Below are 72,089 nucleotides of genomic sequence, written 5' to 3' on the forward strand. Positions count from 1 at the left end.
ATGGATAGATGAGAATGGCCATGAAGGTGGTGGAAGTAGGAGCTATTGTTTGCTTAGAGCTTGGTCAGACTTCAAAGATGCCAAGGTCATCCACTGCATCAAGGGCCATCACCAGTCATCTTGACCATTGAACTTCAATGACTCTGGAAGAGAGAATGAGGCTGATGACTTTGTGCAACTCTGCATCAGTTAAATTCAATTCATACTGAGTCAAGTATCACCCCACGATGTCACTGGTCCTCTTTAAAAAACAAAGTAAAACAACAATACTTCAACTTGTACCTGAACAAGAATTCTTTCTATGACTTAAGAAGTTGTCATCCAGCCTTTGCTAGAAAGCCCCCAATGAGAAGACCCAATTACTTAACAAGGGAACCCATTTCATATTCAGATAGCTCTGATTGTTTGGAACGTATTTTTTTACAGCATTAAATATATGTAGATATTATAAGAAAAATTGAAGAACATGGAATATATTATCTATCAGACTTATGGATAGGTGAATGAGTAAACAAGAGACAGAGAGCAGTGTGAGGTGTAAAATGGGTAATTATGATTACATTAAATTTAAAAGGTTTTGAACAAATAAAACAAATGTAGCCTGGATCAGAAGGAAAGCAGAAGTGGGGAAAACATTTTACAGACAGTTTCTCAGATAAATGTCTCATACATCAAATATATAAAGAACTTTGTCAAATCTATAAGAATGCAAATCATTCCCTAATTGATAAATAGTAAAAGGATATGAACAAGCAGTTTTGTAATGAAGAAATTTAAAAATTGTCATATGAAAAATTCTCTAAATCATTTTTATAAAAGAAAAGCAGATTAAAACAACCTTGAAAGGTCATTTTACACCTATCAGATTGGCTAAGATGATTGAAGGGAAAAGTGACAAATATTGGAGGGGATGTGAAAAAACTGAGAGACTAATTATGGTTGCAACTGTGAACTGATCCAACATTTTGGAAAGCAGTCTGGAATTATGTCCCAGGAGTTATTAAACTGACTATATAATTTGACCCAGCAATGACTACTAGATATGTTTCCAAAGATGATTAGGAGAAAAGGGAAAAAAAAACCCTTTATGTTCTAAAATATTTACAATAGCTCTCTTTATGGTGGCAAAAAAATTGGAATGTTGTCAGGATGTTCATCAATTGGACAGTGTCTAAAATGTTGTGGTATATGTATATGGTCAAGATGGAATACTGTGCTATAAGAAATGATGAGCTTGATGGTTTTAGAAAAATATGGCTTATTTGCACAAAATAATGAAGAATGAAATAAGCAGAATCAAGAGAACATTGTATGCAACAACAATATTGTTTTGAGAAAAACTTTGAGAGACTAAGCCATTTTGACTGAAATTTACAACAAAGAACCTATAAAAGAAGATACTATTTGCATCCAGAGAAAGAAGCAATAAATAGAAGTATATAGAATGATTTTACACCCATGTACTGGTACACACACACACACACACACACACATACACATTTGTGTCTAATGGTAGCCATCCCTTGGGGGGTGGAAGAAAGAAAAAAAGGAAAAAAAATCACATGATAATTTACTGCATATTTAAAAGTAATAATGGGCTGTACACAATAGATTTGCAATTTCATGTGTAATCATCTTTCTTTTCTATTCCACTATGTTATGGAAATGCTTGTTTTATTTCTTAAGTTCAGAATAAAATAAATTAAAAAGTAGTGTATACTCACATCTACTTTCTTATCACCTACTTATTCATTCCTCAACCCCTTGTAATTTGGGCTTCTGACTCTAGTACTCCACTGAAAATCCTTCCTTGAAGGTCATCAATGATGGCCAAATCTTATGTCCTTTTCATATTATTCATCATTATTTCTTCTGCTGCAATTGACACTGTTAAACATAGCCTCTTTTTTTGAAACTCTCCTCCTTTAGATTCTGTGACATAGCAGCCTCTTGGTTGTTTTCTTACCCTTCCCTCACTAAGTTTTCTCCTTTGATAATATCTCTTCCTCCTCACAGCCTTAACCCCCTTATTATGGATTTTCTCAGAATTTTTTATTCAACCATATTCTCACTATTTATTCCCTTCTTTGGTAATCTCTTCATGCTCAAAGATTCATTTAGCAATTATATGCATGCGACTCCCAAATCTCTGTTTTTTTGGTCCATTTGTTTTCCTAAACTCTAGACTTTAGCATCCCCAGTTGAATCCTAGATATCTTCACCTTGTTCTACAAATATCACAAATTCAATATATATAAAACTGAATTCTTTCAACTTCCAACCTGTCTCCAACAAAATTAACCTTTTTTTCATCCTGAAAATTTTCCTCTTACTATCAATGGTGCCACCATATTGCCAGTCATATAAAACCTCAAACATATTATCAGTCATGATCATATTTTTTCCCATTGTAACTTCTCAATTACATCCATTCCCCATTCCCAATTCTACAATATATTTCAGGCCCTCTACATCTCATCTAGATTGTTACTAAATTCTTCTAAATAGTCTCCCCTCCTCAAGTCTCTCCTTTGTATTTTACCCTATACAGTACAGCTAGATTAGTCTTCCTAACATTCAGTTCTGCTCACATCATCTCTTGCTCAAAAGTTTCTAAATACCTCAACATTACCTAAGAAATATAAGTTTTGTCCTATCTGGTCTATCAATCATGGCCTTGCACATAATAAATACTGCTTAATCACAGAATCTTAGAAGGAGAAAAAGGACTGTATAATCCAACCTATACCTGCCCAAGAGCTAGATCTATAATGTGTCCCAAAAAGTAGTCATTCAATCTTGCCATAAAATATCTCTAATGAAAGGGAGCTCATTGCCTTCCATGGCAGCCCATTCCAGTTTTAGATAGATCTGAAAATTGAGAAGGTTTTCCTTATATTAAGGCCAAATCTCCCTCTCTGCATCTTCTACCATTGTTTGTAGTTCTGCTTAATGGGGCAAAACAAAACAAATTTAATCCCTCTTCCACTTCTCAATTGCTCAAAAGAAGTTTATTTATATTCCTTGAGGTTTCTCTCATAAACATTATTGAACCTTTCTACACGAAAGGCAGTAAAAGGTGGTTAAAAAAGTGTACAATTTGACCTTGGGAAAATCTGGGCACTAGTCTCAGTCCTGAACCTATAGCTGTGTAGCCATGAGTGAAGCATTTAACTACTCTGAACTTCAGTTTCCTCATTTGTAAAATGAAAATAAAAATACCTACTTCAAAAGAATTGTTGTGAATATGAAAATAGATGATATATATGAAGAATTTTCTATACTTTAAAGCACTATACATGTTCTTGTCATGGTCTGAAGTATCAGGACACAGCACAGAATTTCAGTTGTTCATATACTAAAGAATTTCAGAGGGTCTTCAGAGGCCACCTCATTCAAATAATACACGTACAGGAAACCTTTCCTACAACATCTCCATGTATCCTCCAGAGGATATTAAGTCCAACTTCTAAACTATGTGTTTATAATTAGTTGTTGACAACAAGAAATTGTAAACAGTGCATCTTTCTAGGAGCAAGATGGTAGAGATAAGAGATTCAGGTATATGGGTTGCACTGCAGACATAGTTGTTAAAACAGGGTCAACTTTACATGTGGAAATGAAGCCTTGGATACAGCCAACTCTACTAATTATTATTCATAAATAAGCAGGAATAGTTTAGTAATAACAATTGAATTTGCTTTTAAATGAAAACAGATTTAAAAAACAAACAAAATAGAGAATAGTAGCTTAGACTCATGGTTTTGAAAGTACTTTCTTTAATACAACTTTTAGGTAAGTTATTTTGAATGCCCAGTAGATAATTGGTGTCTGAATAATTCAGGTACAGGACTTAATATTCAATAGAAATACTTCTGGAAAGATAGTGGAGTCAAAGGTTCTGGATAAGCCATTTTGATTCTCTCCTCACCTTAAGAAATGTTCCAAATGAACATAAAGAAAAACAATCAAAAGAGAAAGAAGTAAGAAAATACCACAAGCTAATCCCTACAGTAAGTAGGGGAAAAAAAGAAAATAACAAAGAAACATATTGTCGGATTTCCAAATTATGCATCCCCCATCTACATTCCAGACCCTGGGCTTTGGGCTCAGTATGACAGTAGCTCTAATAGCTATTGAGTCAATGAAAGTTACAAACTAACTGCAGGTGGGGTCAATAATCATTATGACCTTTTACTGTCCATTAAAGACTCTATTGTACCTATTAGCTCCCTATTCCCCAATGCCACCTTAGACCCTTAGATACAGTCTCTGCATGGCAGCAGCTCCAGAAGCTTAAGTTCAAACAAGTTTGGAAATAATAGCAAATTAGTTGAACAATGACTATAAGTGAAGTGACTTAAGTGAAGGGACTGAGCAAGAAATGATAAACTAATACTATGAATAAAATACCATAAGCTAAGTGGATATCAATATCAAATTCCAAAATAAAGAAATAATTCTTCAATATTTACAACTAGAAACCTAGAAAAGAGATTTTAATTGCCATAAGGACTTCAACAGTAGTTAAAAGATCTAACAAAAAAAAACCTTAAAATGAGTAAAGAGTGGAATAAATAGCTTAGAAGAGAAGCTAGTTAGTCTTAACAAAGTAGTAGAACCATGAAAAAGTAGAATAATGGAACTCAAAAAAATCAATGATGCAATGAGGAATATTAGATGAAATCCAAAAGACGGAATAATTGGAAGAGTATGTGAAATATATACTATTATAAGTAAGTCATCTGGAAAAAAAAGCTTATAGAGAGATAATTTAAGAATTATCAGTCTCCCATAAGAGTATAATGAAAAAATCTAAATATATTTCAACATTATTTTAATTTACCAAAAAAAGTATAATCAGAGGAGAAAAGGCATAATTAGAAAGAAATTCTAGATATAATTCATCCACAAAATGTTAATATCATACTCCAGCATATCCAGGAAAAATAATTATAAATGACTGGGATGAGATAGTTCCCATACCAGGAAACTAAAATAGAAATCACAAAGGGTGACATAGTAGCTATGCTAGAGGAGAGAAAAGGAGGATAAAGATGTATGTATCAAATAGTATCCTACAAAGTTTAACATAATCCTACATGGGGAAAATGAATTTTTAAAAGAATCAATGACTCTCAAGTATTAATAATGAGAAATCACAGGTAGAGTCTACAAAAGTATAAATGGTAGATAAAAGAAACTTTTAAAATGTAAACAATTTTGCATTGTTCAAAGGAACTAATTAGTGACCAATCACTTACATCCTAAAACCACAAAAAAAAAAAGGCAATTATTCCTTTTGAAATCCTACCATCTCTAAAGAACAATGAGGAAACAAAGATAGTCATTCTTTGGTACTGAGTGTTTAGGGAAAAAAGAGTGGAAGAACAGAAAAAAATACCTAGTAAAGGATAGAGGAGAGAGAGAGAGAGAGAGAGAGAGAGAGAGAGAGAGAGAGAGAGAGATGGAACATTTATCAAGCACTTAACTCTGTGCTAGAAACAGTAGGGAAAAGGAGGTACTTGTTTTTGTAAGTGAGATGCAGTAAGATGAAATTATTTAACCTTGGATGCACACAGAAGCAGAAAGAAAGAGAAATCTCATGAACTTCATTCCTTTTTGAATTACATAAGACTAGATTTAATTAAGCAGTTAATAATACATTTTAGTGGTAGTAAGTAGAGGGCTAGACTCAAAAAAGAAAAAAAGAAGAGTGACAGGAAGGGTAAGATCAGGCAGTGTACTGTTTCAAGTAAAGCAACAACGTCTATGTAGGGTTGACTGCAAAAGGGAGGGGGAAAGCAAAATAAAAAGGCACAGATATTCAGGTTTGGATTGGGAGAAGAAGAAAAAGAGATTGGTAGGATCAAATTGGTCACAGTAAAGGGGTGGAATTAAGAAGGTGGAGAAAAGGCAGAGATTTGCCTGAGCTCTTCCAAATTACCTTTCAAACAGTTTTAAATAATGCCTTAAGAAAAATGCTGGAGCAGCAGAACCCACAAAAGGATGGGATGAATTGATTTTTCAGATCAAGGCAACTTAGAAGGTCAGTAGGAAAGGCCTGTCACACCAAGGTGAGAATGGAGTGCACTGCAGCACAGGCCCAATCAGTAGAGGCTGAGCCACAGGAAACCAAGAGCAGGCATTGTGAGAGACTGAATCAGTGGCAACAGCAGCATCTTCTGGAACTCTCAGCCCACAGATGGTAAGGGGGTCAGACAACTGATCAGAAGATTACATGAGTCCCTTTGTTGGAACTGGGTACAGGACTCTTGCATTACCTATGCTTGGATCTGGAATGCAATCCTGTGTCACAGTACCAGGGCAAGGAGGAACACTAGCACACCAGAACTTGCTGCTGCAGGGAAGCTGGGATCTGGCTAATAGCCCCAGGGAGGAAAACGGTGTTTGTGATCACTCACAAACCAGAGCACAGGTCAGGAGAGCAGTAAACCCACCTATCCTTACATCATACCATCTTGGAAAAACTGAAAATTTACAGACCCCTCTGCCCCAATCTGTAAAAAACAGCTGCACAAAAGAAAAAAAAAATCCTGAAGCTTGGGACAATGTCCCTTACACCCTGGGAGCAGGATCCAACTTTAATATAAAGATAAAAATCAAGAAATAGGCTAGAAAAATGAGTGAACAACAAAAAAGAACCTGACCATAGAAAGTTACTATAGTGACAGAGGAAATCAAAACACAAAACTCAGAAGACAACAAAATCAAAACTACTATACGCAAAGCCTCAAAGAAAAATGTGAATTGACCTCAGGTCATGGAAGAGCTCAAAAAAGGATTTTAACAATTTTCAACAATAGAGGTAGAGGAAGAATTGGGAAAAGAAATGACAATGGTGCAAGAAAATAATGAAAAAACAATGGTCAGGAGCTTGGTAGAGGAAGCACAAAAAAGTACTGAAGACAATAACACCCTAACAAACATAATAGGCCAAATGGTAAAAGAGGCACAAATATTCACTGAAGAAAAGAACTCCTTAAAAAACAGATCTGGCCAAATGGAAAAGGATGTACAAAATATCACTTAAGAAAATAATTTCTCAAAAATTAGAATTGGAAGAATTAGAAGTGGAAACTAATGACTCCATAAGATATTAAGAAACAATAAAACAAAATCAAAAGAATTTAAAAATAGATGAAAATATGAAACAGCTCATTGGAAAAAGAATTGACCTGGAAAATAAAACAAGGAGAGAGAATTTACAAATTATTTGACTACTTAAAATCTATGATTAAAAAAAGAGCTTAGATATCATCTTTCAAGTAACTATCAAGGACAACTGCCCTAATATTCTAGAACCAGAAAGTAAAATAGAAATTGAAAGAAGCTTCGGATCATCTCCTGAAAGAGACTGAAAATGAAAACTCACAGAAATACTAGAGGCAAATTGCAGAGCTCCCAGGTCAGGGAGAAAATATTGCAAGTTGTCAGAAAGAAACAATTCAAGTATCATGGAGTCATAGTCAGGATAACACAAGATTTAGCAACTTCCACATTAAAGGATTGGAGGGTTAGGAGTGTGATATTCTGGAGGGCAAAGGAGTTAGGATTACAACCAAGAATCACCTACCCAGCAAAACTGAGTATAATCCTTCAGGGTAAAAAATGGATATTCATTGTAATAGAAGATCCTCATGCATTTCTGATGAAAAGGCTAGAGCTAAATAGAAAATCTGATTTTCAGATACAAAACTCTAGGGAAGCATAAAAAGATAAACAGGAGAGAGAAATCATAAGGAATTCAATAAGGTTAAACTGTTTACATTCCTACTTAGGAAGATGTCTGTAACTCCTAAATAACTCATTGTTATGGTAATTAGAAGCAGTCTACATGGACAGAGAACTTGGGTGTGAGTTGAATATGATGGGATGCTATCAAAAGAAAAATATGATTAAAGGGTGATGGAATGCACTGCAAGAAGGGGGAAGGAGAGGTAGAATGGGGTGAATCATCTCACATAAAAAAGGCACAAGAGAGCTTTTACTCTGGAGGAAATGATGGGGGAGGTAGGCAGGATCACTTCAACCTTACTCTCATTAAAATTGTCTCAAAGAGGGAATGACATATTAACTCAGATGGATATAGAAATCCATCTTACCCCTACAAGAAAGTAGGAGGGGAAGCAAATGAGCAAAGGGGGTGGGGAGCTGACAGAAGTGAGGGTAGATTGGGTAAGGGTAAAACATGGTAAAGCAAAACACTTTTGAGGATGGACATAGTGAAAGAAGAGAATAGGATAAACAGGGCAAAATAGGATAGAGGGAAATAAAGTTAGTAATCCTAACAGTGAAAACAATTTACAGCAAGGATCTTTGATAAAGGCCTTATTTTTCAAATATATAATGAATTAAGTCAAATTTATAAAACTAAGAGTCATTCTGTAATTGTTAAATGGTCAAAGGATATGAACATGTAGTTTTCAGACAAAGTAATCAAACATATATATATATATATGTATATAAGTGTGTGTGTGTGTATAAATTTAAAATGTTTTAAATCACTATTGATTAGAGAAATGCAAATTAAAACAACTCTGAAGTGCCACACCATACCTTTTAGACTGGCTAATATGAAAGAAAATGAAAATCGCAAACGTTGGAAGGGATGTGGGAAAATTGAGACACTAATGCACTGTTGGTGAACTTGTAAACTGATTCAACTATACTGTAGAGCAATTTGGAACTATGCCTAAAAAGCTATAAAACCATGCGCACCCTTTGATCCTGCAATACATCTACTAGATCTGTATCCCAATGACTTTTTTAAAAAAAAAGGAAAAGGACTCATATGTACAAAAATATTTATAACAGCTATTTTTAGTGGTTGGTGGCAAAGAATTGGAAATTGAGGGGTTGCCCAGCAATCTAGGAATGGTTGACTGACCAAGTCATGGTATAGGATTATGATGGAATACTATTGTGATATAGGAAATGATGAGCAGGATGGTCTCAGAAAATCCTGTAAAGACTTTCATGAACTGATGCAAAGTGAAGTGAGTAGAACCAGTAATAGCAATATTGTATAATGATCACCTGTTAATGACTTATCTATTCTCTGCAATACAGTGATCCAAGACATTTTCTAAAAACTTATGATGAAAAATGCTATCCATCTCCAGAGAAAGAACTGATGGAGTCTGTATGCAGCTCAAACCATGCTTTTTTTTTTACTCTTTTATTTTTCTTGGGATTTTTTTGGGGGGAATCTGTGTTTTCTTTGACAACATGACTAATATGAAAATATGCTTTACATGACTGCACATGTATAACCTATGTAAAATTGCTTGCCTTTTTAATGAGGGGGAGGGAAGTGAAGGAGAGAATTTGGAAACTCAAAATTTTTAAATGAATATTAAAATAAATTTTACATGTAATTGGATGAAAATAAAATATTAAGCACAAAAAATTTGTCACAGTTATAAACAAAAGATGAATTGCACTAATTTTATTCTCTCATATTTTTCTTTTTCTTATAGAGAAAAGTAATATTTTAACAATTAAATGGGAAAACAAGCATCTTTAACAACAAATAATAAAAGGGTGATAAAATCACCCCTAAAATGAAGATGTTGCGAAATTGATTAGAAAACAAAGTCAAGCAATCTGCAGTTTGAGAAATATACTTACAACATCAGGATTCATTCATTAACCTTTAGTCAAAGCAAAAGTGTGGAGTACTATTTTTATGCCTCCAAAAAAATAAACTGGAATAGATCTCAGGCAAGCTAAAAATTAAAAAATATTTAACTTTAAGAAAGACAAGAGAGGAAAGTTCATTGTGCTAAAGATCATCGTAGATCTTAAAACAATATTAATATTAGAATCACAAGATCCAAAATGTTTTTTTTTTATTTTTCTTTCTTTGTATCCACAACACTAAGCATAGTGCTTGGCACATAGTAAGCCATTAATAAAAGCTTGTTTATGACAGCTGTTGTCTTCACTGCCTTAAAAGTTAAGGAGACTGCAAGAGGTACTGGGCTTGTCCATTGTAAATATATTAATCATTTCTGGGGAACTAGTTTGGTTGGGTCACTCAGCCCACATTCTTAGATCATACCATTTTCTATTATTAATCTTTTTTTCTGTTCTGAAAGCCTCCAAAGAGGTGGTCAGGCTTTAGAAGGCCTGGGGTTAGGGTCTTAAGGTAAAAGTGATTGCAAGAGGCACAAAGCTGAGTGGGCAATTCAGGACATAATGAAATGTATAGATAATAATGAAATGAAATATATAATTCCATCAAAGAGAAATCACCAGGGGCACAACCAAACATTTGGTCAGGATTTAGTAGAGTCATATAACGTATTCTATTTTAGTGAGCTGAGACCTGAAAGGTCATCAATTCATTACCATTATTCTAAATCTCACTGCCCCTATCCTCACCGCCCCCCACACACTCTTTTTTGTATGATTCTGCTTGTCCAAGGCTTTTTAGCTGATAGATATGCCTAGGTAAGAGAAATGTTAAGAGTGCAAAAAGTGTCTAATTTATCCATAGCCTTGGCAACTATTTCTATTGAAGCAGTGCCCCTCTTCTTCCTCCCCCCCCCCTTTTTCTGTTAATATTGTGAAAAGAATGAAGTATTCTTCTAGAGTTAGTTTCTTCGGGGAATAACAATCTGGTAAAGGTGCCCAAGGCTCCGCCTCTTGCTGTGTTATCCGTTGCTGCATTCCTTTTCCCTTTACCTTGTGTCATGTATACAGGCCTTCCAAAGTTACATGTGGCCTCAGCAAGCACTAGGCCCACTTTTGCAGGAAGGCCTCTTCTCACCTCCAAGGAGGTGGTTCCAGTCATTCTAAGCACACACTACTGTGAAGCTAACAGTAAATATATACTCATCCAATGGCATAAGATGTCAACACAAAGGAAAATTACCTAAATTACAAGATCACTGAGACAGGAAGACAATGATTTCTGAACATTTCAAAATGCTTATTTTAGACTTAGACATTTCTAACAGAATGATAAGCAAAAAAGGTTAAGAATCTGAAAATAGTAATATAAAAACAAGACAGGATAAGTTGTTGGCAGTTACAAAATAAGAATCATAAAGAGTGTAACTAAAAAATGTAATCCTATAGAATGTGTGGCTAAAAGAAAAATCATGTAATATAGAAATATTTTTACATATTACATGCCTACCTATATACATATATATATATATGTATTTGGAGAGAATTCTGATTTTAATAATAATAATTGATATGATAGGTGTAATGAAAATACTAAAAGATTTTTTTTTCACAATTGACTCTCTTGCAAAAGAGCTCCCAATGCAGCTTAAAATGATCAAATTTTGATGGGGCTCATAATCACTGGCATCCTTCTGCTTGCATACCTGAAATGAAGCAAATCAAAGACTGTAGAACCTGTTTCCATCAAAGAACTCTGTTCCTGTGACCCACCAAGTAAAGACCCCAGTGACTCGAACAATACTGTTCTCACAGAACTCCAGAATTGTTGTGTCGTCTTCCATTTGTGAGTTTGTCCTGGGAAAACACTCTAGCCCTGGGAAGGACTGCTTGTAATCCACTTTCCCCCTCCCTTCCCACTTGTGATTTATGTATATAATTTCTGTCTTCACTTCAGCAAGGTGGAATTCTGATCAAGATAATTCCCAATTTGCAAATCTGTTTCTCATAATGAAGCTAATTAATTAATTGAGTGGGTACCTGATTACTGGCACTTTGTCTCTGGCCTGCTTGTTTAGTCATTCTCAGGTTAGAGACTGGCTCAGTAAAATCCTGTTAACAATATGTATATACATATTTTCAAAATTACACCTACGATATAATGTACCTAAATTGTAGAGTGCCACTAATGCATTCCTTACAGAAAATTTTGCTTCTAAACACATGTAAATATAAGAAAAATCATTGAACTGAGCATACAACTTTTCAAAAAATCCATAAAATCAAGAAATGAAGGACTGAATAGTTAAAGAAGAGACTTAAAAATTGGGAACAAAAAGGACTACTGAGACAATGAATAGAACTGAGGGGTTTTTTAAAAGACCAATAAAATAGATAAGCCATCAGGTAATTTTAACTCAAGGAGAGGAAGAGGGGGAAGGAAAAAGAAAGGAACATGGTGAGAGAGATGAGAAAAGAAAAAGGACAGGGTGGGGGAGGTGGAGAGTGAGAAAAACAGAAACAGGGAGAGAAAAAGACCAAATTATCAAAAGGAAAAGGAAAAGGAAAGCACAATGAATGGAAATGATTTGTTTTTTATCAGAAAATGTTATTTTCAAATGTTTGCCAATTAACACCAAAAACATAAATAACATAGAATTTTTAAAAATATAAGAGGCAACTTGGCACTGAGGTTAAGAGATTTAATCTTATGGTCAGTAAGGTCAGGGTTTAAGTACCACTTCTGACCCATTACTAGCTGTGAGATCCTTATAGTCATTTTACCTCTCAGTTTCCTAAATACTTTTTAAAATTTGTAATGCAAGGGCTTCATCTCCCCCCTCTTCCATTAATCTGTGAAATCTTTGAGAACAGAGACTGTTTTTCACCTTTCTTTATAACCCTAGGACACTTATTAATTTGATGAGCAGTAGTAGAGGAAACTTTTTCATAGGTAAAGCAGAAAAATAAAACTATAGACTATTCTCACTTAAAAATAATTAACTAGACCTGTGATTTTATTGGTGTTGAGAACTTGAATGAATAAAAAAATGAACCATTTATTAAATGTTTAGCATGTGCAAAGCACTGTGCTAAATGCTAGGATTACAAATAGAAAAGTAAGACACCACTCTCAGGTAGATCTCATTTTAATGCAGGGAGCACATTTGAAAGGTTTCAGCTGAAGTCATTTGGAAAGGTACCATGGTCCTTAGGGTGCAGCAGCAAAACAGATGGTAATGCTTCTTCATGAATATCATTGACGCTGATAAAATCATATCAATTTCTGATGGTGAGCCATTTGACAGTGCCAAGGACTTGGATGACAAGAACTTTCTTTTCTAGGTCTTCTATAATGTGGCTGTAGCAACTACAGGACCAGGCTGCATCTCCCCAGGGGCTATTTTCCAGGATGATAGCTGTGGGTTATTACAACCCAGCTATAGCTGGGCTGGAAGCGCTGCACAGTAAAGTCTCTTGGGTTCAGTGTCTTAGGCTGTCTGCATCAGGGTTTGAAGGATGATGGTGGTCATGATGGTAGTGGTAGTTTGACTTGCCTGGCATATGCTGCCTCTTTTCTCCCTCAGGGTATCTTACTATGACAGCTAGCCTAATGTACCTGCTCTGCAGGTACTAGTTGGTTGGAGGTTGGTGGGGATGGTTAGCCCCTTCTCCACAGGAATTGTTTCCATGGATGAAGGCTGTGAGGGCCAGGCTAAAAATAGAACACCTGAGTGATGCTGCAATTCCTAAGGGTCTCATGCTCATTTGTCTGTTCATGGCAATTAGTCAGCAATTGTTACTGGGCCCCTTCTCTATAATTATTTCTCCCCTAAATGATGGCTACAGGTACTGGGCTATAAGTACTTCTGGTGGTTTGAGGGACACTACTGTTCTCAGCGCTTTGGGGTTTAGGGTCTTGGGCTAACTTTATCCTTAGACCTGAGAGATGGTACTTAAGATAGGGTGCCTTGCTACTTCTGCTGGCTCTTTTGAAATGAGGAAACTCCCTCTACCAAGAACTATTTGCATATTCTCTATTATTAAATTCTTCAGGAGTGGCTTGGATCATTAAGAAGTTAAGGCAGTTTCTTGGGGTCACTCCTTAAGTTTGTATTGCAGAGAGGACTTGGATCCCAGTCTTCCTGACTGCATTAAGCTATCTATCCACTTTATCAGCTGACTCATTAACTATAAATATTGAATAAAATACTAACAAATGGAGTACAGTAATATAATTTTTAAAATATTCAATATGAGCAGGTTGGACTTATCTTGGGAATATGAGAGTGGTTCAATATTAATAAAATTCTGAGCATAATAAATGATAATAACAAAATTTAAAAATCACTTGATTATCGCTTTGTGCTCCCCCCAGCTTCCTTCAATAAAATATAGCTTTTGCATTGTTAAAAAAAATGCTAAAACCTTAAATTTTAGCAAGCATTTAACAAAGTCACCCATGCTGTTTTCTTCAATGGCAAAAGATATGGGCTAAACAATAGTTGAATTAACTATCAAGACAAGAGAAAGAACAGATCCAAAGTGTGGTCATTAACAGGTGAATACCAGTTTGTAAGAAGGTACTCATCTAATTAGGAAGTCTTTAGAGCCAGCTACAGAATCTTTAGTGGCACAGTGAATAGAATGTTGGGCCTGAAAAAAGGTAGACCAGAGTTCAAATCCTGCCTCAGACATTTACTATGTGATAATGGGGAAGTCATTTAAACTCTCTCAGCCTCAGTTTCCTCATCCATAAAATAGAGCTGTAGTATATAATTGGGATGGAATACTATTGTGCTGTAAGAAATGGCTGGCAGGATGCTTTCAGGAAAAACCTGGGAAGACTTACATGAACTGAAGCAAAGTGAAATGAGCAGAACCAGGAGAACATTGTACACAGTAATAGCAATATTGTATGATGATCAACCATCAATGGTTTAGCTATTCTCAGCAATACAATGATCCAAAACAAGTCAATCTGCAAGAGAAAAAAAATTTTGATCAGGCTGAAGTTTGAATTCCCATCTTTACAATAAAACCCTTACTAGAGCCGCAAAAATTCCTAGATCTATTACATATGGCAGGACTCTCACCTTACTTCTGTGGCTATTTGGGATGTTCAGAAAGGACTTTGGAATTGCTGTGGATCATTGTATTGATGAGAGTCATTAAGTTTTTCACAGATGATTGCCATTACACTTTTACTGTATGAAATGTTCTTCTACTTCTGTTCACTTCATTTTGCATCAGTCCACATAAGTCTTCCTGGTTTTTCTGAAACCATCCTCTTTATCATTTCTTATAGCACAATAGTATTTCATCACAGTTGTGTACCACAGCTTGTTCAACCATTCCCCAATTGATGAGCATGGCCTCAGTTTCCAATTCTTTGCCACCACAGAAAGAGATGTAATAAATATTTTACCCACACCAGTCCTTTTTCTTTTTCTTTAATCTCTTTAGGGCACAGATCTAGTAGCAGCATTGCCAGGTCAAAGTGTATACAAAGTTTTATGGCCCTTTGTCCTTAGTTTCAAATTGTTCTCAAGACTTAATAGAATATTTCACTACGCCATCAACAATACATTAATGTAACTGTTTTTCCACATTCCTTTTAGCATTTGTCATTTTCCTTTTCTGTTATGCTAGCCAAATTGATAGGTGTGAAATAGTATCATAGAGTTATTTTAATCAGTCAAAAAACATGTATTAAATGCCAACACTGTGCCAGACACTGTGTTAAGTGCTGGTGATACAAAAAGAAGCAAAAATGTGGCCTTACCCTCAAGAAGTTTGCTATCTAATAGGGGAAACAACATGCAAACAAATATACCCAAAGCAAGCTTTATACAGGATAAATAGAAAATAATTAACAGAAGGAAGGCACTGAAATGAAGAGGAGTTGAGGAAGGCTTCTTGTAAAAGTTAAGTTTTTAGTTGGGACTTAAAGGAAGCTAAGGAGGTCAATCATCAGAGTGGAGGAGAGAGAGTTTTCCAGGCCTGGGAGACTGCTAGAAAGAATGCCTGGAGTTGAGATATGAAGTGTCTTATTTATAAAACAGCAAAAAGGCCAGTATCATTGGATCAAAAAAGAGTATGTGTTGGGGCATATGACCTTAGAAGACTGGAAAGGAAAGATAGGAAAGTACAAGGTTATGAAGGAATTTAACTCTTTTGAAAATTCTTTATCATCACCCACACAGGTGAGCTCTCTGAGCTTGATCTTTTCCATTATGTCCTTGGCTAGCACACATCCAATACATTTTTCCACCCATTCTGATGTCTGTAGAGAGATTAAATGAGCCTATAGAGGTCATCTCAGAGCATGCTTACCTAATTCTACCCTAGAAACTTCCAGAGACACCAAAAACCTGGTGATCCATTGTGTAGGCCTTTTGGAAACAACAAACTTCCTGTTGCTTTCAATCATGTGATAGTATTGCCATGAAAGGGCTTAGCATTGTAGAATAATATGGAAATCATTAAGTGTTCCCTTGATTGTTCATCTGTCTTATGACAAGGCTGATTCTGTTAAATAACATTGTCTTGATTGCAATCTCTTGGCTGTGGCTCTACATGCAAAAACATGTGATTACAACAAGGTATGGGAAAGATCAGTAGGTTCTCTTCTCTGGTGTCATGGCAATTGTACACTGTGGCAGCTAGATAAATTTGTGCCACAACTAGGTAAAGTTGTGTCTGTGTTCCTGCTGTGGGGTTTATTTTCCTTGAGTAGATAACTTTGTGAGCTTGAAAGGTCTGGAGATCTATCATCTATAGCATCAGAACCAATCAGATCAGTTTCATTTACAGCAGTGGCAGGAAGAAACTAAGTAAAACTACCTACCTCCCAGAGTAATTGTGAAGATCAAATTCCCTTCCTCTAATAGAAGGTTTTTCATACCAAGGGATGTTTACCAAAAAAGATTGGCCCAGTTTTACCATGTTGCCAACAGATTTTTATCAGCATAGTGTTTGGACAATGCAAGGCTGAGGTAAAATGTAAAAGGCAAAATTAGTAGTAATGAAAAAGGACTTAATGCCTTAATGAGGGGCAGATATTAACCTCCCAATTGATGTAACTTGTTTTTCAGTTGTTTCAGTCTCACTCTTTGTGACTCCATTTAAGGTTTTCTTGGCAGAGATATTGGAATGAGGTTTTTTTGCATTTATTTATTTTACTTTTAATTTATAGAATAAAATAAGCATTTCCATAAAATGGTATAAAAATATGATTGCATGTGAAACTGCAAATCTGTTATGTACAACTTGCTATTCCTTTGAAATATTTAATAAAGTTATCATTTAAATTTATTTTTTTTCTTTTTCCCCTCTTCCCTCCCCTGCCCTAGAGATGGACTATCATTAGAAACAAATAGGTATGTATATACCTATTTATATATATTTGTATATGTGTGTGTATAAAATTATTCTATACATACTTCTATTTATTACTCCTTTCTCTAGATGCAGATAGCATCTTTCTTCATATGTCCTTTATAGTTAATTTGGATATTTATAATGGTCAAAATGACTTATTCACTCAAAGTCATTCTTAAAACAGGATTGCTATTACTGTATACAATGTTCTCTTGATTCTCCTTATTTCACTCTTCATAATTTTTGCAAGTTTTTACATGATTTTTTTAAGATCATCGAGCTCATCATTTTTATAGCACAGTAATATTCCATCAAAATCATTTACCACAACTTGTTAAGCCTTTCCCCAATTGACTGTCATCCCTGCAATTGCCAGTTCTTTGCCACCACAAAGAGAAAGGCTATAAACATTTTAGAACATATAAGTTCAAACGGTTTGCCATTTCCTTTGCCAGCACATTTTATAGATGAGCAAACTGAGGCAATTAGGGTTAAATGACTTGCCCAGGGTCACACAGCTAGTGTCTGAGACTGGATTTTGAACTCAGGTCTTCCTGACTCCAGGCCTGGCACTATATATACTGTACCATACAGCTGTCCAGTTATTGGTTATTAACTATTAATTATTATTGATTCTATTTGAATAATTCTGTTAATGAATACTGTGATTCATTTATCATTAGAATTCTTTTTTATGTATAGAAATCCAACAGTATACATCTCCTCTCTCACCTCAGCAATCTCTTTATGCCAACACAGCATTAGGAGACAGCGGAATAGGAGAGTGGGATGTGACTATAAAATAAAGATGTTTATTTGCTTGTGTGGCTTGTGAACTGGAAGCAGAATCAAAACTGGCTTAAAAACTTTATCTCTTCCCTCATCAGAAACTATTTAAAAGGTTAAACTTAATTCTATGTCCCACATAAAAAAATTGACAAAGTGGTACAGATATAAAGGAGGGTAATCAGGATGGTATAGAGACTTGGAATTATGACATAAGAAAACCAGCTGAAAGAACTGACATCAAGAAAATAAAATATTAATGTGAGATATGACAGCTATCTTCAAAATTTTTGAGGCTATCCTGTAGAAGAGGCATTAAATCTATTTTTCGTAGATGAAGAGAGAACTAGGAACAATGAGTAGAATTTGAAGAGATCTGGATTTAAACTTGATGTAAGGAAAATCTTCCTAACAATTAGATATGTCCAAAAACAGAATTACTTCTCTTGACCTTAAGGTGAGTTCTACTTCTTCAGAGGTATTAAAAGAGTGATTGAATCATTACTTTTTGGGCATATTATAAAAGAGATCACTGCTTAGTTCTCAACAAGATGGTCTTGGACACATCTTCCATTGATAGTATTCTATTATTTTAAAAGTTGATTCTATTCAGGTACAAATTAGACTAGATGAATTCTGAGCTAACTTTAAATTCTGAAATCCTATGATTTTGTGATTTGTTGACAATATCACTGAATGATTTTATAACCTAACAAGAGTAATTTTGTGAAGGTCAGTACTTGTTTGAGTGTATAAATTTTGGTCTAGTAATTTTCATCACTGCATAATCACACATTTAATTGTTTAAAAAGATCAATACAATTAAAAGGATTTCTTCAATAACAATTATAATTCATAATCAATCAATGTGCAAGAATTATGATCAAAATGGAAAAAAATTAAATTTTCTATTTCAAGATCAAATGTAAAATTTGTCTCTTCAAATAAGCCTGTCAAAACTTATCCCAAAATCTTTGAGAATTGCATGCCATAGATGAAGATTTTTCCTTACTGCTGAATTTGTCATAGTAAATATACACTGTAATTATAAAGATAAGCTCTTTGTAATTAAAACTTTATCATTTCTGATTTAAACAGTTTAAATAGTGTATACAATAAAGCTTTATCTGTGCACATACCTTACCTGTACACAATGTAAACTTTCAGCAAATAGTCAACTAGAAATTGTTGTTAATGGTTCTATGTTGATCAATGTAGCAGGAGTTTTCTAGTGGAGCACTCCATGGATGTGTGTTTGGCCTTGGGCTGTTAAATATTTTTGTCTATAACTTGGAGAAAGGCATAAATGATATGTTTAGCAAATCTGCAAAGCTAGAAGGAATAGCTAATACACTGGGTGACAGAGTCAGGATACTAAAAATTTTGATGGGTTAGAGCGTTAAGATGAGATTTAGCATAAGATGAGATTTAATAGGGGAAAATGTAAAGTCTTGCACTTGGGTACAAAAAATCAATTTCACAGGTATTTTAAGGGAGAGTCATGGACCATAAGCAGTTATTTTGAAGAGCAACTTGAGATTTTAGGGGATTGACAGCTCATTATGAGTCAGTGGTATGAAATGGCAGGTAAAAAAAAATCAATGTGACATTGACCTAGAGTGAATGTCATAGCTTTCAGGGATAGGAAGATGAAGATCCTATAGTGTTCTTCTCTCTTAAGAAGTAATCTCAAGTATTATTTTCAGTCTGAACACTAAGATATAAGAAGGATTATTAAAAGCTGGAAAACATGAAGAAGAAAGCAACCAGGATTAGAGTCAGGGTAACACTTGAGACTAGGGTTAGAGTTGGGATTGTGAAGGGCCTTGAGTTTGTGGTTTGTGAAGATCAGCTGAAGAAGCTGGAACTGTTTAGTCTAAAGAAGAGGAGACTCATGGGGACATGACAGCTATGTTAATTTATTTGAAGGGATGTCATGTAGATGAAGAGCTAATTAGACTTGTTCTTTTAGATCTCAGAGCACAGAAACAAGAGAAATAGATAAAAGTTGTAAAGAGGCAAATTTAAGCTTGGTCAGGAAAATCTTCTTAACATTTAGAGGTATACAAAAGTGGAATGGACTGTTTCTAGATACAATGAGTTTCCACTGATTGAAGGCCTCCAAGCACAGATTAAACAATCACTTGCCATGTACTGGAGTAAGGCTAAACATATTGTGATACTTGGATATAATGCAATGCTACTGTGCTGCAGGACACAATTACTATGAAGAATTCTGAGAATCATGGGGAGATTTATATGAACTAATAAATAGTAAATAAGAAATGGAACTAGGAACACTATAAGAAGAATGACTAGTAATGAAAATGAAGCTAGATGACCAAAAATCTTGGATCTAGAGAAGAGCTGAGACAATTCAATGATTCCCTTTATTTGTAAAAGTGGAGAACCAGAAATGTGGAACATTGTAGTCACCGTCTGTTTTCTGTGATATTCTATATGATTTAGCTGAACTGCTTTTTTCTTTCTTTTTTATTCTTTGGTACAAGGGATGGTTCAATGGATAGGAAAGTATAAAATGTAAAGTAAGTAAAGGAAAAGTTGAAATAATTTTTTAAAGAAAAAATGTGTTGAAGTTTTTGACCCAGACTAACTAACTAGCCATGTGACATTCAGGAAATCTATTTACTTATCTGAGCCTCTGTTACTTCAACTATAAAATAAAAATAATAATATTTTAATAATCTTCATGAAAACAAAAACTCAAAAAACAAAATGTATTATCCTTAATTGGGAAATGGCTGAATAAGTTATAGTATATGAATATAATAGCATGTAGTAGTATGCTGAATATAACAATTAATTTGAGAAATTCATTAAAATTTGAGAAAACTTGTATGAAGGGATACAGAGCAGCAGAACCAAGAAAACAATATACACAATAGTCACAATTATTAAAAAGAAAACCACTAAATGACATCAGAATTTATATGAATGCCATGATCAATTTTGACTTCTGAGAATGTATGATGAAATGTATCTCCCTACATGTGAAGATTTGAGGGGCTATTTTCATATGCTAAGGAGGTAGTCAGACATTCCTCTCCATTCTCCAACATTTAGCAGGAAATGCAATCTAAATAGATAATTACATGGTAAATATCATCATTAGAAAGTAAAGGCAGAGTCAAACATATAACTTATGCATCCAAGTGAGAATTATTGAAAGTTATAACAGTCAGCCAATACTCAAGGTAATGAAAAAGAATGTTGAAATGTAACTTTCTCCAATAATCCTACTATGCCTGCAATGAATCTTTATGTCAATAAAAAGGGAGATACTATGCCTATGGAGAAGAGATGTAAATTGTTAGCAGCATTGCACTTGGAGGCTGCATTACTCTTATAAGAAAATGTCTTTCTTATAATGTAGTTTATCAAGAAAGTCTCTTTTTGACCTAGTCTTCAAAGTTTGGAGGGTGCTAATTGTCTGAAGTACAAGAACATTAGTTTGTGCACAGTCTTTATGAATTCATGATGAGTCTTTTCAGCAGCTTGGCCCTTGCATGCAGGGCACAACTTTTGGAGGTAACTGTTCTCTCTGGGTGGGTGGATTGCCCTATGAACTAACATAAGAAATGCCCTGAAGAAACAACTGTTATTTCATAGGAGTGGAACCAAGCTTTTACAATAAGATTTCTCACAAAGCTTAAAAGGAAAAAAATCAGTTATCAAACTTTATAGGAAAGCTAAGATGTTAAAAGTAGATTATGCTATATTTCATAGAAAATGATTAACTCATCCTACAGGAAGACAGGACTACATTGCAATACACTTTATACAATTGTTTCTTCCTTTAAAAAAAAAGGTTTCAATGGAAGTTGCAACATACAGTACAGAGTAAATGGATCCAATCTTCCACAGGGAATTGGTATATTACTTAACTTTATTTCTACAAGAAGAAATTCATGCATAGGTGGTACCCCAAGTAAGAGAGAGAGATAGTGCCAGCTAGATCTCACCCAAGGAGAAGTTCCCTAAAGTCACTAGTGTAGCAAGCTGAGAATAGGAACATAATGAAAATTGCCAGCTTCTCTCATATTAATTCTTCCCAGAGTCTTATTTTCCCTTTAGCAACCTGAAATAAGATTGGCATCATCCCTCTTCTCTCTCAAAGGCAGAAGTTGGAAGCATCTGAATCTCAAAGAGAATTAAGAGACTAGATGAGACTCTCAAATTCAAAGAGATAAAATCTTTTCTCTCTCCTGCTCTTGCTGACTCCATTACTCCTCTCATACAGATGCTGGGAATTGATCTCCACCAATGCTGAGAGAGTTGCAGACCAATGAGATTTGGGAATTGGGTTATATATGGGATGTTGTTGCTGTTTGTCCTTTGATCTCAAAGAGGACCATGACATCATGGAGGTGATGATATGTGGGATAGCTATTTGGAAGAGGTGGGGGAAAAGATAATGGGGGAAACTATGATGATGTAAAGAAAAAAACACACCAATTGAAATTTATTTTAATAAAGAATTATAGTTCTCTGGTATTATTGAGGATTTTACCTTGTTTAGTTTCTATCTTCTTTGTCCTGTAGGTTCAGCTATAATTATTCTTCTTTTGGTTCATGCTTCCTTTTTCTTTGAAGTTAAGAGAGTTAAAAGTGTCTGACAAAAGTAGCTAATATAAAATCTTGTTGGTCCAGAACCCCCATCTGCATATATTTTAATACTCTATTAGAAAAAAAGAACATTTATCCTTCTTATGTTGACAACATTATAATTGTATTTTATTTAAGGTGTCATTTCAATTCATTTATAAAGCCAGCATTTTAATTGAAAATATTGATTTTTCAAAGTCATAGTTAATAAAATTTAAGAACATAATACTTTGGTGAAGATTTGAAAGCATATTGTTATGACAATTACCTGCTACAAAGAACAGGACAAGATTAACAGGAAAATGCAAGGATGTGGTAACTTTAAAATAAACTATTTTCACCAATCTGTATCATCATTTTTAGAGCCTCCACCTATTCCTTGTTTCCATTTCCAGTACTTAGTGTTGCAATCACTAGTTAAACAGAAATAGAAGCCTAATTAACTTAATTCTGTTTCTTCATTGCATATCAATAGAGTGAAAATATGACAAAAGGGATTAGCAAATATGTAGCCAGGGTTTATATCAATCAGTATAACTCCTTGACTTGCTTATCAAGAATAGGATAAGCAAATCTTAATGTACTGAATGATCTCCTACCATTGAATAGCCTAGTGAATTTTTAGTGTGGTTTTAAATCAATCTTTGCTTTCAGTGCTTCTTCAAAATCCCTAAGGCCTTAGCCTTTAACAGAAAGCAGGAAAATTTCTAAAAGTTCAAGGGCTTGTGAATGTATCATAAGGACCACAACATGCCAGAAATATGTGGTTTAAGTTGAAGACTTCCATGGTCTCCAAGACAGTCTGAGAAAAGAAAAACCAAATTTAAATCCCATTTTTAAGGATAAGATGTGGGGGTGAGGGGAAGAAATAAACAAATGTGTATCCTCAGCATATTTCCCTTACTTAAAAAATATTTTTAGAATTAGGCTTTTTTTCTTTACAAAATCACAGAATTTTAGAGATAAAGGATATCTTAACAGTTATCTAGCCAACACATACAACAAAGGAATCCTCACTCTAACATACCCAAAAAGTGGTCACTTAGCTTCCAGTTTAAGTTTAAGACATCCATTGAATCGTGGCCTACCACTTCTCAAAGGACTTTGTTTCACTTTTGAATTGTTCTAATCATTAGAAGATTTGTTAGGGCATCGTGCCTAAATATCCTCTTTGAAATTTCCACCCACTTCATTTTTGTCCTTTGGAGCCAAACAGAACAAGTCTAGTACCTTTTAATACTTGAACACAGCTATTATATGTCCCTAGTTCTTCTCTAGTATGAACATCTAAAGTTCTTTAAATCAATCCCAATACATCCAAAACTCAAGGCCATCTTGGTTGTCCTCCTCTATATACCCTCTAGCTTTCCAGTGTCATTTGTAAACTCTACATTTAAAACTGAACACAACCCTCCTGAGGTGATCTGATCAGAACAGTGTACATAGCAACTGTTATCCCCTTATTCCTGAAAGACATGCTTGCCTTAGTGCAGCCCGAGATCACCCTAGCTTGTTTGTTCTAGTCTAATAACATTCCCAGATTGCTTTCCAGTGAACTGCAATCTAACCATACCTTCTTCATCTACTATTTATGCAAATGGCTTATTAAAGCTAAATATTACATTTGGGAAATAGTATTGTATAGCAGGAAGAGAAATAGATTTAGTCAGAGGAAATGGGGTTATTATTCTACTTTGTCACATCCTGTGAACACGGTAAATCTCTCAATTTCTCTTGGCTTCAATTTCCTAATCTTTGAAATGAGTGGGTTAGACTAAATAATTTCTAAAGTCCCTCTTCTCTGTAAACCTATGAGACTGTGACTTTACATTTATACCTTCTGAATTGTCCCTTGTTAGATTTAATCCAATGTTTTAGCTCATTAAGATCTTTTTGAATCCTAACATTTGTTCTGATAAGTGTTAAATAGGATAAGAATCCTTGGAGAATTCCACTGGAGAATACTTTCCAAGTTAATATTGAACCATTATTGATTTTGTTTTTTAGTTCAACCATTCAACCAATCACGAATGCATCTAACTACATTATTCTATCTCTATTTTTTTTTCCCCAGAAACTAAAAAAGAAGTGTATAATGTACTTTATCAGATATTTCAAAATCTGGATAAAATCTAACTATAGTATTCCCTTAATCTATACATTTTGCAACTCTGTTAATTACCTTATTCTGGTATAATCTGATCTTGATGATGTCATGATAGTATTTTGAGACCACTGCTTTCTTTTCCAGATGTTTACTAACCATCTCTTTAATATTGAATTTGAGGTGACTCAGGTAGATAATCCAGTTAGGAAAATACTAGTCTTGATTAATAAACTGGAGAAACCTCTTTTCTCATAAGCAGTTGCTCATATCTTTTTATATATTAAAACCAAAGTCAGTGACTATAATTTACAATAATTTATAATTAACAAGCTGACAAATAAGATATATTTATAAGTATATAGAATATTTATAATATTTTAATGTGAGAAAGATCACAACTAGAGTCTCCTCTAATTATCACTTTATCTGGAACATGAAAGAATAAAAAGGATAGGGATTGGACCTGCAATTTCATTCATTTAGGGAACTTCCAAGTAAGGAAACTGTCTCTGACAGTGCCAGTTGGCATTTTTGTGACTTTTAGTCTACAGTAATTCTCTAGAGGTTAAATGACTTGTCAGAAGTCACATAGCCAGTATGTATCAAAGGAAACACTTGAACTCAAGTATTATTGCCTCATCATCATTACCATAATTAAGCATAAGCACAAATGCTTAGATGAAATATTTTAATTATTTTATTATTCAAGTCAAGTTAATAATAAGCACTTACTATATACCAAGAACTGTGATAAGTAGATGGGATACAAAGAAAGTTCAACAAGAGTCCCTGTTCTCAAGGAGCTTACAGTCTTATGGTGACCTTAATAGACATGATAGGTTTCAAGTATTACATTTGTATTTATGGAATTTTAATGTAGTCACCATTAGAGGATGCTAATTGTAGTACTGGCCTGCTTTGTATCAACATTTTATTTTTGGTTGGGGAATGAGAGTGTGGCTTTGGTTGACAAGCTGTGCTTATTACAAATGCATTTAATATAAGAGGATTCATAGGTAACCAATGTAGAAATGGTCATAAATCACAATAGTCCAAAATGACACTTACTAGATCAAGAATTAAATTCAAAACAATAACAATAATAACAGAAAATCCTGGAAAATCAATTAAGCTGCAGCAACTTATGAGAAGAATCATAGACAAGAAGCTAGAGAAACTCTAAGGAAACAGCAGCCTATTTTGGGTCTTTTTTCTTTTCAAGAATAAGTAATTAAATAGTATATTTGGAAGGATAAGTGGTGATATAGAAATAATCCCATTAACTTCATATCAAAGCTATGACAAGACCAAAAATTTCTTTTGACTGCTTCAGAAATCAAAGATAACACTACAGGTAACGCTTCATTTTTGAAGCTTCAAAAGCCTCCTTTCTAAATCAATCTATCATTCTTGAGGTGTCTAAAAGTATGTATATAATCAAATATAATGGTATATTGTAGCTTCATCTTTATTGAATTTCTGGATAAATGTTAGTTTTCCTTTGCATCATGGTTGAAGATACTTGGAGTAACTTAGATGCAGAAGATCACTATTTCGATATCAAACAGATTATTCACCACTCTGTTCAATACAGGCAATGGAGAACAAAAGAAAGTCAGTAATAAAAGCCTTTGTTGAATACATATTCATTCTTTCCTCATCTCTTGTCCAGATCACATAACCTGTGACCTCCTATCTTCCTTTTTCCTCTCCTTCCAGCCTATCATTCCTCTCATGGGATTGCTACCAGAGTCCATCCTCCTAAACAAATAGGATCCTCTTCTTGTTTTGTGTTTGGGGGCCATTTCATCATTGTTCAGGCCAATTTCCTTATAGTTTAGTTTTGATATTGGAACAAAATGACAAACTTATAAGTAATTCAGCAGTTAATAAAAGATTAACTCTGCCATAGCAGAAGAAGGATATTCAACAAGAATATGCACTGGAGACAATCATACTGACATAGCTGAGCAAAGCTCAATTGCTTGAGTTGCCCACATAGTACTTCAGACATCAGAGGACACCCAGAGTTCTTCATAGCTTTCTTATACTCAGTCAGGAAGTGATGTCAACAGCTCAAGCCTTTACAGTCTTGAGCCAATCAAGTCTCAAAGATGATTACAATAATTTTTTAAGAAAAAACTCATCTAATTTACACGAGATTAAGATATTGGGCCTATCACAATTGCACAATAGCTGAACTTCAATGAATATTTCACTCACATTGCCCCATTTAATTCTTGAATCTCAAACATTCTGGGATGGATTTTTAAAACTTTATGAGCTTCTTAAACATTGCTAACCAGAAAATTTGCGTGATGGGACCATTGGTTCTGTTAGGAAATGCCAATATGAATAATACAATTTGAACACAAACAAACAAATGATATGGTGTTTTACATTACATAGATTTAGAAAACAGATATTTTTGTTACTGTTATTCTGTACCTGTGACTTCAACAGTATACTGACTTCTCAGTATTCCTTCCAATGCAGATTGGCAACTGCTCTGCAATTTATGGTTTCAGACAGTTGCTTGGGGCCATTCAGAGGTTATGTGACTTGAACAAGGTTACAGGACTAGTATGTGTTAAAGAATAGACTTAAGCCTAGATCTTCCTGACTCCAAGGTTAGCGCCATATCCCTTGAACCACACAGGAAAAAATACATAGAAATTAAAATTACAATGAATGTTGGAAATCAGTTTCCCAAGATTTCACTTTCCCAAAATGCTCCCCTTAATATTATAATTTTTAAATGTTGATTTTATTTTTCATTTAGGTTGTTAAGCTAAACGACTTGGTTTAAACTGAAGAATCCAAACTGAGCCAGTGAGGTAAGTGAGTATTATTCCTTTGCTTTCAATGTTCCAAGATATATTATCCCCTTGGATTAGTGCACAAACATCATTTAGACATAGCTTCTGTATATCTGTCATTTGTTGCACTTGCAGTCAAATTCTACAGATTTTCAGTGGTAGTTATGTCTAGTTGAAGCTTGGTTCTTAAGGTATTATAGCCTATATATGACTAGCAATTATAAAGGAGCATTTTGCCCTTGATGAAAGGAGATTTACATTCCAAATACCAAGACCCCACTAGTTACAACTGAAATTGAGGAGTAAATTCCATTTCCATTGAGTAATAAACCCCTCAGGCTTCTTGAACTAAAAATAAAATAAAATGAAACTACCCAATCGTTTTCTTTTACCTGCTGGTTGTTTAGAATAGTACAATGTCTTCAGTCCCTTGGTTTGCCACATCATTACAGAGCTTTAAGTTTCAGCCTGACAGGCAAGGGTATTCATGAGAGCAGGGTTCCCTGGAGCAGTTATTATTTGAAAGGTAAAACTCTGAAGGACTGAAAAAGGTGCTTATGAATGCAGCCCCAGTCTTTGTCTGTTGAGGACAAGATGGGACTCATTGAAAAACAGTCCACAATCCATGGATATATAAACTAGCCAGAAGTGTTCACCCATCTACACTGCTGACAATCAAACTGGAAAAGTCTTATTAGGGATGTGTTCTCACCAATTTATAATGGCCCAGGAAATACTTGGAAACACACCCCTTTTCACAACACACACACACACACACACACACACACACACATACACATACACACATAATATACATATATATATGTTTCTTTTATTTTTTGTTTCTTTTATTACTGTAGAAATAATAGATTGATAAAGACTGGAAAAATCACTCACTGAATATGTAGTATTAAATATGAATAAGTCTACATGTATTCTTTAGCATTGGCAATGGGCAATCCTCTAGGATTGTTTAGGAAATCCCGTGGTTCCACCTCTGTTGGTTTTCTTTGTGGCCCTAGGTATGCCTTCTCTATCCCCTGCTCACTGTCCACCACTGAACCATATGAGCAATTCTGAATGAGCTTTTAATGGGGATAGAAGACTAGAATAAGAAAATTAGCTAATTTCCTTATATTTTACATTCCTACTGCTAGAGGTAAGTTTCCTTGGATTTGATGAGGTTGTTTTGAGATTGTTTGCTTTATCACTAAATATTTTCAAATAATAGTAAAAAGCATTTATACAATTAGATTGCTTATTTTACTCAAAAGAATTTGGTATATGCCTGCACGTGGGAGGCCATGTGGCACAGTGGATAGAATTTTGGTTCTGTAGTCCAAGACACCTCAGTTGAAATAACTGTCATTGACACTTACTAGCTGTGTGACCATGAGCAAATCTTTTAACTTTTGTGAGCCTAAGTTTCCTTACCTGCAAAATGGGAATAATAATATTGGTAGTACCTTTGTCACAAGGTTGTTGTAAGGCCTGGATTAGATAACATCTGTGAGAAACTTTAAAATCTTAGGAAAAAATGTCATTGTTGTATTATGTTGTATAATTATTACATTATTATGATGTTTTCAAACTTACAATCTCCTTTCCTCACAAAAACTCTATGAGAAAGGTTGTGTATTATCCTCATTTAACAGATAAAGACCTGAGCGAAAGAGATGAAGTGACTTTCCCAAGGGCATTATACTAATTGATAATTCTAGATCTCCTGACTCCAAGAGCAGTATACTTTCCACTATTGGTATGTACAAACAATACATGGCTCAGAATTCATGTATGTACAGAGCCATTATTCTGGGTTTGTCCTAGCAGGAAGAGTCAAATTATCTTTCAGTTAATCATAGTAATATTGGCTCTGGACAATATGAAAGACATGAGCTAGCTAAGATTTAGCTCAGTGGATATAATGCAGAGGTTCCATGCTGAGATCTGGGCCTTATTAGAACTATGATCTAACCAGATAAGATGATCAATCCAGGCTAAAGTTACACTTTAAAAAGTGAGATGAATCAGTGATCACCTCTCTCTCCTATTACAGATTGCAATCCTTTATGCCTTCTCATCATATATTATTTCATCCAAGTCTTTCCATAAATCAGAAGATCTACCAAATACATTAGTGGCCTTTCTCTGTTTTTTTTTATCTTATATAATAATTTAATTCAATGAAGTTGTCTGCTGTATCTCTTGTTCAACAAACAAAATACTTCTATAACTCTAGTATTTATTTCTTTATGAGAAAATTATCACCCATATACTAAGGTTCCAGAATAGGTTTTTAAAAGATGATTTGAAAGCTAGTCATCAGTAAATTCTATAGTAGGAATATTTAAATTATAGGCTTACACAAGGAAGGTGTTAAATTAAGCATCCTTTGGAATATCTGACTCAGAAAATCATAGCCCAAAATATCCCTGATAGACATCAGCCAAACAACCAATGTGGGAAGCTAACCTTATAGTGGGATGTAGTTATAGTCTTATTTTTTCTTCTTAGTCAGCACTGTATTTGTAGCTCTCTAGTATAGAGTCTAATGAAAAGAGCGTTGTGCCACAGCTTCAATCTTCATTGTGTGGGGGCGATTACGGGGGAGGAGAGTTGTCTATCAAAACTGGAAGATTCCCACAGAAAGACTGAAAGTATAAAGTTGTTGCTGTGAGATTGCGTAGGTTATCTGCGTTGCACAGACTGTCTTGTTGATAGACAGTGGAATATCAGTGAGATGAGCATAGAAATATGAACTTAAAACAACTTTATTTCTTATTAACTTATTTAAAAAAAATCAGCCCAGATTAGGCTCAAAGAATGATCAGTTACTAGTTATGTGATGTAATTTAGACTACATTAATTAATTTTTATAGAATATGGCCATTCTTTTTAGTTTTCTTTGCTTATATTTAAATACTGGCATGAAACTGTTATATTTGTGACTAATGATCAAGATATTTTTGCTGTGTGAAGTTAAATGAATATAGTGATGGATTTACCATTTGAACATTTTTATATCTAAAATATATGTATATATGTATATTCATATATTATATGTGTGTGCCACATATACATAGGCGGAAAGTAGAAGGAGTGTTGGTGCATAATTTTTTGTTCGCAAATAATTGTGCACTTCATGCAGCCTCTGAAGCTGAGATGCAGCCAAGATATGGGTTGATTCTCTGGTGCTTGTGCTAATTTTGGCTTAACAATTAACACCAAGAAAACACAGGTGCTCCATCAGCCCATACTACCCCAGCCAAATGTGGAACTATTGGTCACAGCAAATGGAGAAGTTTTGAATAATGTAGATAAGTTCACTTACCTTGGCAGTATACTTTCCAGGGATGTACACATTGATAATGAGGTTGACATACACATTGCCAGAGCTAGCTCAGTGTTGGGGAGGCTCCAAAGGAAAATGTGAAAGAGGTGAGGTATTAGACTGACTATCAAACTGAAGACCTACAGAGCCAATGTGCTGATCTCACTGTTGTATGCCTATGAAACCTAGACAGTCTCCCAGCACCATTCCAGGTAACTGAGTCACTTCCATTTGAATTGTCTTAGGAAGATTCTGAAGGTCATGTGGCAGGATAAGCTACTTGCCACTGAGACCCTTTCTGGAACTAAACTGCCAAGCATTCAAACTATTGCAGAGAATACAACTCTGATGGGCTGGCCACATGATTTGAATGCCAAATTTATGCTTGCCCAAAAGACTATTTTACAGAGAAATCACACAGGGTAAGCATTCACATGGTAGTCAGAAGAAGCCATATAAGGACACTCTCAGGGTCTCTCTGAAGAACTTTGGAATTGATTGCATGACATGGGAGACATTTGCGCAGAACCACCCTGCATGGTATGCCATCATCAAGGAAGGTGCTGTATTATATGAGCAAAACAGAATTTAAAAAGCTCAAAAGAAACATGAGATGTACAAATTTAGAGAATCCACTCCAAATATTTATGTGGCCTATTTGTGCCTGATCTGTGGTATAGCATTTTGAGCCTGAATTGTTCTGATCAGTCACAGTGAGGCACATTGTAACTTGACTCTAACAAAGTGGTGTCATTTTGATCCTCTTCAAGAACAAAGGACAAATGTGTATTCTATACATGTGTAGTAATGATTATTACTTTACCAAGTGATGCTAATAGTATTAATAGTCACAATAGTAGTAGTAATATTAGTAGGAATAATACTAACTATTAATGAGTAAAGATAACTATTATACTAGGACAGAAAGCTTAAAGAAATCATTGTGGTATGGTAGAAACAACACTGACTTCAGAGCTCAGATTCTAAGTTAAAATCCTGGTATTGTCACTTTCCACCTCTGTGACTTTGGGCAAGTCATTTATTTTCCACTGGCCTGAACCTCCTTATTAATAAAATGAAGGTAATGGACTAAACAGTCTGTAAGATTCTTTCCAGGATCAGTGGTGTCAGACTCAAATAGAAATGTGGGGGGTGGAGGTGGGTGAGGTCACTAAACCCTACATAATGATCCCTGTCGGCCACATATGGCCTCAGAAAGCCACATATTAACATTAACTATATTCTATTGTATTTGTATTTATTTTGTTAAATATTTCACAGTTATGTTTTAATCTGGCATAATGTGGTTCAGGACCCACTTGGGAATGTTATGGGCTACAGTGCAGCCCATTAAACACATACATGCACCTTTAGTGTAGATGATTAACTCTCCAAAGAGATAATTTCTCAGGAAGGGAGAGGTGGAACTGATAAGATCATTGCCCAAACCCCAACTCCCACTCTCAATAAGAAAGATAAGATATCTAATTTTCCCCCTATTCAGCAGATAGGATGGAGCAGAAAGGACCAAGTACCATCTACCAAACATTAACTATCCCATTGATATCCTGCCTACAGATTTGTCCCATACACATGTAATTATACAAAAGAAATTCAGGTTGATTTGTGCAAGGAGGTGGCACTAGCATCTTGTGGTACTGGGAAACATCACATGGAAGGTAGCTCTTGAGGTGATCTTTGAAGGAAATTACAGGTTCAAAGAAGCTGAAGCAGAGAAGGAGTGCATTTCAGATGAGGGGGACATTGTACAAAATATGTGAGACAGTGTGCTGTGCATGAGATACAATTAACCCAGTTTGACTCAGAGTATACAAGAATATGAAAGCTGGGAAGGTAGCTTGCAGATACATTGTTAAGGAATTTAAATTTTAAAAAAAAACATGAGTTATACTTAATCCTAAAGACAATCAGGAACTATTTACTCAGCAAAGAAATAACATGGGCAAGCCTGTGCTTTAGCTTTGATATATATCTCTGGGGAAGATGGAAATAGAAACTGATAGAGGCAGAAAGAATAATTAGGGTCTATTATAACAGTCTGGGCAAGAGGTGATGAGGGTGGCATTTGAGTGAATAAAGATTTATGTAAAATATATTTTTGAAGTTCACTGGCATGTATTTGGAGGACAGTATTCTGCTGTTTCACCAAGTGAAAAAAATGCAGAAAGTCTTATCCTTATTTTTGGTAAGTGAATTAAAATATCTAAATGCTATAGAGACCATGATACTGCTTTGAGTGAATTAATGGCCTAAAAAATCAATAGGCAATAACTTTTGGCTTGTAATAACATTTAATTTAAGGCTGTCAGCAAATCAAAGGTATCCTGCACAGTGTCTCAGATAGTCATGGGCTGTCTGTTGAATTTTAATTAGCATCAAACTTACCTTCTGTTATCAATTAAATTCTGCAAACAAGTCTGTGGCCCCTGCTTAAATTACTAGAGTTTAAAAGTTTATTTTTAAGTCCAAGGTATCATGTCTCTAGAACACTGGAACCTCTGTGGGATATGTTAAATGTAGTAATGTGCCAAGAGGTACTGGAATATTTAGATTCTAAGTGAAAAATAAAGGTGAAACATTAAAAAATAGCTTATGGAAATATTTAGAGAGCTTCACTTGTGGGAACTCCTTCCAGTGTAGATGAAAAGCCATATATAGCTTAGTGGATAAGTCATAGGGTGTTACCTAGGGCTCATTAAAGTTAAATATATTCACCTGAAAATGCTGTTTACCCATGTTATATATGCCTTGCATGTATTTGTATGTTTTTGAAGCATTTGTTAATGATAATGTTTGAGTATGCTTCTTCTTAAAATTATTTTTGCTCATGTTTATCTGGTTTTTTTTTATCATTCATGCATTGTAGCTACACTGTTAACCCTACATTATTTTCTTTCTTGTTTATTTGCATATGTACTGCTTTTTGTATCTTTATTATTTTATAGGACTATAGTTAAAGTCTTTGTCTTGCTTTTATGTGGTATATATTTCTTATATTCTTTGAATATACAGCACTGTGGTGAAATGTACATATAATGTTCTGTATATCATTTAGACATATTGTCACTGAAGTAAATTAAGTGATACTTTATGGTATGCTATGTCCATCACATGTATTCTTTATTCACATCAAAGCTATGGATGACATTCTGAGAGAATTACAAAGGAATCATCCTCCTTCTATCAAGAATTTATATTTGTTTTAATTAAATTATTTATAATTACAATTCAATGAAATCATGTACAATTATGTACAAATATCCCAGAGCTCACTTTGTGGCACCCCAAATTTTGAGGCACTCAGAATCACTTCAAAATTTGTTACCCCAGGGAGGAATGCTGTGGATCATTGAAGAGACATATCTAGAAACAGATACAAAGTCCCCAGCTACTTTCTACACTATCTCACTCCTGGGACTTAGAGGATCTATACCTAAAAAGAGAGAATCTCCATCCTTTCATCTCAGAAGAAGGAAGGAGCTGAAATATCACACAAAGATGGTCATACCTTTGATCTTGGCACCATCCACAAATATTCTACTTCTGTTTTCTCAAATTTTGAGATTTCCTTATCTGATCACAGTATAGTATTATCCCACTTCTCCTTCTGCCTTGCAACCCCAAATCTTATTCTTCATACTCAGTGTGAACCCTAATCCCTCCACTCTTTAGTGTTTTAGATTATGTTTTTGTTTTTGCTTTCTCCCAGACCATCACCCCTGAACTGGTTATTCTTTCCTCCTTTCCCCATACTGATCCCTTGGTGAGCCAGTTCAACTCTCTGTTGCCCTTTTCTCTCAAGACCCTTTCCCTCTTATCCTATTACTGATCTTTTCCTACCAAGTCTCAGCCTTGGATTAGTTCCCAGCATTCATTACCTTTGCTCCTACTTACCTTTTGCTGAACAGAGCTGGAGAAAGTCACAAAACCATGCTGACTGGATATACTAAAAATTATATTATGTAATCTCAACTGGGCCCTAATTGTGATCAAAAATCTTTTAACACACCCCTAACCAATTCTCTATTCCACTCACCATGATGACTTCCCCAAAGTGTTTCATGCTACATGGAACTTTACATGATTGTCCCTCTCCCACCTTATTGGCTGAGGAATTTGCTTTATTCAAATCACTGAAAAAACAAAGCCATTCACTGAGAGCTCATTCCCCTTTTCCTTATCTTTTGTTGTTGTTGTTATTGTTGTTGTTGTTGTTGCTGTTGTTGTTGTTGTTGCTGTTGTTTAGTTGCTCAGTCAGTTCCAACTCTTCATGACTGCATGGACCACAGTATATCAGGCCCTTGTCTTATATATCTTAGATCTCTTCCTTCACTCCTGTTTCTTAAGCAAATCCCTCTACATGAATGCACATGTGATCTCATTTCATCCCAACTTCTCTAGAAGATTATTTCCCCACTCCTTGATGATCCCTACTCTCTCACTAATCTTCAATTTCTCCCAGTCTACTGGTTGCTCCATACTGTTCACAAGCACACAAATGTTTCCCCCATCTTCAAAACCCTTCACTTGATAAATACATCCACACTATATCTCTTCTCCCCTTTGTGGTTCAATGCCTTCAGAAGACCTTCTACAGTCATTGATTCCACTTAATTTCCTATCACTGGAAATTTGTTATAATTTCTTGATTGCCAGGTTTAATGGCCTTTTCTCAACCATTATCCATTTTGACCACTCTATAGCCTTATAAATCACTCTCTTCTCCTTGCTACTCTCTCGCAAGATTTTCATGACACTTCTTCCTCCTGGTTTTCCTACCTATTAAACTGCTTCTTCTCAGTGTCCTTTGCTGGATCTTTAACCAGGTCACTGTAGGTTTCCCCAAGGTTCTGTCCCTCTATACTAGTTCACTTGGTGATCTTATCAGCTCACATGATTCCAATTACCATTTCTATGTTGATTATTCTCAGATGTATTTACCCAACCTCTCTCCTAACCTCCAGTATTATATCTCTAACTATCAATTAGATATCTTGACCTGGATTTCTCATAGACACCTTGAGCTCAACACCCAATATCAAAATCAGTATCTTTCTTTCCTTCTTCTTAACTTTCAAATTAATGTTCAGGTCATCACCAGCACCCCACACTCAGTCACCCAAGCTCATAAGGTACATGTCATCTTCCCTTTTACACTCCTTTCTTCTAAAACTGTCACTATCTTGGTACAGGCCCTCATCATCTCAAGCCTAGACTACTGCAAAAGGTTTCTAGTTGGTCTCCACATCCTCAGTTCAGCTGCCAAATTGATCTTCCCAAACTGCGGGACTGACCAATTTATTCCCCTATTTCATACATTTCAGTGGCTTCCTATCACCTTAAAGATTATATAGGTATAAAAATTTCATCTAAATGTGTGTTAAAGAGATAATCAACACAGGGAAAGCACTAGCATTGAGTGATAGAAACAGATTTCATGTAGAATGAGAGATTTTAGCTGGGATTCTAAGGAAGCCAGAGAATTCAGTAGATAGAAATGAGCAGGGAGAGAATTTGAGGCATGGGAGACAGTCAGATAAAACACCTGGAGTCAGAAGATGAAATATCTTGTACAAGGAACATCAAGGAACCAGTGTAATTGGATCATAGAATACTGGGGCAAAGGAGAGTGAAGTGTAAGAAGACTGGAAAGGTGAGAACTGGCCCTGGGGGTCATCCATCCTCATCCTGGTAGTCATCACTGTTGTTGTTTGTCCTTCCTACCTTTTTTTTTCTTTTTTTGTCCTTCCTTCTCAAAGAGGATCATGACATCAAGGAGGTGTTGCCACAACACGCAAGTGAATTGGATTTAAGTGAGGAAGGGCTGTGCAAAGCCATGGGAGGAATTGTTTTTAAAAAGTAGTTTCTCTGTTCTCCCCTCCCTTAACCCACACATATACTCTAGGGCTTTCAGGAGTCTCATCTCAAGAAATTTCAAGTACAGTAGCTAGGGGTTTTTGTTTTTGTTTTTTATTTTATTTTTTTTTAATTAAATTTATGGGTGAACTTAACTTACATGCCAGTCTTGCTGGAGAGTTTTGTCATTGACTAGCCTAACAAATGGATGCTTCCTCCCCTGGATTTTAACTTTTATTTCCTGGCTCAAGGAAAAGGGGGAAAGGGACAAAGGTCAAAAGAATATTGAAGTACAAGGACAAAGAACAGTACAGGCTTCTTTACTTTGGATAAAATAAAGGAAAGTTTCTGAAATTGATTCAATCGTGTCAAGACAAACTATAGGGAGTTACATCCTTCTACTTGCCTCCATAATTATGGCACTGCCACAACCATTCCTATAGCTAAACTTATGTTGAGTTAATATTTACGTAGGATAAATTGCCTCACATTGAATTCTCAAGCATAGACATTATTACTTAAAATTTTAAAAGCTGGATATCTTTTTATAAAATGCAGTTCTTTAAGAAAGAAATTTTATTAAACCTAAAATAAGTTGAAGGTGGGAAACATTTTCTGTTTCCTTTGTATCCCATACCATATCTGACATAATAGTGACAGTTCAATATAATAGAATCAATCAATCAAAGTTCAAATAGAAGATTCCTTTTATTTGCCATGTGAATTTGCCTGTGCAAGTCATCTCACCTCTCTGAGCCTCCATTCCATCACAAGCAAAATCAGGTTATTAAGATACTTTCTACCTCATGAAGGAAATATGCCTCACAAACATCAATGTGCTTTCTATATGAGTGAGGGAGGTGTTTTAATAATTACATATATATATATATATATTATATATATACACCTATACATGCATATGTGTGTGTGTACATGCATACATACATACACATGCACACATATATATGAATGGAAAATGTATTTTTATATGTGTTCTTAAGAGAACATGGCCCTCTAGTTCAACAAGTAAATGTAATTATTAAAAATACCTTAGAAAGGTAAGATAACTTGCATAGTCACATGGCAAGTAAAAAGCTCTATTTGAATTTTGATACACATATATTTCTCTTTCTTCACTGTCTTACTCATATTGGTTTAAAAATGCAGAAGAGGAACTGGCTGCCTTAATAGAATAATCTAACAGTTTGAATTTCAAATAGCTGAAAAACAAAGAATCCTTGGTTTTATATCAAAATGTTTCACTTTAAGAAGAGTTATGGGAACTGAAGGTGGAAAAAGGAAAAAGGAATATGATGAAAATAATACATTTGGTAGTTATTGGCATATACACATTTGCTCTCGTCTCCATAGTCCCCCTCCTAGTCCTCCTTCCCAATACTCAATTGCTTCAAAATTGGAAGGACAATATAAGAAAACTGGCTTGTGGATAACCCGCAGGAACTGGCTCTCCTACTCAAACATATCTCCCCATTTCAATCTCAAATATTTAACTGCCCTTTCTGATACAATAATATTAATTTCAACTGAAAGAGATTTATTTGGGTTAATTATCATCCTCTTTCAAAATGCAAATAGCTATAAGGGTTAAGGAATCAATCAACCAATCAATAAATATTTATTAAATGTCCATAGTGCTGAGTAGGCAGCATAACACATTGCAAAGAGCAGAGCTCACATCCCAGTAGACCTGGGCTCAAGTCCTATCTCTAACATATGCCAGCAAGTCAGTTAACCCCTTAGTTCTCTGGGTAATTCTCTATGACTAAAAGTTTCAGAGAAGTTGTTGGCCTACACTGGTAGAGGAAGTTTCTCACCAGGAACTAACTCCCTATACCAACAAAATCATAGGTTCATTCTGTATCCTTTCAGTATGTACTATTCATATTGTCTGTCACTGGGGATACAAAAACAAAAATGAAAAAGTACCCATCCATCAAGGGACTTGCTCTATTATACTTCATTGGAAATCAGACCAGATTACTTTTCTCTTGATGTCTAGATGAGTTTATTGATAGGGGTTTGATAGGACAAGCACATAATTCTGGTGAGTAGTCTACCAGAGACTCACAAAGTAAGTGAGTTGAAGTTGGCTTCTCATTCTAGTATAGGGGCTAGCTAGGCACCACTTGGCTGAGGCTACAGTGGCTTAACCATCTTGTACTTGAGTTGTCTTTGAGGCTTGAGCTCAATTCATCGTTTTGAGGTTACCTGATTCTTCAGTAGGTAAATGCAACTCCAAGTTCCCAGCTTCATTGGTTCCTATCAATACATACACTCTGACTCTTCCAGGGAAATTCTATTTTTGGTCCTAGTCTACAGTGCCCTCCTTCAAAGACAGAATGAAAGGAAGTACCAAATATACAACATAAATCAAATATGGATTGGGAATTTATTCTCACACAGAAAAGGGAAGTTAAGCTATAAAGAATAACAGAATGTTTAGAACAGAATGGAGTAAGTTGTCATTATTAGTATAATAGGACTAATAGTCAAACCTCATTGGAACACAAACCATCCTCCCCACCCCCCACACCCTGCCCCTTACTGATTAACCATTTTACAAGTTCCTTCTGCTGAACACAAAATGATTAAACACAAAGAGGGTTCATTTTTCAAGGGCCTGCCTTTTGTAATGCTGACAATTTATTTGTCAAAAGCCCCAGTCTACAAATGCTATTGCTACTTTATATTCTCTATTTGCTCTTGTTGCTTGAATTTTCCCACCTTCCAAGACCTTTGAGATTCATAAGGTTGATGTGGGAGGAAAGGAAACACAAAAGGACTTAGAAGGCAACCAGAGGCCTCCAATACAGACCAGCTAGTTGAATCCACATTCCAAATGGAGAGCAGAGGGCTTTGGCCCTGGCATTACAGCAAGGTGGAGAAAGACCCTTATTCCTTCCTCCATCTCCTAACTGGATTGATCTTATCTTCTTCATAACTTCTTCTGAGGCCTATCTGCTGGAAGCTGCCTCTTCTTCTACCATGTGTGGTACCTTTCCTACCAGTTTTTCTCCAATAAGCAACGAATGAGGTTGGTGTCAGGGAAGAGGGAAGGAATTGGGAACTCCATCCAGTTACACTGCAGGGAACAGACACAAGATGTCTGTGTGTATTCACGTTCCCATTCAGTCTCCAGGGGGCAGTCAGGGAATACCTGTGCATTCTTCCTAAGGAAGAGAAATTCATGACTGAAATGTCCTAAGGGCATGAGAGAAAGAACACCACTAGGTAGTGCTACATTAGGAATATATGAAGGCACTGTATGCCTGGTATTGGGCAATAGGAAATGAGAAAAGTAAAGCTGTGTAGGAAAATGTTAAGACTAAGCAGATTTTCTTTTTAATACCTGCTTCCATTACTCTCTCTCCAGGAAAAAGGAAAAAAAAACCCTCTTCCTTCTCTTCCTTCTTTTGACACCACACATGGTCCCCATCTCAGTCTCAGGGCTTAGGACAGTACTTCATTTTAGCTAAAATACTTGTCAAATAGGATTTTGTGGGCTAATGCACAACCTAGTCACTGTTCTTTATGTGAGAAGATGTGAATTGATTTCCAAACAACTTAGAACCTTACCTTTCAATGCAAGCCATTTCTAATCTGGGTCAATTTTATGTTGAGAAATATGCAAAAAAAAAAAAGTTTCATTTTATATTTGGAAATCTTCTAGGTATGTATAGGAAAAAGCTTGCATAGTTCTGGCATTTTCTATATCCAAGGAAGTGATTGATTGGCTCAGGCTTAATCTTTAGTCAATTTATCTTAGCACTAAAGGATTTAAGATTTAGATTTTTGTCAAGTACTCTTAAGAAATTTTTAATAATTGCGGCTATTAGTTAAACTGGTACTTCTCTAAAGCTCACATTAGCTATTGGAAGTTATAATAAAGAGTAAGTCATAGCTCATAAAAACAAGAAAGGCTCTGTAACTTAACTCTCTTTTATTTTAAGATCTGTTCCATCTTATATCTGCAAATTCATAATCCTTTATACAGAGATTGGCATATTTAAGAAAAAATATTACAAAAACTTTGTCTAAAGAATACACTAGGATTTTCAAACTGTATGCTGGAAGATGAGAAGAAATGTGCTTCAACCAACATTAGAGTCCTGATTTAATTTGATTTAGAACAAATTAATTCTTTTTAGCTACTCTCTGATAAAAGGTGTTATGAATTATGTTCTCCATAATAAAAGCTTTTTCATGGATCTAATCTAAAATAAGTCGTGCAGTTCTCCCTATCTTCTCTACACATTAGATGGTCCATTTTATTAACAAATCAATTAACAATAGGCATGTGTTTATACATATATATATAATTATATATATATGTATGTGTGTGTATATATATATAATATAAATACATATATATACATTTGCTGGCAAAAGGCCCATGCCTCATAGTGAAAGAGGAAAACAGATAATTTTGATTAATGAACCAACATTTCAAAGACAAGAAAGTAGTATCAGCAAACAGCATCTGGTTAAACAGGCTGCTATTTATTATAGACTTTTTCTGATTGCAATTACTCATCAAATAAGTGAAATAATAAAAATGTTCTTTCAGGTAAATAAATTTTACAGCACATAAATAATAAACACTTTTCCAACTATTGCTAATACTAACAATTAAAAATTGCATTTCAGACAAATGACACATTACTCTGGAAAATTATAACAAGATTGAAAATTGTTACTATCAATCAACAAGTCTTATAAATCACATGTCTTTGTTCTGTTTAATATGGGAATCATAATTGAAAATGTTATTTGTTGAATGAGCAAGTAGGAGTCTGCTCGTTTCAAATCTCCTTTGTAAATACTAAAACAATTATGCAAGGACAAAATCTTTGTGTCTTGGGGGAAAGTAGCTACTTTTTTTAATTTAAAAGGAAAATAAAAGCTATTCAGATCTTCCTAATGTTACTTAAATTAAAATAAAGATTAGAAATGTAAAAAAATTTGCACAAGTGTTATCTGTTTCCTAAAAATAGTGATTTCTATTAAAAAGGTATCAGAACTGGGGAAAAAAGTCAAGGAAGTCATGGTTAGGTACACCCCACCCCCCAAAAAAAACCCGCATAGAGGTTTCATCATGATATAAAGGTGACCTAGGTTGGTAAATACTAAAACAATTTGTGTCTAGCTCTGACACATTCTACCATGATGGAAAGGCTTCTAGTAAGAAGAGACAGAATATCTATTTTTCAAAGACCAATCTAACTAAGGAGAGGCTCCTTATCTCTGGGATGGTCACTAATTAAATTCTTTAACTATTGCTACCCATGCAACAAAGAAAAAAAGCAAAAGGGCATTTGTTCCTGCACAGCCCCCTTCCTCCTCTGTAGTGTTGGTGGGACAATGGTTAAGAAGTGGATAGAAGGTGCTAAGAATCAGTTTTAGACCCTCTACTTGTTACACTTGGCACTCTAAATGGGAGATCCATGTTCAATGACTGCGTGGTTATTCTACTGGAGAAAATGAATCATATCAATGTTAATACTTAATAAATGCAATCAAAAGACAAAAAGAAATGGTAGCTAACTCACAATTTCTCCCTAGACAAGGAAATAAAGGAGTTGTTGGAGTAGTCTTTATCATTCATCTAAAGGAAACAAGAAATATCATTTTCATCAGACACCTGATTATTTCATGTTTCAGTGTTCATGATAAGTATTCACACACACACACACACACACAAAATCACCATGGAAATAATTGCAGTTTATGTGTTAATGCCTGTTGCAAAGGATAAGAAGACAGGAAAAAAAATGTGCCAGATAACAATCTCCTAATTAAATCAACATGTGTTCAATGACTTAATTAAAAAGATAGTCACAAAGGATGGTTAAAAAAAAAGTTGAAAAATTAGTCCAAAGACCTGTAGACTACACAGAAATCATGTTCCTATATGTCTCAAGTGACTTCCTTAGTAAGAAGAGCAGGTAATTCTGGATATGATAAGTCCTGGATAACAGGGCAAAAAATGAAATTTGATTGTATTTTATTTTAATGGAAAGAAAATGACTTTATAAATGTGGAAATGAATTTTGAATCAGCTATCTATGCACCATACTGACTTGTTAAAGCAAAGGAAAAATCAATAGCAATTTAGAAGTTCAGTGGGAACGTTCAAGGGAAATCCCTGGTTTGCTGAATTAGATCTGGATGTGAACTCTTGCATTATGCTGAGAAAATACCTTCTTCTGGCATGACAAAGTAACTCCTAATTGATCACCATGAGCTTCAAAGGTTGGGAGCTTGTGTCAAAGATAACTTGTTTCTAAAGTCATAGAGACAAATGGAATAAAACTATGCACTCTTCCATCCCCCATCTGGCCTAATATTGTCTGCAAGAAGGGCTGTGGAAATGGTTCTGAACTCTCTTCTTACATTTAGCACTATTCCAAAGCCTTTTCTCCCTTGGACTGAAAGAAGGAGAGGGGATGGGTAGGATATCTCTTCCATGGTCCTGCCCTTTCCTGCCCTACCCCAAGTAGCAATAGTAGCTATAAGTATATGACAGTGAGAATATGACCAGTCAGGAATCACTCAGCTTCCTGACTCTCATTGACTCAATTTTTAATTTAAAAAATTAAAAATTTCCTTCATCAAATTCTCATTTTCTAATTTTTTTTTAGTTTTAAGGATTTTAAATTTTTAATTGTTAAGATTTGCCTTCCTTAAGATCATAAAAAAGGGAAGAGAACCCACATGAACAAAAATATTTATAGCAGCTCTTTCTGTGGTGGCAAAGAATTGGTCATTGAGGGGATGCCCATCAGTTGGGTAATGGCTGAACAAGTTGTGGTATATGAATATAATGGAATACTATTGTGCTATAAGAAATGATGAGCAGGTGGACTTTGGAAAAACCTGGAAAGACTTATGAGTAAAGTGAGCAGAACCAGGAGAACACTGTGCAAGGAACAACTGTGATAGACTTAGCTCTTCTCCGCAATACAATGATCCATGACACTTACAAAAACCTTGTGATGGAAAATGCTATCCACATCCAGAGAAAGAACTATGGAGTCTGAATGCAGATCAAAGCATATTATTTTTACTCTTTTTTTGGATTTTTTTTTTTGTTTTCATGGTTTTTCCCTTTTGTTCTGTGTCTTCTTTCACAGCATGACTAATGTGGAAATATATTTAACATGACTGCACATGTATAACCTATATCAGATTGCTGGCTGACTTGGGGAGGGGAGGAAGAAGAGGGAGAAAAATTTGGAATTTAAAATCATATCAAATGAATGTTAAAAATTATCTTTACATGTAATTGGAATGGAGCATCTTAGAGATCTCAGATCTTAGTCTTTTTCTGTTTAGCATGTTTACAAATAACTAGGATAAAGACATAGTTTGCAAGTATGCATAAGACACTAAGTTGCAATGAATAATAAATCTTTTAAGTGACAATCATAATCCCAAAACTTCTCAACAGGCTGAAATCTAACAAAATTTGTTTCGAATTATATCTGTTGTTCTCTCTGCAACTATTAAAAGAATTCATAGATTGAAAAAGACTCCAGAGACTATGTGTTCTCAGTGTCCCATTAACTAATGAAGGAAGTGGAGTCCAAGAAAGTTGTGACTCACCAAAGGAAATACAGGTAGAAAGTTTTAAAGGCATTATTTCAATTGGAAAAGAGATCAGACTTATTCTACTTGGCCCGAGAAGCAGAGTTTAGCAAATAAATAAGGAAAAAAATTATATATTCATTCACTCATTCATCCAACCAGATGTATATAGCATTTACTAGATATGGGAAGAGACAAAATATAGCTAAAATACAGGCCCAGCTCACATAATGCTTATATTTAGAAGTGGTTAGCTAAAAACATGAATAAAAAATAACGCAAAATGAAAAAAATTACAAAAGAAATAATAGATCTCTTCCCATTACTGAGTTCCTACTAGATTCCCTTTTGTGGAGGGGACCAGGCTAGCCTGCCCTAATGCCCTCATCCCTGTCCCTGTTCCTCATTTCAAGATTTCTAGATTTCAAAACTATGCCTGTACTGCTGTCTCATCCTGTAACTTTCCTCATCACCTGGTGCCTTCTCATTCTGGAACATTCTACTACCTCTACAACCTACCCACCATAGAATATCCTTCCGCAAGCCCCACTCCACCTTTCTCCCATCCTTGACTTTTTTCTGGAGTCTCCATTTTGTAGAAGGCCCAGTGCAGATTGCCTTCATTCTTCTCCCAGCTCTGTTCATAATTTTTTGATTTGCAAAACCATTCTTTCCCATCCTGAACACTCATTCACACTCCTACCCACCTTCCACTTTTCAAATACCTTTTTTCTTTTTTGTTTCCTCCCATTAGATTGTAAATTCTTTTAGGGCAAGAATAATCTTTCTTTTTGCTTTGTTTGTATCCCCAGGCTCAGCACTGTGCCTATTACAAAGTAAGTGCTTACTAAAGCCTTCTGTCCTTCCTTTCTTCCTTCTCTCCTTCCTTTTGTCTTTCCTTCTTTCCTTCCTTCCTCCCATTTATATAGCACTTTTTAATGTGATTTCCTTTTCAAAATATGTGTTTTATTAACATTGATCTTGATATTTTACTTTTCTATCACCCACATTTTCTAGTGTGTTACTTCTCACTCCTCATCCTGGAAAGCAATCATGTGTACAGAAAAAAGAAGGGGGGAGGGAATATTCAGCAAAACCAATCAACACCAAAATAAAAAATGCTGACTTCATTGGCAGTGCCATGATCTACCCCTCTCCCACCACAGAAGAGAAAGATGGGGGTACCTTCTCAAATCTCTTCTTTGGCACCAAGCTTAGGGATACAGGCTAGGAATAGGGATTGGACCTACGAAGTTTCAAGGGAATAAAGTTCCTTGTCCAATGCAAGCCAGCACCTTCTTTGCAACATATAGACTTAGTGGCAAAGAACAAAAAAAAAAATTAAGTGACTTGCCACCAGGCCATACAGTCAACATTTGTCAGAGTCTAGCTTATAATTTAAATTTTCTTGGCTTCAAGTCTGAGTAGCCCACTCTCAAAGCTCTATCACTATAATTTTTCAGTATGCGATTTTGATTATTTTGTTGTTACTATTCCATAGTGTTGTCATTTTTTATATTGTTTTCACGGTTCTACTTACTTAACTTTGCTCTAAGTCGTATCTTCTCTGTACTCATCATAGTCATAGTACCCATATACCAAAACTAGTTAAGACATTCCTCTATCGGCTAACATCAACTTTTTTTTTTTGCCAGTTCTTTGCTATATACACTACAACATGTTCTTCTATAAATATTTTGGTATACATTGGGATTTTCTTTTTATCATTGACTTCTATGAAGTGTACATACCTGGCAGTAGGAGCTCTGGGTCAAAGGCTAATATGAACATTTCAGTCACCTTCTCAGCATCATTCCAAATTGTTTTTCAGAATGATCAATCTAATTCACAGCTCTACTCAGAGTTTATTAGGGTACTTGTCTTTCTATATTCCTTCCAACATTAAATATTCCCATCTTTGCCAATTTGCTAGTGTAAAATAAAACTCCAGAGTTGTTTTCACTTATATTTATCTTATTATTCATCATTTACAGCATTTGTTCATGTAATTGTCAAGAGTTTGCAATTCTTCTGAAAATTGTTTTTCATGTCTTTTTTTAATTCAATTTTATTTTCAGCTCCAAATTCTCCTCTTTCATTCCCCATCCCTTAACATTGATAAAGTAAAAAAAAAATTAGTCACAAATATGTATAGTTAAGCAAAACAAATTCTCATATTAGCCATATAAAACAAGAAAGAAGGAAGGAAAAAAGGAAGAAAAAGAAGGGAAGGAAATAGGATGGAAGGAAATGACAACATGCTTCAACATGCAATTTGAGTCCATCAGCTCTTTATCTAAAAGTAAATAGTAGGTTTCATCATGAATCCTTTGGATTTGTGGTTGGTCACTATGTTGATCAGTTATTCATATTTTTCAGGCACATATCTATTGAAGAATGACTTTGGTCCTACAAATTTCTGTTAGTTGTCTATATCTCTTGGATATTAAACCCTAAGCAGAGATATTTGATACAAAGATTTTTTTTCAGTTGATAGTTTTCCACCTTTTCTCAGTTTCACTTTTTCATATAAAAGCTATTATAATCAAAATTGCCTACTTTATTTTATTATTGCCTTTATTGCTTGTTTAATTAAGATTGTTTTCTAGTCAGGTATCTGATCTTGTTCTTTCACATAATTTGTGTAGTAATAATATAAAAATAATGACAATTGGCATTATATAGCAGTATTACAAAGTACTTTGCAAATATTATCTCATTTTGTGTACACAAAATCCCTGAGAGGTAGTGCTATTATTATCTCTATTTTACAAATGAGGAATCTGAAGCAGATAGCAGCTAGGGGACTTGCCCAGGGTCACACAGCTGAGGTCATAATGTCTGAATCTAGATTTGAAATCAGGTCTGACTGACCACAAGTCCAAAACTCTATTCACTTGTACCACCAAACTGTCCACATGTAATGACCTTCATTATTCAGGTTACATATAAATATTTAATTTATTATGGCATAAAATGGTGGTCTAATCCTAATTTTTACCAGATCACTTTCCAGTTTTGCAAATCTAATAAAAAATTATTTTTTACCAGGAAATTTTCATATTCAAATACATTGTATATTAGGTAATTAAATCAAATTGTTTTTATTCTTCCTTGATTGCTAATTTTCATTGATTAATTTTTCTGTTGTTTAACCAAAGCCAAATAATTTTGATGATTTTACAATATAATATAAACTACTCTAGTATTTTTCATTATTCCATTTCATATTACAGGTATTTTGTTACTTCATGTAAATTTGATCATTATTTTGTCTAGTTCATGAAATATCCCTTTGGTAGTTCGATTAGTATAACACTAAACATGTAAATTAATTTAATTAGTATTTTATTCTATTGTCATGAGTCAATGAGCACTGGATATTCCTCCAGTTCCTTGTCATTCCTTATTATTTAAGGAAGATTTTATAATTATGTATATAAAGATCTTGAGCTTTTTTTGAAAAATTGACTCCTATATATTTTATGCTTTGTGTAAATATTCACAATTTCCCTTGCTATAATTTCGTTTTGTATTTTATTATTGCTATATAGAAATGTTTTGTATAGATAATCTTTCATAATGTACCTCTCTCTCTGATCTGTGTTGGCTCTATAATGACTGCCTGACAAGAGACCTAAGCTTGCAACCTTTTTACATTAGTAAGCTATTGTCAGAGCTTTTGTCCTTCTGGCATAGACCTTGAGGACCCAAGGTCATCTCTATACCACTTGGAGATATCAATACAGAATATTAGCGAAGAACAGTAAATTGTGTATTCACATTCATGCATAAGTTTTTACTTTAAAAATATAATCACAACAATTAGAATCTAATAATAAAGAAGATATTGCTATAGTGATTTAAAGCCTATAAAACATTTTACATACATAATCTCATTTGATCCTACTAATAACTCTGTAAGGTTAGTACCACAGGCATCATTATACCCAATTTACAGATGAAAACACTGAGACTCAAAGAGGTTCACTGAGGCTTCACTGACTTGCCCATGATTATATATCTATTAAGTATCAAAGGTCAAGTTAATAATAACTGATATTTATATGGTATTTTACAATTTCCAAAGTGCTATATAGCCTTTCCTTTATACAACACATATCATTATCCTCCTTCTACAGATGAAACTATTGAGATTCAGAGAGATTGTGACTTTCCTAAAGTCACATAGTGTCTGAGGAAACATTTGAACTCAGGTCTTACTGATATCAACTTTTGCACCCAATCCATTATACAAGTATTCCAAAAGTCTTAGTGCAGTTTTAAGCTTTAACAGTTTGGAAAACTCTGCACAAGCTTTTTTTTTTTTTCAAAGAAATCAAATTCATTAATAGACTGAGACACAATGATTTCAGCCACAAAATATGAACTCTTAGCTTAGTCAATTTCCCTGTGCTGCAGTCATCAATCTAGTGAATTAGCTAAAGTTTGAGAACATGCTCTATACATAATGGATTACTATTTCTGGCTGATCTCACTAATGAAAGTACCACTGCAGAAATAAAAAGATTGATGAAGAAATCAACCCACACTTATCTCAAACACTATTTAAAATAAATTAAGAAGGTGATCCTTGAAGAAACCTGGTCATTACCCTGCTCAGTACCATTAGTTCAGAAGAAAACATGGAGATTTTCATTGGATAAAGAATCTGCTGCAGTATTTCCTGGAAGAAAAAGCTGCATTTCATTAGCCAAAGAATGATAAATATGACTTGGGAGATAGAGAAAACTTAATTTGCATCCTACTTTCAACAATAATATAATTTTCTTACAGGGCAAACAAGGACTAAAACTAAAGACATTCAGTTTTAGTTTTCAACAGGAACTGTATGACCACTTTTCAAAAATGGAGGATTATAGAGGATTTTTGTTCAGATGAACCAAATAAACAATAAATTCAAATCTCTTACAATGGCTATCCTTTGATTTTTTTTTGCTTTTATTTTATTCAGTCAGTCAATAGATACATTATATGCCTACCAAGTGCATGGCACTGTGCTAATTGCTAGGGTTACAAAAAAACATAAAAGATAGTCCTTGTTTTCAAGTAGCTCACAGACTAATAAGAGAGAGAGAGCATGTGAATAACTATGTTTAAGCTATGTATAGGATAAATTGGAAATAATCAACAGACAGAAAGCACTAGAATTAAAGGCTTTCTGTATAAGGTGGCATTTTAGCTTATATTTCAAAGAAGACAGGAGGCAGAAATAGGAGGAAGATAATTCCATGGATGGTGGATAGTCAATGAAAATGCCTGCAATTGTTAATAGGAATGGCAAGGAGACTAGTAGCATTGGATTGCAAAGTACATGGGGTATTGTAAGGTATAAGAAGACTCAAAAAGAAGAATGGGGCCATGTTATGAAGGGCTTTGCATGTCAAATAAAGGGTCTTATATTTGATCCTAAGTTCATTTTTTTTAAAAATTGAGACTTTATGAGGCATTATTTTTTCCTCTAAAACAAGTTATTGAAAATGTTTCATTTGTTGCTGAAATCACAGTGTTTCACAGAATATCAGAGTTTGAAAGGAACTTACAGTTTATAGTTCACTAAACAAAAATTCTCTATTCAACAGTTCCGAAAAGTGGTCACCCAGTTTCTGCTTCGAATCCTCTGGTGGTTGGGAAACTACACCTTCCTCATTTCACTTTCTCATTGGGACAGCATTAAAAATTTTGAAAGGTCTTTTCTTTGCATTAAATTTGAATCTGAATCTCCTTAGCTTTTACCTATTATTCTTAGTTTTTCCCTCAGAAGCCAAGGACAAGGAGTGAAATATCTATTTTACCTGACAGCTCTTTAGGTACTAGAAGGCAATGATTATGATACCAAGGGAATAATCAGAGGACATGAAATGTGATTCCCTTTTTTCTCTTATTACTTATTCTTGCTACCTTTTACCCCAGTCTCTGGTAGCCTAGACCAGAAGAAATGGTCTCTCTCTGCCAAAGCTTCTACTTTTAACTGGTTCTCATCCTCTTTGGTCTCTTCCAGGAGGTTACCAATACAATCATTCACTCTCTAATATTGAACCTCTCCCCAATGTCTGGCTAATTTTCTGCTGCCTAGCAACATGTGCAGGTCTCTCCCGATCTTGGAAAAAAATCACCTGGTCTTAATATTCTCTCAAACTATTGCCCTTTATCTTTCTCCCCTTTTAGGGACAAACACACAGAAAAGACCATCTACACTCATTTCAATTTCCTTTCCTCTCACTCATTTCTCAATTCCTTTCCTTGCAGTCTAGCTTCAGACCTCATCACTCAAATGAAACCACTCTCTCCAATGTTAACATTAAAAACTTACGAAATCCATTTATCTCTTTTTGACACTCATCCTTGAACCCTTTGACACCATTTACCATCCTTACCTCCTAGATAGTCTCATCTCCTTGAGTTTTAGTGATAACACATCCTTGTTTTTCCTTCCTGTCTGAATGCTCCTTCTCAGTCTCCTTTGCTAGATCACAATTTTATCCTATCCCCTAAATTTGGGTATACTGTAAGATTCTGTCTTGGGCCCTACTTCACCTTCTCTTTATGACCTCATCAGCTGCCATGGATTCAAGTATTATCTCTATGAAGATGATTCAAGATCTATATATTCATCCATAGTCTCTCCCAAGTCTCTTATCACCAATTGCCTATTGGATACTTCAAACTACATGTACTATAGACACTTAAAACTTACATCCCAAAAAGAACTCATCTTTTCCCTAAAACTCACCCTTTTTCTGAATTTCCTGTTTCTTTTGATGGCGCCGTCGTCCTTATAGCCATCTCGGTTATCACCCACAGAGTCACTTATGACTCCTCTTGGTCCCTCACCCCATATATTCCATCAGTTTCCCAGATGCCTCCACTTCTGTCATATCTGCCCCAATCTTTGTACTCAACTGCCACCACACTAGTTCAGTCTTTCATTCTTTCTCACTTGGATAATTCCAAGACTAATAGTGCTTACTGTGACTCAAATCTCTCCCCGTCTAACTGTCCTCTATGCAATTGCCAAAATGATAGTCTTATAGCATATAGCTCAATAAACTCTAAGGGTTCTCTATTGCCTCTAGGACAAAATACATAATCTGTTTAGCATTTAAAACCTTTTACAACTTGAGTTAGCCCTCATTCCAGATTTGTAGTGGATTACTCTCCTTTATTCACTCTATGTTTCACTCAATTGTCCCTTGCATTTCACCTCCCATCTATGTGCCTTCTTCCAAAGATCAGTTTAAATGCTGTGTCCTCTATGAATATTCCCTTATATCTCCAGCTTTTGGTTCCTCCCACTTCCCCCAATAATCTTATGTTTACTTATTTTATTAATGCCGTCCCTTTATTTGATGTCTTCAGTTTATCAAATATGTGTATATGTATGTATATATAGGATGTGTGTGTGTTTGAGAGTGTATAGAGAGAGAGTGTTTATGTGCAACTGTTTGTATTTTCTCTTCCCCTCATAAAACTGACATTAAGAGCAGAAACTGTCTTTTGCCTTGATTTGCATCCCCAGAACTTAACACAGAGCCTGGAGAAAATAAATGCCTGTTGACTGACTGACTTTGTAACCATAGAATGTAAGCTTCTTGAGGGCAAAGAATTTAATTTGTGTCCTTGTATCCCTAATATCTAGGATAATCCCTGAAATATGATAGTCACTTAATAAGTTTTTATTGATTGACTAAATCTTGCCTGGTTATACTAGGTCCTTTTAAATTTTTTTCTTAAACTGAGATATCTCACATTTAAATCTTTCTATCTGATTATGAAGATTCTTCACTATTTTCTCAATACCAACCTCTCTTAATCAAACTTTATCACTTGATTCAATCCTTGGAAACAGAGTTGGATATCACATCTATTTCTTTTTTTTAATTTTATTTATTTGTTTTTAGTTTTCACCATTCACTTCCATAACATTTTGAGTTTTAAACTTTCTCCCCCTCCCACATTCCCCACTGCCCCAAGACAGTGTACAATCCAATATAGTCTCTGTATATACATTTATGTTAAGCATATTTTCCCATTAGTCATGATGTAAAGAACAATTAAAACTAATGGGAGGAACCATGAGAATGAAGCAATAAAACAAAACAAAGGAAAAGGCGAGCAAATACTATGCTTCCATCTGCATTCAGACTCATATTTCTTTCTCTGGGTGTGGATAACAATTTCTATCATGAATTTTTTGGAGTTGTCTTAGATTTTTGCTTTGCTGTGAAGAGTCAAGTCTATCAAAGTCAGTCATAGCATAACGTGGTTATTACTGTATACATTGTTCTTCTGGTTCTGCTCATTTCACTCTGCATCAGTCCATGTAAGACTTTCCAAGATTTTTTGAAGTCTACCTTGCTCATCATTTCTTATAGCACAGTAGTATTCCATTACATTCATATACCACAACTTGTTCAGTCTTTCCCCAATTGGTGAGCATCCTCTCAATTTCCAATTCTTTGCCACCACAAAAAGAACTGCTATAAATATTTTTGTACATGTGGATCTTTTTCCCATTTGCATGATTTCTTTGGGATACAGACCTAGAAGTGCTATTGCTGGGTCAAAAGGTATGCATAATTTCATAGCCCTTTGGGGATAGCTCCAAATTGCTCTCAAAAATGGTTGGATCATTTCACAACTCCACCAACAATGTATATTAGTGTTCTAATTTTCCCACATCTTTTCCAACATTTATCATTGTCCTGTTTTGTCATGTTAGCCAATATGATAGGTGTGATGTGGTACCTCAGAGTCATTTTGATTTGCATTTCTCTAGTCAATAGTGATTTAGAACATTTTTTTCATATGACTATAGATAGCTTTAATTTCTTTCTCTGAAAACTGCCTGTTCATATGCTTTGACCATTTATCAATTGGGGAGTGCTCATACCTATTTCTTAACATTGGTTCCATGGGCATCAGCTTCCTCCATTCTAAGTAATAACTCTCTCCTCGATGACAATCAACATATTTTTGATCATTTAGTCCACAGCTAGAAAATAGTTCTATTTTTCTGATGGTATACTGGTAGTGCTCCTGTGTTAACTTTCAGTGACTTAGTTGGGGTCAAGGTCCTTTTTTCCTGTCTTTGGAGTGTAAGACAACCTTAATCCTTGGCCAACCACCTTTTCCTAAGTTGACTTTCTATAACTCAGTCTCTTACACACCAAAACTACATTCATTTTTTCCAATATATGCACCATTCATAAGACCACCCAAGCCATAACAAAGGATATCTCTCCTGTTTCTTTGAAATATGCCAAAGGGGATCTTCTATCAAATGGGTCAGGATCACCAGTCTGTCTGGTTAGGGTTCTTAAACTTGGGATCAATAGATAGATTTCAGGGAGTCCATGGACTTGGATGGGAAAAAAGTGTATCTTTATTTTCACTAACTTCTAATTTAAATTTAGCTTCTCCTTCTATTATGAATATAGTAATCAAATCATCATAGCAATAATAATAATCACTATCATTTATGTAGTTCTTTAAATTTTATAAAATGCTTTACATACATTATCTCATTTGACTCTCACTAAAGCCCCATGGAGTAGGTGCTACTATTATTCCCATTTTATAGATAAGGAAACTGTTTGAATGAGGTTAAGTGATTTGCCTAGAATCACACAGCTAATAAGGGTCTGAGGCAGGATTCAAAGTTAAATCTGACTATTTCTAAGTCCAATACAATATCCACTGTCCCCCCTGGCTGTACCTGTGATATAACCAAATAAATCATAGATATTTTCATATCTCAATATAATTATTGAAGATTCTTTAACATTATTTATACTTATCACATTTCAGAATTACTATGATTTGTAGATCTGCCACTAGATCACATGAGACTATGGTCTCCTATCTACAGATGATTGAGTGATGTAACGGGCCATTTATCAAGCACCTCTGTACATAGCAGTCATTCAATCATTAAGTGTTTTCAGATTTTAGTGACTAGACATCTTCATTGCAATATTCTGCCTCTACAGTTGTTGGGTTGAGTTTTTGGTTTGTTTGGGGTTTTTTTGGTCAATATGGGGAAGGAGTTGTCATTTTCATTGTTTGTTAATGTTCTGCAATATTATATAGGTTAAGTGAGAATTTTTAATGCTGCAAAACATAGCATGGCATTTTTGTAACAGGAATAAACAAGTGGGCTACAAATATAAATGCTATTGAAATGTGTTATATAAAGTAACTTATTATTACTACCAGATTGTGATTTACTTTTGGAAACTACAAAAGTTCTCAATTTGGAAAAGGTAAAAATATAGGGGTTTGGTTGTTGTTTGTCTGTTTTCCAAACAAAGCTTTGGTTGTAAAGTGAAACTTCATACTTTGCACAGTTGGAGCTCCTGTGATGTTTACTAATACATCTGCTTTTGCTAATTAGCATCATCATAACTCATTGCATCTTACAAAGATTTTCATTGGCAACTATGACTCTTCTGACAACTCTGGAAGAAGTTTTGTCAACAAATATAAGTCATCCAGTTTATCAGAAGCAGGTCTCTGAATCATTCAATTTCTAAAAGTTTGCCAAGAAATGAGAGTAGACATGAAATGTTTTTCTACCACACAGACATCATCTGGCTTTCAGGAGGACATCTTGAAGCACTTTTTCACATGAAGGGTACAGTTTTTATTCTTTTCTTTTCTTTTTGAAGCAATCAGGGTTAAATGACTTCTCCAGAGTCACACAGCTAGTAAGTTTCAAATGTCTGGGACTTCGCTTCCAGGAGCCAAGATTGCAGAGTAAAAAGGTAGTGACTCTCACCCTCCCCTATCAACCTCTGAAAACCCAGAAAATATCACCCCAGAAAAAACCCTGGAACAGCCGAACCAGAATAAAGATGGGGTGCAGCAGTGCAGTAGCCCAGGTAGCTAGAGGGATTAATGGGAAAGGCCCCTCTTACCCTAGGGGAAGGGGAACACTATGAAACAGGAGTCACCCAGCCAGCTAGTGGAAAGACCCACTTTAGCACACCAGGAGGAGATTCTGGTGCCTTGGCATTCTACAGCAAACGGGTCTCCCAGTGCCTCAGCAAAAACAAGGGAAGCAGCACAACAAAGGGCCCCAGGTGGATAAGCACCCGGCAGCATTGTCTGAAAGGAGCTGAAGAAAGCAACCTAGAGGTGCCAAAAAGTTCTAGCCTTGTTGATTCCAGCCCAACACCAGGTAAGCTGTCAGAACCCTACAGCCTCCAATTGCCAACCAGGAGGAGATCCTAAAGTCCAGGTGGTTGAGCAGGCAAATACCAACAGCTGTACCCCCAAGTGCCTCAGTGAGGGTGGGGTAACTGGTGGAAACCAGCTCAGAAAACCACCAGGTGCCTCGGCTTTCTACAGCAAAGAAGTTTCCCAGTGCCTCAAAAGAATAAGGGAGGTAGCACTGCAAGGGGCCCCAGGCAGATAAACATCTGGCAGCACTTAACTAAAAGGAGCCAAACAAAGCTAAAGGAAAGGAAAAGCAGGCAACCTAGATTTGCCTGAAAATCCCAGCCTTGCTGATTCCAGCCCAACACCAGATAAGCTGCCAGAACCCTACAGCCTCCAATTGCCAACATAAGAGGCCCCAGTACACAAAGCCAGTGACCAAGACCTAGGCTCCCAACACAAGAAGCTTGGGTCAGTGGCCTGTGCTCCCCAGAGGGAAAGCTTAATCCCTTTAAAGGCCAGGGAATAAAGAAACACCATGAGTAAAAAGAAATGTACGATAGATTCATATTATGAGAAGAATGAAGATCAAGACAGAAATTCTGAAGAGGACAACACTGTCATCAAACCCACATCTGCAACATCAAAAGGGAATATGAACTGGTCTGAAGCCCAAAAAGCCTTCTTAGAAGAACTCAAGAAGGATTTTAAAAGTCAAATGAGAGAGGTAGAGAAGTCCTTTAAAAGTACAATTGGCTGATTGGAAAAAACGTACACTGAAGACAACAAGTCCCTTAAAAATACAATTGGCCAACTGGGAAAAAAGTACACTGAAGAAAACAAATCCCTTAAAAATACAATTGGCCAAATGGAAAAAAAAGTACACTGAAGAAAATAAATTCCTTAAAAATACAATTGACCAATTGGAGAAGAAAGTACAAAATCTAGCAGAAGAAGACAATATGTTAAAAATTAGAATTGAACAAATGGAAACTAATGACTCTATGAGAGAGAAAGAATCAGTCAAACAGAAACAAAAAAATAAAAAAATAGATGAAAACATAAAATACCTCATGGGTAACACAGCTGACCTGGAAAATCGATCCAGTAGAGAAAATTTAAACATTATATGACCTGAAAGTCATGATGAAAAAAGAGCCTAGACAATATCCTTCAGGAAATCATAAAGGAAAACTGCCCTAGAACCTTAAGGTAAAATAACTATAGAAAGAATCCACCACTCTCCGCCTGAAAGAGATCCCAAATTGAAAACACCAAGGAATATAATAGCTAAATTCCAAAATTGCCAGATTAAAGAGAAATTACTGCAAGCAGCCAGAAAGAAACAATTTAAATATCATAGAACCACAGTCAGGATTACACAGGACCTTGCAGCCTCTACATTAAAAGACGGTAGGGCATGGAACATGATATTCCATAAGGCAAAGGAGCTTGGAATGCAGCCAAGGATTAACTACCCAGCAAAATTGAGTGTGGTTTTTCAGAGAAGGAAATGGATATTCAACAAAATAGGGGACTTCCAAACGTTCCTGATAAAAAGACCAGGGCTCCACAAAAAATTTGATCTTCAAGTACAAGATTCAAGAGAGCCATAAAAAGGTAAATGGGACAGAAAGATACAATATGTTGTTAATAAGGGCAAAATATTTACATCCCTGCAAGGGAAGATGATGCTTGCAACTCTTGAGAACTGTATTGTTATTATACAATGTTAAAGGAGTATACATAAAGGGGGTGGATATAAGTTGACTTTGATGTAATGATTAAAAAAATTTTAATCAAGTGGGTTAAATGGATCCAAGTAAGTGGATTAGTCTGAGCTAAGAAAATGTACTGAGAAAGGAGGAGGCAAACAAGGGTAAATTACATTACAGGAAAAGACACAAAAACCTATTAGAGCAGAGGGAAAGAAGGGAGGGGGATGAGCATTGTTTGAACCTTACTCTCATCAGATTTGGCTCAAGAAGGGAATAACATAATCAGTTAGGTATAGAAATCTAACTCGCTCTATAGATAGTAGGAGGGGAGAGGGGAAAGAAAAGGGAGGGGGATAGAAGGGAGGGAAGAAGCAATAAAGGTAAAGGGGAAGAAAAAGGAAAGGGATAATAGAAGGGAGGTGGGACCTAAGGAGATGCAGGTCAAAAGCAAAACACTAGTGAAGAGGGGAAAGGAGAAAGGAGAAAGAAAAGCATAAATGGAGGGGGAAGGATGGAGAAAAAGACACAGATAGTAATTGTAACTGTAAATGTGAATGGGATGAACTCTCCCCTAAAGTGGAAGCGTATAGCAGATTGGATTAAAAACCGTAATCCTAGAATATGTTGTTTACAGGAAACACATTTGAAAAAGAGTAACACATACAGAGTAAAGGTAAAATGCTGGAGCAAAATATATTATGCTTCAGCTGAAGTAAAAAAAGGAGGGGTAGCAATCCTGATCTCAGACACAAAGCAAAAGCAAAAATAGATCTTATCAAAAGAGATAAGGAAGGTAACTACATCCTGTTAAAAGGCACTATAGATAATGAAGTAATATCATTACTAAACATATATGCACCAAATGGTATAGCATCCAGATTCTTAGAGGAGAAGTTCAGGGAGTTACAGGAATAAATAGACAGCAAAATTATACTCGTGGGACCTCAACCTCCCCCTCTCTGAACTAGATATGTCTAACTACAAAAAAAAACAAGAAAGAGGTTAAGCAGGTGAATAGAACATTAGAAAAGTTAGGTATGATAGAACTCTGGAGAAAACTGAATGGGGATTGAAAGGAATATACTTTCTTCTCAGTGGCACATGGCACTTACGCAAAAATTGACCATGTACTAGGGCACAAAAACCTCACAATCCAATGCAGTAAGGCAGAAATATTAAATGCATCCTTTTCAGATTTTGATGCAATAAAAATTATATGTAATAAACGGCCATGGAAAGACAAGACTAAAAAATAATTGGAAACTAAATAATCTAATCCTAAAAAATGATTAGGTCAAACAACATAGAAACAATCAGTAATTTCATTCAAGAGAATGACAATAATGAGACAACATACCAAAATTTATGGGATGCAGCAAAAGCAGTTCTTAGGGGAAGTTTTATATCTCTAAATGCTTACATAAATAAAATAGAAAAAGAAGAGCTCAATGAATTGAGCATACAACTAAAAAAAAACTAAAAAAAGAACAAATTAAAAATCCTCAATTAAACACCAAATTAGAAATATTGAAAACCAAAGTAAAGATTAATAAACTTGAAATTAAGAAAACTATTGAACTAATAAATAAAACTAAGAGCTGGTTTTGTGAAAAAAACAATAAAATAGACAAACCTTTGGTTAATCTAATTAAAAAAAAGAAAGAAGAAAACCAAATTACTAGTATCAAGAATGAAATGGGTGAAGATACCCCCAAGGAAGAGGAAATTGAAACAAAATTAGAAACTATTTTGCCCAACTATATGCCAACAAATTTGATAATCTTAGTGAAATGGATATATATTTACAAAAATATAAATTGCCCAGATTAACAAAAGAGGAAGTAAAATACTTAAATAACCCCATCTCAGAAAAAGAAATTGAACAAGTCATTGATGAACACCCTAGGAAAAAATTTCCAGGGCCAGATGGATTTACACAAACAGAGCCAATGTAACTATTTTGCAACAATCCACTATTTTGCATAAACAGAGCCAATGCAACTAAGATTAGAAGGAAGGTAGAAAATTGGGAAAGAATTTTTACAACCAGTCTCTCTGATAAAGGCCTCATTTCTAAAATATATAGAGAATTAAGTCAAATTTATAAGAATACAAGCCATTCCCCAATTGATAACTGGTCAAAGGATATGAACAGACAGTTCTCAGATGAAGAAATTAAAGCCATCTATAGTCATATGAAAAATGCTCTAAATCACTATTGATTAGAGAAATGCAATCAAACATTTAAAGAACAATTAATTCCAATACTATATAGACTATTTGGTAAAATAGGTAAAGAAGGAATCTTACCAAATTCTTTTTATGATACAAATATGGTGCTGATACCTAAACCAGGAAGAGTCAAAACAGAGAAAGAGATTTATAGACCAATTTCTCTAATGAATATAGATGCAAAAATTTTAAGCAAAATATTAACAAATAGATTACAGCAACTTATCATACAAATAATACACTATGACTAGATAGGATTTATACCAGGAATGCAGGACTGGTTCAATATAAGGAAAACTATCAGCATAATCCATTATATCAACACCAAAACTAACAGAAACCACATGATCATCTCAATAGATGCATAAAAAGCTTTTGACAAAATGTAACACCCATTCCTATTAAAAATACTAGAGAGCCTAGGTATAAATGGAGTCTTCCTTAAAATAATAAATAGCATTTATCTAAAACCTTCAGCAAGCATAATATGTAATGGGGACAAACTAAAAGCATTTCCAATAAGATCGGGGGTGAAACAAGGATGTCCATTATCACCACTGTTATTCAACATTGTACTGGAAACGTTAGCTTTAGCAATAAGAGAAGAAAAAGCCATTGAAGGCATTAGAATAGGCAAAGAAGAAACAAAGTTGTCACTCTTTGCAGATGACATGATGTTATACTTAGAGAATCCTAGAGAATCAAGTAAAAAACTACTTGAAATAATAAACAACTTTAGCAAAGTTACAGGCTATAAAATAAACCCACATAAATCAACAGCATTTTTATATATTACTAACAAAGCCCAACAGCAAAAGATAGAAAGAGAAATTCCATTTAAACTTAATGTAAACATTATAAAATATTTAGGAGTCTACCTCCCAAAACAAACCCAGGAACTCTATGAACACAATTACAAAACACTTTTCACGCAAATAAAATCAGATCTAAATAATTGGGAAAACATCAGTTGCTCATGGGTAGGCCAAGCTAATATAATAAAAATGACAATTCTACCCAAGCTAATTTACTTATTCAGTGCCATACCAATCAAACTACCAAAAAATTATTTTATAGAGTTAGAAAAAATAATAACAAGATTCATTTGGAAGAACAAAAGGTCCAGAATATCAAGAGAACTAATGAAAAGAACTGCAGGGGAAGGTAGCCTAGCCATTCCAGATCTTAAATTGTATTATAAAACAGCAATCATCAAAACTGCTTGGTGCTGGCTAAGAAATAGAGTGGTGGATCAGTGGAATGGGTTAAGTATGCAAGACACAGTAGTCAATGACTATAGTAATCTATTATTTGATAAATCCAAAGACCCCAGCTTCTGGGATAAGAACCCACTCTTTGAAAAAGAACTGCTGGGAAAACTGGAAAAAAGTATGGCAGAAACTAGGCATAGACCAAAATCTCACACCACATACCAAAATAAAGTCAAAATGGGTACATGATTTAATTATAAAGGCTGATACTATAAGCAAACTGAGAGAGCAAGGAATAGTTTACCTGTCAGATCTATGGAGAACTGAAGAATTCATGACCAAACAGGAGATAGAGAACATTACAAAAAGCAAAAGAGATAATTTTGATTACCTTAAATTGAAAAGTTTTTGCACAAACAGAGCCAATGCAACTAAGATTAGAAGGAAGGTAGAAAATTGAGAAAGAATTTTTACAACCAGTCTCTCTGATAAGGGCCTCACTTCTAAAATATATAGAGAATTAAGTCAGATTTATAAGAATACAAGCCATTCCCCAATTGATAAATGGTCAAAGGATATGAACAGACAGTTCTCAGGTGAAGAAATTAAAACTATCTATAGTCATATGAAAAAATGCTCTAAATCATTTTTGATTAGAGAAATACGAATCAAAACAACTCTGAGGTACCACATCACACCTATCAGAATGGCCAACATGACAAAACAGGAAAATGATAAATGTTGGAGAAGATGTGGGAAAATTGGAACACTAATGTATTGTTGGTGGAGTTGTGAAATGATCCAACCATTTTGGAGAGCAATTTGGAACTATGCCCAAAGGGCTATAAAAATGTGCATACCCTTTGACCTAGCAATAGCACTTCTAGGGCTATATCCCAAAGAGATCATACAAATGGGAAAAGGACCTTCATGTACAAAAATATTCATAGCAGCTTTTTTTGTGGTGGCAAAGAATTGGAAATTGAGAGGATGCCTATCAGTTGGGGAATGGCTGAGCAAGTTGTGATACATGAATGTGATGGAATACTATTGTGCTATAAGAAATGATAAACAGGCTGACTTCAGAAAAACCTGGAAAGACTTGTATGGTCTGATGCTAAGTGAAGTGAGCAGAACCAAGAGAATGTTGTACACAATAACAGCCATGTTGTGTGATGACTAATATTGCTAAACTTAACCTTTCCTGGCGATACAATGATCTAAGACATCTCCAGAGGCCTCATGATAGAAAATGCTATCCACACCCAAAGAAGGAAGTATGGCAGCCGAATTGTTATTTTGTTTCTCTTCTGTTGAGTTTTGTTTCCTCTTTCTGATGGTTCCTCCTATTCATTTTAATTTCTACTTACAACATCACTAATGTGAAAATATGTTTAATATGATTGTAAATGTATAGCCTATATCAGATTGTACACCATCTTGGGGAGGGTGGTGGGAAGGAAGGAGGAGAAAAATTTTAAACTCAAAAGCATATGGAAGTATTATTGATAAATCAAAATAAATTAATAAAAAAAATAAAAAAAAGAAATGTGGGAGATCACAGGCAAGGAATGTTGTGTATATTGTCAGATATAATCACTTTATCTTAAAAAAGTTTCAAGTGTCTGAGGCTTGATTTGAATTCAGATCCTTCTGACTCCAGGGCCACTGCTCTATCCACTGTGCCACCTAGCTGCCTGTTTTCATTCTTTTCTGAAAGAAAAAGAAAATCTTCTATTGTAAGACATTGAAAGAAAGGATTTTGTCCATTGGTGGGACTCCTTGGAAGATATCTTTTAAAGTACAAACAAGATAAATCTTTTAATTCAAGGTCCTGAAGTCACTATTATGGATACTACTAAAAATTCAATATTTTTTTTACTAAGTTATGGATATAGAAGAAAAGAGTAGAGACCTGCATCTTTTCAAACTTTCAAATGCAAAAGAAAATGTTGGACTAAGGTGAAGTTGAGATAGATTTTTTTTTCTCAATTTCTTTGAAAAGAGAAATCCTTGAATACCTGGAGATGTTTTAGAACTTTTTCAAAAATTATCTCTAAGGTGATGGCATTGAAGTTGAATCACGGTTGTGTAATCTTTTTCTTTCTGAAATAAACTACTAAAGATGTTGACTTAGTCATAGATGGATGAACTCATCCATAGATTTTAGGACAAAAAATAACTCCTATAATTGAGTTTTGCACAAAAAGCATTGGATACTTCTGGTGTTTTTTTCTGTTTTGTTTTGTTTTTTTGAGAGAAGACTATCTTCACTTTGTAAGGAGGGCTATTATAGAAGCTTTAATTCCATTTGCAACAACATATGTTTGCAAGTTGAGATTTTTAACATATAACCATCAAACAAAAAAATACAATGGAAACTTATAATATATACATGATGTGTGTGTTAGCTTGTCAAAGATAACTCCACAGTCTAAATTTCTTATTCAAGCTAAGCAACAACAGCCTTCACACTGATGCCTTTAAAAAATAAAATTTAACTTTATTTTGCATTTTAAATTTATTGTCTTTTTATTTGATAAAAAGATATGCTTTCCTGAGAAGGCATCCCAGACTTGCAAAAGGGTCTGCAACAAAATAAAAGGTCAAGAATCCTCTTAGTTATATCCGGTGCAACTGTCTTATCTGCTGTTCCATCTAACACTGAGGTGTTAATAAAGTTAATAAAGTTAATAAAGAATCTAAGTATTCTGCAGTAGCCTCTGGAATCAGAAATAAATGAATTTTCATCATATTCTGACTAATCTACTCTTTCTGACAATACTTCAAAATTTGAGATCTTCTTAATTTGAAAAGAGGTTGGTAGAAGGAAATTAGTATAGAGATGCTACCTCCTTCCCCCAAAAAAGAGATATATTGAAGCATTTTTAAATGAACACAAATGAATGGAGGTTCAGAGGGAGACATAAACAAGCAGGACAGGTTTATAATTAATATATTGTGCTTGATATGTAATCCCCTCCCTAAATAAACCCAACAAACTACATATATATTAGAAATTTATGGATTCAAGCACAATCATGTTTCTATGTTCTTTGTATATGAAGTCTTTACCAAAATCATAATAATGAAAAAAGAAAAAGAAGAATCCAGTATATTGTTTACAAGAAACAAAAGATTCATATAAAATTGTACCAAAGGACTTCATAAAAATGTGCCATACTTTAGATGAATTTTGAAAAACAAGGATAGTAATGATCTCAGACAACAATAAAAATAGATATAGTTAAAAGAGATAAGCTAAGAAATAATATAATAATTAAAGGTATCACAGATCATTAAATAATATGAATGCCTAATAAATATACACTGAGTGGTATAGGTAAAAGTTAATAGAAAATTAAATTAATAGAAAAATTAATAAAATTAGTGAGAAATAGACAGCAATATTATAATAGTTGGGAAATGCAATGTGTCTCTTTCACATCTAGGACAAAATCTAACCAAAATATGAACATGAAAGATGTGAAGAACTGCAGTAGACATTTACAAAAGCTCAATAAAATAGATTTCTGGTGGTTACTGAATGCGAATAGAAATATTTCTCCCCTCTGCATGGCACTTTTACACAAAATGACTATGTGTTAAGTCATATAAACCTTGTAAACTTGCAGAGAAGAAGACATAATAAACGCATCTTTTACTTATCACAACATTAGGAAAGATTGTAATAGATAAAATGCCTTTATTATTTAAATGTAAATGGAGATTAAATAAGTTAAACCTAAAGAATAATTGAGCCAATAAATAAGTCAAATAATTATAATGATAAATCAAATAAACAATGTTATTAAAGAAAAATATAACAATAAGGCAATATATGAAAACTTCTGGGATACAGCCAAAGCAATCTTTAGAGGAAATGATATATCTCTCTAAACTCCTTCATCAATAAAAAAGAAAAAGCAAATCAATGAAATAAACATGCAACCAAATAAATAACCACAAAAATAGATATTTTCATAATGCAAGGAGATAAATGAAAATGAAAACAAACAAAATGATTTCAATAATAAATAAAAGTTGGAACCAATTTTTTAAAAAAACTAATAAAATTGAAAAACTTATCTGAGAAAATTAGAGGAAAAAATCATTTATTCAATATCAAAAATGAAAAAGAATGAAAGAGGAAATGAGAGAAATTATTGGACATTATTTTGCCCAATTACATGACAACAAAACTGGTAGTCTTTCTTGAAAATGATGAAATATTGAATAGAAATATATTGAAAGAGCTGTGAATTGGTACAGCTATTCTAGAAAACAACTTAGAGCTATATTCAAAAATTCACTGAATTATGAACATCCTTTAAATCAGCAATGCCACCATAGGGCTTACACCTCAAAGAAATCAAAGGAAAAGAAGGAAAAATACACAAAAATATGAATAATAGTACTTTTTCTTGTAGCAGTGTCTGCTCTCATTACAAGATGTAAAATGGATAATTTTGATTACATCAAATTAAAAATGTTTTGCACAAACAAAACTAATGCAACCAAGATTAGAAAGAAAGCAGAAAACTGGGGGAAATTTTACATCAAATTTCTCTGATGAAGCCTCATTTTTCAAATATGTAAAAAACTGAGTCAAATTTATAAGAAAACAAGTCATTCCCCAATTGACAAATGGTCAAAAGATATGAACAGATAGTTTCCAGGTGAAAAAATCCAAGTTATTTATATGAAAAAGTGTTCCTTTGTTTGTTTTTAGGCAGTTGGGGTTAAGTGACTTACCCAGGGTCACACAGCTCATAAGTGTCAAGTGTTTGGTCTGAATCTGGATTTCAAATCAGGTCTTACTGACTTCAGGGCTGGTGCCCTATCCACTGCACCACCTAGCTACTCCTGAAAAAAATGCTCTTAATCAATATTGATTAAAGAAATGTAAATTAAAACAGCTCTGAGGTTCCATCTCACACCTATCAGATTGACTAATATGAAAGAAAAAGAAAATAAAATGGCTGGAGGGCATGTGTGAAAATTGGGATACCAATGCACTGCTGGTGAATTTGGGAACTGATTCAAGCCTTTGGAGAACAATTTGGAACTATGCCCGAAAAGCTATAAAACTGTGCATACATTTTGACCCACCAATAGCACTACCCCATCTGTATCCGTAAGATTAAAAAAAAAGGAAAAGGACCTCTATGTACAAAAATATTCATAGCAGCTCTTTTTACAGCAGCAAAGAATTGGAAATTAAGGGGATTCCCAACAACTGGAAAATGACTTAACAGGTTGTAGTATATGATTGTGATGGAATACTATTGGGCTATAAGAAATGACAAGCAGAATACTTTCTGAAAAACCTGAAATGATTACATGAGCAAAGATCTACATGAATAAAGTGTAGTAGGCAGAACCAGGAGAACATTATAAACTGAAACAGCAATAATTACATGATGATCAGCTGTGAAATGACTTATTCTCATCAATAAAATGATCTAAGAAAATTCTGAAGGACTCAGGTTGAAAAATGCTACCCACCTCTAGAGAAAAACATGATGGAATCTGAATACAGATTGAAGTATACTTTTTAAAATTTTATTTTTCCTGAGATTTTTTTGTCTGTGGTTTGTTTTTCTTTTACAATATGACTAATATGGAAATATGTTTTGCATGACTGCACATGCATAACCTATATCAAATTACTTGCCTTCTAAGTGAGGGGGAAGAGAAAAGAAAAAGGGAAGAATTTGGAACTCAATTTTAAAAAATGTTAAAAAATTTACATGTAATTTGGAAAAAAATTAAAAAAAGAACTCAAAACCCATTTAGTTCATCTACACCTGAACAAGAGTTCCCTAGAAAAGATGTTTGATAAGTACTTATCCAAGCTTTGTTTGAAGACCCCCATTGAGAAGGATTCCTTGAGTCAAGAAGACTCATCTTCCTGAGTTCAAATCTGGCCTCAGACACTTATTAGCTGTGTGATCTTGGGCAAATCACCTAATCTTGTTGGCCCCAGTTTCCTTATCTATAATATCAGCTGGACAAGGAAATGGCAAACTACTCCAGTATCTTTGCCAAGATAACCCTAAATTGAGTCACAAAGAATTGACCTTAACTGAAAAAACTGAACAACAATAATTATCACTAAGCTTTTTTTCCCTTATGTCAAGCCTAAAGATTACTCTTTGCAACTTTCACTCATTGTTCTTATTTCCGCTGAAAACAAGCAGAGCTATTCCTCATCAGCAGTATAGTCATTAAAATGCTTGAAGACCACTGTCATATCTCCCTTAATTCTTCTTCACCAAGCTAAGCATTCAGAATTTCCTCAAATAATCCTGACATGTCAAGATCTTGAATGTCATTGCTAGCCTGGTTATTCTCAGCTGGCTCCTCTTCATTTTATTAATTTCCTGCCTCAGATGTGGCATGGAGTCTTGAACACAATACTTACAGCAGTATGCACTAATGCTATTATCTCCCTAGACCTGCACATGATGCCTTTCAATGGAGAGCAAGATTGTCATATCCTTCTTGGATTCCATATCAAGCTCAATAAACTTATATGACATTTGCAAAACTCTAAAAGCTCTGTTTTTTCAAAGACTGCTGTCATGAAGTCTTGAACTACAGCCATCTTTTATTATCTCAAATTAGTTTTTTATATCTCAATGTGAATTCAGTTATCCCTGTGAATTTTCAGCTCAATAGATTGAGTTCAATATTCTAGACTGCTAAGATCTTTTTGAATCCCACTGATCTCTGACAGTAATTGCCAGATCTAATGTTTCTTTCTTAATTCTCACCTTTCTCAGTATTAATGCAACATCTGACACTGTTGATCACCTTGTATCCTTAGATTCTCTCTCTTTTCTGGGTTTTCATGACACTATTCTTGATTCTACTCCTATCTATCTGATCATTTCTTTTTTTGTTGCATCTTTATCCATCTCATGCTCACTGAATGTTGGTGAAACTCAAGCCTCTGTCCTGGATTTCCTTTTATTTTCTCTAGATGACTTCACTTGTTGATATCCTCAACTCCCTTGGGTTCAATTATCACCTTTATTTTAATTATTCTATAGATATATACATATGTGTGGAACATATGTGTGTGTTTTCAGCCCTAACCTCTTTTGAGAACCAATATTGCATCACCAACTGCCTACTGAACATTTCAAACTGAAGATCCTATAGGCATCTCTAACTCAACACATCCAAAATGGAACTTATTATCTTTCCCCCAAATCCACCCCTCTTCCAAACTTAGTTATTACTATTGAATTCACTACCATCCTCCCAATCACTCAAGATCACAACCTCAGTGTCATCATCAAGTCCTCTCTTACACTCACTCTATACATACAACATGTCATCAAATTTTGTAATTTCTACAGCCACAACAGCCCTTATACATACTCCTTTATTTCCCTTCACAACGCCACTAATTCTTCCTTGCAGTTCACACCTTCCTGGACCTTTGTAATAATAGACTTCCAGTTGGTTTCCCACCTCAAGCTTCTTCCCACTTCAATCCATTCTCCATGGAACTGCCTAAGTAATGTTCTTAAAGTGTAGATCTCAGTGTATTATCTTCCTTCCATCCTTTCCCCCTGCCCCAACACACTCATCATATTCCAGAGGCTCCTTATTGCATCTAAAGTCAAAAAAACATAAATTCCTCCATTTGTCATTTAAAGTTATTTACCTTCTTCTTCACTTATGTACCAAACAGCTGTCTTCTAGTCATTAAAATAACATTACCTGAGACTAAAGACTACATGATCAATAGATATCACTGACAAAAAGGAAAATAGTGGGGATTGGAGAGCCTTGAAATACATTTTCTATCTGAAAATAGTGATGAGATTTTGGTTTCAAGAATTCTAGCAGACCTTAGTTGCTTACAGAAACAGTTCATGCAAAGCAATTTGTAAAAGCTAGCTAGCTACCATTTGAATACAGGGGGATTCAGAAACAATGAGCATTTCATTCCTCTCAAGGATTTAAGTAGTCATGAAAGATGAAGAAATTTATTCTAAGGAAATTAAAAGCTAAGTTTTACTCTTAAATAAGAACTCTGGTAATTAAAGGGAGGAAATTAATAGAATATCATGAAACTTAGCATCATGGTAGAGCAGCATGGTTAATGGCATCAACCATGACAATGACAGCCATTGTGTGACATGAGGAAAGCTGAATAACAAACTGGTTGATATAAACTATCTTAACCTTTTTTTCTGACCTGAGACGGTCCTACCTACCTGTCTTTTCAATCTTTTTATACAACATTACACTGTGCAAACATACAGTCTAACCAAACTAGCCTCCTGGCTTTTCCTCACAAATGATGATCCATCTCTCATCTCTGTTCATTGGCTGTCCCTGATCCTTGGAAGGCTCTCCCTTCTCATCTCCACCTCATAGAATCCCTGACTTAGCTCAGATGCCACCTTTAGTAGAAGTCCTTTCTCACTTCCCCCCAGAAGCTATTCCCTGCTTATCCTCTGAGGTTACAATCTATCTACTCTGTATATGTCCTATATATTTCTATTTATATACACCTTGTCTCTCCCATTAGAATTTGAGATTTCTGAGAGCAGGGACTTTCTTTGCCTTTTCTCTGTGTGTCCTGTACTTAATACCTGGCATATCATAAATAATTAATAAATGCTTGATCATTGATTGATATTATATACAATTGCCTAACACTTGTTTAGCTAATTTTAAAAACAAAATAGATTGGTGAACTGTCTTAAGCAGAGAAATTTTCTTATTATATTTTATAACTGAGAGGTAGAAAGAGCATGACTGTATTTATGGAAACCCTGACCCTCTCAGGTCAGAGAAAAGGTTAGTATAGTTTATATCAACCAGTTTGTTATTCAGCTTTCCTCATGTCACACTATGACTGTCATTGTCATGGTTGATGCCATTAACCATGCTGCTCTACCATGATGCTAAGTTTCATGATATTCTATTAATTTCCTCCCTTTAATTACCAGAGTTCTTATTTAAGAGTAAAACTTAGCTTTTAATTTCCTTAGAATAAATTTCTTCATCTTTCATGACTACTTAAATCCTTGAGAGGAATGAAATGCTCATTGTTTCTGAATCCCCCTGTATTCAAATGGTAGCTAGCTAGCTTTTACAAATTGCTTTACATGAACTGTTTCTGTAAGCAACTAAGGTCTGCTAGAATTCTTGAAACCAAAATCCCATCACTATTTTCAGACAGAAAATATATTTCAAGGCTCTCCAATTCCCACTATTTTCCTTTTTGTCAGTGATATCTATTGATCATGTAGTCTTTAGTCTCAAGTAATGTTATTTTAATGACTAGAAGACAGCTGCTTGGTACATAAGTGAAGAAGAAACATATTTTTCTAATTAGACTGCAGTGTTAGACTATCTCAGAACCCAAGTGTACTTTACTGGTTATTCATGAAAAATCCCCCCAAACAATTGCAAATCTCAAAAAGCAATAATTTGTTTTCTTACCCAGTCAAATACTATATTAGTGTTCTCTTTTTCAGTCTTTCAGAACCTATTGGAGAAGGAAGGGTGGAATGAACTGCCACCACTTGGGGCACTCTACCTGTATCATCTTCCCCCTGGCTCCTTTCCCAGTGACTGTCCTGGAATCCATCTAGGATGGCTGGATAGTGGAAAGTGCTATCATCAGGGCACCCTTCCCTTCCTCCTCACCTAAGATGCTTGACTGTTCAGAAGGTGTGTTGAAATGGGAGTAATAACTCCCTTCCTTCTGATGAGGGGAGACTGGGAGGCTATATACCCTTTATGTTGCCCAGCCTCTATTCTCTAAAATCAATAGCCTCTTCACCTACTCCTAGTCATTTTAAATACCTATATATACTAAAGATCTCTAAGCCTTGCTATCCATCCCACTTGTATACTCAAGGACTCCAAAGCCCTTCTGTTTTAATTGAGGCTTAACTTTATTTTATGTTAGATGAACTGGAATGTGGGATCTTTGTGAGCAGTGATTGTCTCAGTTTTTTTATTTGTATTTCAACTAATTAACATAGAGTATTCACTTAATAAGTGATTTTTCATTCATTTATTCAATCATTGAGTTTGTAAGCCTACTTAATTTCCAGATCATCCCCCTCATTGCTTTAATTTAAACATTGTGACTTCTTGGAGTATGAGATGCAATGCAGAAGACTTTACAGGTAAACACACACACACACACACACACACACACACACACACACACACAAATGCAGCCTTCTGGCCAAGATGAATTTACCAGTTCTATTGGTACAATCACAAGCTTCAACTTATTGACTGTCTTGTCGTGGGACAATTCTCACTTCACTCTTTTGCTGTCAATGAAAGAGCACCTGACTGGAAATCAGAAGACCTGGATGCAAGTCTTGGCTTCATCACTTACTATTTGTGTGACATTGGTTAGCAATTTAAACTACTTAATCCTTAGTTTACCTCTATAACATGCTAGTATGTCTTAATATTCTTTGTAAAATTACCAGTTTCCTCCCTATAACCTAAGTCCATTTTTCTGGGAGTTAGTTGAAATTATTTATTTACAACAAGTCTATTTTCCCCTCATGATGCAAAATGTTGTAATGTATAAAATAAAAGGCTTTTAAAAGGCTAGAAGGGCTCATCTAATTCAGTAAGGAGCTGACCTCTAGGCAATAGAGAATGAGAACTACCTTTTCTTAAAAATAAAAAAATAGACCCTCCATAAAAGAGTTAAAAACTATATTCTACTTCTATTTCCATGGAAGAAGATTTTAGCGGGGGGAAAGAAGGTTTTAGCAAGTAAGAAGAAATATATTGTGTAGTGATTTATATGGCTTTGAAATAGTAAAGAAGGCCAGAGATTGAATTTGGAAGAGAAAAATTTATATTTGTTTATATTTGTATTTCTGTCACAAGTGAGTGACTGATATCTGTGTGCCAAGTATAAGCTTGTTTCCTTTTTGAAATGGGAGGTGAAGGGGCTTGAGTAACCCTTCTCTACACTTCAAGTTGAAATATTCCAAGAAGAAACAGAAGCAAGACTTGTGGGGGACACAGGGTGAGTGGAGGGCAAGAATCTGAGATAAAAGAGGAGAAGACTGATGCTTGTCAGGATGTTTGTTCAAGAGTGGGAAAAGATCATATAGAGAACAAAGGCAAGAAAAAGAACATTAGGGACATAAAAACAGTTTCAAGTATTTTATGGAAGATGAGGCAACTATATACTCTGAGAAAAAAAGCAGCTATTTGTCCTCCAAGGAATGATAGAATAGAGCCACAGAAGTTATCAGGTCATCCAATAAGGATCAAAAGAAAATGAAAACATGAGTAATAATAGTTGATTCCCTGTTCAGAGCTACTGAGATAGCTATTTCTTGACTCAATTACAATACAAAAGCCTATTGTCTTCCCAGAACTGTATTCTTGACTTATAGAGAACCTCCTGGAACTTATCAAAACAAATAACTATTCTGCAACCTTTAGTGATTCACATGGGTTTGAATGATCCCTCACCAACACTGCTATCACCTAGTTGCCTCTTTTCTAAGACTCAATCCATCTGTCCAT

Source organism: Vombatus ursinus, unplaced genomic scaffold, assembly GCF_900497805.2.
Source record: "Vombatus ursinus unplaced genomic scaffold, bare-nosed wombat genome assembly UNPS02014807.1, whole genome shotgun sequence".
NCBI classification, from domain to species: domain Eukaryota; kingdom Metazoa; phylum Chordata; class Mammalia; order Diprotodontia; family Vombatidae; genus Vombatus; species Vombatus ursinus.